This window comes from Delphinapterus leucas, chromosome 1, assembly GCF_059928025.1.
Source record: "Delphinapterus leucas isolate spDelLeu-1000000601 "Yukka" chromosome 1, BTC_Dleu_Yukka2, whole genome shotgun sequence".
In the NCBI taxonomy this organism is placed as follows: Eukaryota; Metazoa; Chordata; class Mammalia; order Artiodactyla; family Monodontidae; genus Delphinapterus; species Delphinapterus leucas.
In genome coordinates this window covers 158,312,395-158,373,342 of record NC_143129.1, presented here as the reverse complement: position 1 = coordinate 158,373,342, position 60,948 = coordinate 158,312,395, and the positions used below count along the sequence as shown (strand labels likewise).

Here is a 60,948-nt window from a genome sequence, read left to right as displayed (position 1 = left end):
TAAAGCCCACCACTTGGCTTTCAGTATTATTCACATTGTCCACATTGAAGCCTAGTTTGGAAGTTGAAAACCTAAGCATAGGTATTTTCTCCCCTTTCTCTTCGTATTGTACTCTTGCTATAAAAATACTGCTTTTTTTTTTTTTTTGCTAAAAATACTGCTTCTTGAAGGCAATGTGAATGACTCTGAGGGACTAGGCGGAAGGTCACATACAAGGATGTGTGGAAAAGAAAAGCACGAAGATTTATATTTCAAGATGTTTTCCTCCTACACACATCATCAAATAATTGTAAAAACAATATGATAGGGTCTCTAGTTCAGGTCTGCAGAGTTTCCAGAGTGCTGGCATGTGGTGGGAGGAGACAGCAGGGAGGCCTGTGCAGAGGAGGTGATACTGAGCTGAGCCTTGAAAGGATGAGTAAGAATTTCCAGGGACATAGGAGTGTCGGGAGAGCACTGCAGACACCATCAGTGGGTCTGAAAGAACGTAGAATGATGGAAGGAAAGACTACTATGTGCCAAGAACTGTTTTAATTTAAAATATTAATTTAATCATCACAACAACCAGATTTTTTAAAAGATGAAACTAAGGCACACAGTGGTGAAGTTACTGGCCCCAAAACTCATATATGGCAAGTGGTAGAGCTGGGATTCAAGCCTGAGACACTTGGCCACAGAAGCTCTATAACACACACTATTCTGTATATGCAGGCATCGAAAGTGGCTTTGTGAAGGCGGGAGGGAGATTCGGCTGAAGGACTGAGGGGAGAGACCACAGAAGACCTTGTACAGCATCTTAGGAGCTCAGACTTTATCCTGAGAGTAAAGAGGGGTCCATAAAAACTTAACCAAGAGAGAGGGGCATACAAGATGCAATTTCAACGATAATGGATCGGAGCGGGCAGGACCAGAGGCAGAGACCAATTAGGAAGTGGTATTATGAGTCTACACGAGAGATGACATGACCTGAAGAGCAGAGACAGAACAGATGGAACAGGAATGTTAAGTGGGTAGAATGGTGTGAAAGAGCCACAGCCTAATGACAGGAACCTGTGGATGTCACCTTATATGACAAAAAGGACTTTACAAATGTGATCAACTTAAGGACCCCCAGATGGGTAGATTACCTTGGGTCATGTGGGTGGGCCCTATGTAAATCACAAGGGTGCTTAAAAGAGGAAGACAGGAGATCAGAGTAGTAGGAGGAAGGCAATGGGAAAGGAAGGCAGAGACTGAAGTGATGCAGCTATAAGCCAAGGAATGTAGGCAGCCTCTAGAAGCTGAGACAAGAACAGACTTTCCCCTGGAGCCTCCAGAGGGAACCAGCCCTGCTACACCTTGATTCTACCCCCGTAATACTCATTTCTGACCTCCACTACTGTCAGATAGTAAAGTTGTGTTGTTTTGAGCCCTTAAATTTGTAGTTATCTGTTATATAAGCAATAGGAAACAAATACACATGGTTAAGACCCGATGACCATGTAGTTGTGCAAGAAGGAAAGGGAGGGGACACAGAAAGGGTTGAGGATGATGGCCAGGATTTGGGCTTGGGTGATGAGGCTGGTAGTGGGATCACTATAATCAGGATTCAGAACAGTGAGAAAGGGGCAGTTTGGGGACCGGTGGGAGGGTGGGATGTCCACTCTTGCACATATCAAGATTGAAGTGCCCAGGTGAAGTGTCCAGGAGGAAGGTCTGGAGCCTATGACAGAGCTTGGACACCTGTGTGCACAGGCTCTGGTCTGAAACTGTTGGGAGACCCCTGTGGCCAGAGACATGGGTTTCCTTTTCTAGCTCATACCCTGTGATATGGGGTCAAAAGGCTCTCCTAAATGCAGCCGTTGAGCACCTAAGGCCCCGTCCTAGCACCCTCCTCATACCCCTCTTTGGACTGGGTGGCAGACTTAGTCCAGATGGCAAACAAACTTGACTCTTCCAAAGAGGTGCCCAGTATCACCTTTGGTGGCACAGGAAGCCTCACACCTGCCAGGGCCTTGCAGGGGGTGTGACCTTCACCCACAGGGCAAAGGTCCAAGTAGATGAGCTCTGTTGAGCCACTTCTGGGTGAGCTCTATGGGATCCCACTGGTTCACTGGAAGACGTAGTGCATGAGCCAGTTTACCTCAGGTGTACCTGGGGACAGCACCAAGGTGTCTCTGACAGGGACAAAAACATCTCAGTGGAGTTTCCCATGGGTCAAACTGAACATTCAGACTCTGAATACAAAGTGCGTAGGGTGAAAGTCACATATGGTTAAAAAAACAAAACAGAAAACCAAAGCCTGCTCATCCTGCAAAACAAGTGGGAGCTGAGGCCTGAGAGCAGATGAGATCATTGAGATCATTCAGGGAGGGCTTGTGGCCCAAGAGGAGAAGAGGGCCAGGGAACCCAACTTCCAGAGGGTGGGCAAAAGAAGACGGTGGGGGGGAAACCCTGACATCCTCAGCTTATATCCCCAGGGCTGACAACCAGTGGGAAGTCAACAGATGCTCGATGACTGGATTCATTTGTATTTTATCTTCTGTAGAATATAAAAAGGAAAGAAAGAGTATGTGGGGAAATATGTGTACCGATAAAAACAACACCACAAAAACCAAATGTACATTTATTTTCCAAATAATTGAATTAAGCAAGTAAGTGTGAAACTGGATTCTACTCCGAAAGGGCTTAAACTATAAACGAGATGAATATAAAGTGATCTCAGGAAAATGATGGTCTTACCGGTGAATAAAATAACTGCAAATTCAGTTGCCTTAAGACAACATTATAGGCCCATAAAACTAGAAAAAAACAAAGATAGGTAACGAAGCCCCAAGTTGGTGAGGCTGTGGGAAACAAGGGCACCACCAGCCACAGGTGAGAGCAGTGTGGCCATCTGGACAGCAGCTATAATAGCGTGCATACCCTGGAACAGGGGTCCTTAAGTTGCACATAAAAGAAATCCATTTAAGCAAAACTGGGGTTTTAATAAGGAAGCGGAGGTATCCAGAAACCCAAGGAAGCACCTGAGGCCTGGGCGGGGTCAGAAACCAGGAATTGGGAAGCCAGTAGGAACCTCTCTCTCCTCCTCATCTGGGACTCCTTTGCACATCTGCTTCTTCTCTCCTTCTCTGCAGATCTTTTTGCCATGCACCCATTCACACAACGAATATTTATTTTACGTATATGCCCAAACATTACATTTCTGCATTCAAGTGTACCCAGCAAAGACTGCGTCGCAATTTGAACTTCTCGGGAGGAGGAGTCTGATTGGCTCAGCCCCGGGTCCTGCACTGCTCTAATCAACCAGAGCCCAGCGGGGCAGGGTATTTCTTACCTCCAAGTGGGCTGGAAATCTCTGATCCCTTTTTCCACAGGAAGACCTCCATGTAAATTAGTAGATGTGATTAGATAAACTGGGGAGGGGATGTCCCAAGGCAGAGAGACAGCTAACATTAACCATTAACCCACCTAGAACTTCTGAACTCCAGGCCCTGCTTCCGGACAGAACATCTTTTTCCTGCTTCCACATTCCAAATCCTTACAGTCCATTCTCCACATAGCAGCTAGATTTATCTTTTTTTTTTTTTTTCCGGTATGCGGGCCTCACTGTTGTGGCCTCTCCCGTTGCGGAGCACAGGCTCCGGACACGCAGGCTCAGCGGCCATGGCTCACGGGCCCAGCCGCTCCGCGGCATGTGGGATCTTCCTGCACCGAGGCACGAACCCGTGTCCCCTGCATCGGCAGGCGGACTCTCAACCACTGTGCCACCAGGGAAGCCCTAGATTTATCTTTTAACATGCAGATCAGACTATATTCTTCCACTGCCAAAATCAAACAAACAAAACAACAAAAAACAAACCAAAAAAAAAAACCTCTCCAACTCCTTCCAGTGGCAATTAGGATAACATCCTTACTTACCATCACCCTAATTTTAATTTAGCACCTCCCCTCCACCCCGCTACCTCCCTGACTTTGTCTCTTATAAATCTCCCCCTCCTTCACTCTGCTGTAACCCTCTGACCTTGCTTGTCCTCGAATAAGCCAAATTCATTCCCATCTTAGGGCCTTTGCATTTGCTCTTCTCTCCCCCCTATTTTCGCACAGCTGACTCCGTATCATTCCAGACTCAGGTGACACCACCACCTCAGAGACTCTTCCCCGACTGTTCCATCTAAACTAGTAACACCTACCTCAACACACATAACTCCAGTTACCCTCTAACCTGTTTTTTAGTTTTTTCTTCATAGGACTTAATAACTGTTGAACTTCCCTTGTTTGTTTACTAGTATATTTTCTTTCTCTCCGTATTAGAATGTAAAGCTCTATTTGAGCAGGGACCTAGATATTTTCCCAGCAGCAGAACTGAGTCTGGTACATAGGAGACACCACATAACACGGAAGGAAGGCCTGAGTAACTTGGTTTCAGTGTGGGACCACCAGGCACGGCACTTCGCAGCCAAGGCTTTGGAGCTGGCCGCCTGGCTCACCAGTCCCCCACCCCCACCCCACCCCACCCCGCCCCCGCGCTTCCTGTGTAAACTTGCACAAGTTGCTGGACTTATCATATGTAAAATGGGGAGGATAACAGTACCGATCCCATGGTATTGTTTGAGGACTGAATGAGTTCACACATGTAAAAAAGGGTTTACAAAGTGCTTGCCACAGAGTAAGGCCTCAACGTGTTTTCACTTACTATTCATTATTAATCACTAGTCCATTCATTTTTGAATTCTTAAAATTCACCTTTCATTGTTCCGCCCTCCATATCTCCAATTTTATCTTCTTTTCATAGCTTTATCGGGCGTCCTCCGGATTCTGGGAGACCACCTGAAGTTGGTTTTCCGTACTAAATCAACTGACGGTGTTCAACCTGGCCGTCACTGCTTCTATGCAGTTTTTAATTCAACAGCCACATTTTTAATCTCCCCCTTAATCCTTATCCTTCCAACAAATGATTCATTTGTTGGATTGCTAGCTCTGCATTACTTATGTACATCTTTTTGAAGCCTATTGAAACATCCATCAGGCATTGCCTACATTTTCTTCTGTTCCTTGCGACAGGTCTTTTTCTGAGGTAGGCAGCTCCTCTGAATCTTCAGAGAAGTGATAAACCACCCTCTTTGCAGCTGCAGAATATTTCTTACTTAGCCTTACGGAGGGAAGTCTGTATCCAGGGTAACCAACCATCCTGGTCTGCCCGGACCGAGGGGTTTCCCAAGGACACGTCACTTTTTCGTGCCAACACCAGGAAAGTCCCAGACTAAACAGGACGAGTTGGCCACTCTACCTCCAGCTGTAGACGGCGTCAAGGAGGTGCTCTGTCACATTGGTATCAACGCTCCTCCAAATCTTTCACAAAAGGAGGAAACCATTTTCTAGTACTTAGAACTACTAGCCCTTCCAAGCAGCATTTAAACATGTGACAGTGTCTCGGAAATAAAGGAAAACACCATCAACTCCAAGCCTCCCACTGGCTCTCTCCGTCCTTTGGTAACTGAAAGATCAGACCACACTCACTATGGCCACTCTCTCTCCTCCTGTTTATTCCTCAGACTTCTGAGATATGGCTTCCACTTTCTAACCATCCACTGACACTTCCCTTGCCAAGGTTATCACTAAAATCCACTGAAATTTTTCTCATTCCTTATCGTATGTGGCCTCTCTACACGTTCTCCCCTGCTGCCCACTCCCTTCTCAAACTCTTTCAGTGATCCCAGCCTCCCGGTTTCTCCCCTCTCACTACTCCTCAGTTTCCGATGCAAGCTCCTCTTACGCAATTGTCCATGTTCCTCAAGTTCTGTTCTGGACCTTTTCTCTTCTCACTACACCCCCTGCTCCAGTGACCTCATCTCGCACAGCTTCAGATACCATGAGTGCTGATGACTTAGAGATCCCTATCTCCCAGAATTCTCTCCGGGCTCAACCTGAATATCCAGTTCCTTACTGTACCTCCCATTAGGATTCTCTGCAGACACTTCAATCTCAACAAGTCCTCAACTGAACTCATCTGATGCCTCAGGCCAATCCTCAGACATTCTCTTCCTCCAGTGCTCTCCATCTTGGCCAAAGGACCCACCATCAACCAACTGCTCAATTCTTGACCCCTTCTACTTCCTCACAACCATCAAGTCCTGTCAATTCTGCCTGGTAAATACTAGAACCATCCCCCCGGCCTCTATTGTCTCCAGGCTGTCTCCAGCCTATTAGAGTGATTTCTCCAGTAAACACGTCTGAGGTTGCTCTCTTGGGGTTAATGGTTTACAGGGCCCGCTATGACCTGGTTCCTACAGACCTCTCCAGACTTTCTCCTAACACTTCCCTACCTGACTCACTCCTGTCACTTTTTCTGGTGTTTTCTTAGATGTCATTTCCTCCGAAAGTCTTCCCAGACTCCTCTGAACTGGGTCAGGTGCAATCATGAGTATTCCCTGGACATCTCTATTACAGCATTTATCACACCCACTGAAATAGCCTGAGAGACTTGAACTTCTTTGGAGACAGGAACTATCTTGTTCACTGATACACCTCTAGCACCTAAAATGGTGGAGAGCAAGCATTAAGTCTGTCGAACAATTTAAACAGGCGTTCCTAACCATGACGCCCTTATCTGTTTATTGGATTAGGCTCCAAAGCTCTCGACTTGCCTTCGTGTTAGTCCGGTTCAAGTTACTGTGAGCCCGAAGAAAAAAACAACGACTCTTTTGGAGTGCTCATTCAAAATAGCTAGCAGCAGCATCACACACTCGAGAGAACACAACTCGTAAACCAGGAGACCAGGGTTCCAATCACAGCTCCACTGCTCTTTGCGCTGTTGTGGGTGACCACTTAGCCTCTCTGAGCTTCAACTTCTCCATCTGCGAAATAAAATGGCTACTCTAGATCAGTGATTTTCAAAGTGTGTTCCACAGGGGAGGAGACTGAATCAGAGGGTCCAGGGGCCCGTGACCCACCAAGACCCCAAGCCACTCTGTTCCTATCTATATTATATATTGGAATTCAGGTGGTTTTCCTTAGAGAAAGAAAAAAAAAAGGATCCACAGCTAAAGCAAGTTTGAAAACTGAACCATATGATCACTGAATTCCCTGCTCTCTTTACATGCTGACATTTAAAACAAATGAAAGGCAGGAGTGTCATTATCAAGAAGGTAGTATCTAAAAAGCACGTGAGGACTCTGTGAACATCTGAAGAGGTGGGCTGGCACTTCCGTCTGCCATTAACTCATTGGTTGTCATGCAACTTTACCTCATTATACAGATCTAGTAGGATGCAGAGACATTTTTTTTTTTTGCGGTACGCGGGCCTCTCACTGTTGTGGCCTCTCCCGTTGCGGAGCACAGGCTCCGGACGCGCAGGCTCAGCGGCCATGGCTCACGGGCCCAGCAGCTCCGCGGCATGTGGGATCCTCCCGGACCGGGGCACGAAGCCGTGTCCCCTGCATCGGCAGGCGGACTCCCAACCACTGCGCCACCAGGGAAGCCCAGAGACATTTTTTGAATCCACAAGTAAAATCTATATAATCACCTTTATCCCTCAATCCCCTTGATAATAACCAGGAAGCTCAGACCGAAAAGATATGGGCCTAAGTGGTTCTCGTCCAAGTCTTGCTTTCAGATGGCTCATCACTCCACATCTGGTGACTCAAAGGCTGACCCCAGCCTCACAGGTGAGATGCACTGTCCTGGGGGCCTTGCACAGAGAGGGCCTTCCTTTTGCATGAAAAGTACTCAGCAGTTAGTGTGTGTGTGCCACTGAGGACTGCAGTCAGAAGACTTGGGCTTCTCTCCTCATTTGCCACTTACTTGCTCTGTGTCACTGCCGTGGACACGTACGGTTTGCTCTACTCAGCATCAATCCCATCCCCTCCTTCTTTCTGAAAACTGTTTTCTTCCCCCAGCCCCATTCTAATCCTATGGTTCTAGAGTGAGTTGCCAAGTTCTCGGGTGACTGGTTCTCTTGATTAATCTGGGGTAGGGGGTGGACAACAGAATTCAGCTCTACTCAGACTCCTTTCTTGGGATTTCTAAATTTTGGGCTCGGGTCCACTTCTGACGTGAGGCGTGGAAGCTTCCGGCGATCCGCTGGTTGGTGTGGAGGAAAGCGTGAAGCCGGCACACAGAGAAGAGAAAGGAGGGGCAGATAGCATTGGTGGTGCGAGTCCCTGGTGGCAGCTGTTCCTGATGCCCAGAGGCACCTGCCCTGCCCTCCAGGAAGGGCTTGGTTGTTCAACTGTCCATAGGTTCCATGAGCCAATAAATCCTTCTTTATACCTAAATTAGTTCAAATTGGATTTTAGTCCCTTAACAACTGACACCAACCCTACATTAAGTCACTTAAATAGTATCAGTCTGTTTCTTCATTTGTAGAAACTACTTCAAAGATTTTTGGCAAAGACTAATGAGATATGTAACTCTGTTAAAACCATACTGAGCTATAACTATGTAAGGAGTGACTACGACAGATGTCTGATGGTGAAGATAAATGCAAGTGCTAGCCCAGTGGTTTGGACATAGCATAAGACCACCCCTGCTGCTACAAAAGCAAGTGTCTTGGGCTTCCCTGGTGGCGCAGTGGTTGAGAGTCCGCCTGCCGATGCAGGGAACACGGGTTCGTGTCCCTGTCCGGGAAGATCCCACATGCCGTGGAGCGGCTGGGCCCGTGAGCCATGGCCGCTGGGCCTGCGCGTCTGGAGCCTGTGCTCCGCAATAGGAGAGGCCACAGCAGTGAGAGGCCCGCGTACCGCAAAAAAACAAAAAAAAAACAAGTGTCTTGCTGACCAGAAGGCAGTTACTCCACAGTGGATACCCACTGCTTGTCTGTCCAGTTACCCTCCCTCCCAGCAACCCACACACCCTACCTCTGGAAATCACTCCACTTCCATTCCATCCACTTGGTTTCCATGGGAACTGCCCTATCCTTTCAAGACTCCATCCTAGTCTGGTTGATGGGCCTCAGGGTAAACGCCAGACCCAAGCTAAGCTAATGAATCCCTTTCCTGGGACTCTTTTTTTTTTTTTTAATTGTGGTAAAATACATGTAACATAAAATACACGATCTTAGCCATTTTTAAGTGAACAGTTCAGTGGTGTTAAGCACTTCATATTGTTCTGCAACCAATCTCCAGAGCTTTTCCATCTTGCAAAACTGAAACTCTATACCCATTAAACAACTCCCCACTTCCTTGCTCCAGGCCCTGGCAACCTCCATTCCACATTCTGTCTCTATGAATTTGACTACTTTAGATACTTCATATAAGTGGAAACATACAGTATTTGTTGTTGTTTTTATTTTTTAAAACATTTATTTATTTTTGGCTGCACTGGGTCTTTGTTGCTGCGCGCGGGCTTTCTCTAGTTGCGGGGGCAACTCTTCGTTGCAGTGTGCGGGCTTCTCATCGCGGTGGCTTCTCTTGTTGTGGCTCACGGGCTCTAGAATGCAGGTTCAGTAGCTGTGGCACACGGGCTTAGTTGCTCCGCGGCATGTGGGATCTTCCTGGACCAGGGCTCAAACTCGTCCCCTGCATTGGCAGGCGGATTCTTAACCACTGCACCACCAGGGAAGCCCCAGTATTTGCTCTTTTTTTGGACTGGTTTATTTCATCTAACATAATATCCTCAAGGTCTATCCATGTTGCAGCATGTGTCACAATTTCCGTCTTAAGACTGAATAACGTTCCACTGTATGTATCTACCACATTTTGTTTATCCATTCACCTGTCGATGGACACGGGGAGGTTATTTCAAACTTCTGGACTACTGTGAATAATGCTATGAACGTGGGTGTACAAAAATCTCTTCAAGACCCTGCTTTCAGTTCTTTTGGGTATATATCCAGAAATGGAATTACTGGATCCTATGGCAATTCTATTTTTCAGTTTTTTAGGAACCACCAGACTGTTATCCATAGCAGCTGTACCATTTTACATTCCCACTAACACAAGGGTTCCAATCTCTCCATATCCTCATCAACACTTGGGTTTTTTTGTTTTTTGTTTTTAAATAGAATCCGTCCTAATGGGTGTGAGATATCCCGGCACTTTTGAACTTAAAACCAGAGAAAGCATCAGCACAATCTCTCTCAGATGTAAAAGCTGGAAGAGGTAAAGCTTAGGTGCTGTGGGCAGTCCTGTCTCCCACCAAAGAGAAAGCCTGTTTGCAGTGACAGAAACAAGAGAGGGAGACTCCACAGCACCAGGGTAGGTGGTACTGGCTGTACCTGGGGCCTTGATCCTTTCCTGTGCTTGAATCTCATGAGGCACCTCAATAACCCTATCATAAGATCACCTTTTTGCTTAAGGTCATTTGAACCTGGCTTGTTTCATTTGTAACCGTAAGTCTTACCTAAAAGAAACACCTTAGTAGGAGGGTTACTTCTTCAGGAATCTTTTCTTGCTTTTTCTTGTCTTGATTCCTTCTTATACATAGATGGGATATAAATAATTGGTACATCTGAAAACCCCTAAAGGAACGCCTTTAGAGAAGTACAGCTTAATGGTTACAACACAGGTTTTAAGGCAGCCCAAACTGGCTTCATATCCCCCCTCAAGGAATGTTTAGGGACTTCCCTGGTGGTCCAGTGGGTAAGACTCTGTGCTCCCAATGCAGGGGGCCCGGGTTCGATCCCTAGTCAGGGAACTAGATCCTGCATGCATGCCCCAACTAAGATCCCGTGTGCCGCAACTGAGACCCAGCATAGCCTAAACAGATAAATACATAAATAAATAAACAAATATTGAAAAAAAAAAAGGAAGAAAGAAATGTTTACTGAGTGCCTTTCAAGCAGCAGGCCCCTTGTAGGTGCCAGGGATAAAGCAGTTAACAGTGGACAAAAATTCCTGTCCTCACAGGACTTTCCCTCTAGTCCTCAGCAAATATTTGCATGTCTACTCTGTGCCAACCATCATTAAGCTCTCTGTATATATATGCCTGTTTATAAAATGGGAATAATAAATTTCCTTGTCCATTTAAAGAAATCATTATAAGGTATGCATGTACTTAACACAAACTGCCTGATACACAGCAAAACACCCAATGAAGAGTAGCCATGTTTACATTTAGACATGGAGTCATGTCCTGTCTAAACCAGCCTTAGTATCTATTGGGTACCCACTGTGTGCCTCACATTTGCCTTAAGATAGGACTCACGTCATGGCAGGACTTACTCTCCAACGAGAGCATGAGATAGTTACAGGTGATATGTGCTGTAGCAGCGTAATGAGGAGGGAAAAGAATATGGTGGCTAAGAACACAGACTTTGGAGCCACCCACCTGGTTTCAAATCTCAGCGTGCCCTCCAGAAAATCACTTAACTCTTCTACTCCGTTTCTTCAACTGAAAAACAGAGCTAATAACAACAATGATGATGTAAGGACTAAATGAATTATATGTAAACTACTTAGAACATGCCTGGCATGTAGTACCATATGCTACTATTATGTAGTAAACTGCTATGGGAACATGTAGGAAGGAAAAACTAAACCTCCCTAAGGAGCCAAGGAAGCTTTGTCTAAGGAGAGGACATCAGATGTGGGCCTTGAAGGATATGCAGGAGTTCACTAAGTGAAGAGTAGGGGAAAGGGCATTTCAGGTGAATGAGACTGTTTGAGCAAATGAGCTAACTCATGAAGAAATCATATGCATTAAAAAACAACAACAGGGCTTCCCTGGTGGCGCAGTGGCTGAGAGTCCGCCTGCCGATGCAGGGGACACGGGTTTGTGCCCCGGTCTGGGAAGATCCCACATGCCGCGGAGCGGCTAGGCCCGTGAGCCATGGCCGCTGAGCCTGCGCGTCCAGAGTCTGTGCTCCGCAACAGGAGAGGCCACAACAGTGAGAGGCCTGCGTACCGCAAAAAAAAAAAAAAAAAAAAAAACAGTAACGACTAACAGCTGAAGCCTGGTTGGATGACAGATAAAGCCTGAGGCCCAATTTTTAGCCAGTAGCCCCGTGGACCACCAAACCAGTCAGTTTTGAGTCAGAGCTTGCCCTGATAACTTCTGGGAACTGACACCATACTATAAACCAACACTTTAGTAGCATTAACAATTTTTTTCCCCAAATAAATCCAATTTATACCAACCACTTACTAGGCACTGCAGTGCCAAACACTATGCTGCTTTCAGAAGGACCTCATTTAATCCTTACAATGTCCCCTGGAATGGAGGTAATAACTCCATTTTATATACGAGGAAATTCAGGCTGCTTGAACAACCTTCCCAGGGCCGCACAGACCGCATATTAGACAGGAAAGCCTTCAGCTGCAGGTACAAATAGCAGTTTCTTTTTTTTTCCCCCACATCAAAAGAAGTCTGGAGGTAGACGGTTACAGCCCTTAGTTCAGGTATTCTGCAATACCACCAAAATACCTTCCATCTTTCCTTTCCACCATCTTTAGAGCATTAGCCATTGGCCCCAAGGCTCACTCAGTCTCATGTTCACTGTAACGATTTTTAATTCTCATCTTAAAATCTCAGCAGCCAAGATTTTGTCAAGCTTTACTTTTTGAAATATTTCAGGTCAGCTCATACAACTCACTAATTTCACAGATGGGGAAGTAGAGAGATTTGCCCCTAGCGAGCTAGCAGAGCTAATTAGTTAAACCAGTGTTCTTTCCATGAGACTAATTTAGTGGAGACTCCAAGTTGCCCACCAAAATCTGTTCTCCCATTCTTTCTTGGATTGACTACATTTCTCAGCCGCCTTTGCAGGTTAGGTGTGGCCACGTAACTAAGTTCTTGCCAAACTTAAGTGAGCAGAAGTATGTGTGCCACTGCAGGGTCCAGGCCTTAAGGCATCTGGCGTGCCTGCTCCACGCTTTGCCTCCTTCCCACTGGCTGGAACCAGAGATGAGCCAACTTTAACCAGGCAGGTGTTGACAATGCCCCCCAGAGGGTGGAGAGGCAACATGATACAGGGAATCTGTGTCCCTGAATGACCGCTTAGAGTGGAGCTGCCCCACTGACCTGGACCGCTCACTTCGGAAATGTTAACTCCCCTCAGAGTTGTTATGTGAGGAGGAAACAAACTTCTTTGTTCTTTAAGCCACTGTATTGTTGAGTCTCTTTGTTACAGCAGTTTAGCCTTTTACCCTAACTAATACAACCAGGCAGCGTCCTTTGTACGTATTCAAAATAGCTTTACCAATGACCCGTTAGCCATCTTTTCAGAAAACAGCCCTAACCACCCAAGTAGGTGATAATCAAATAATGAAATTCCTTCCTGTGGCTACTATCCCAAGATTTCTTCATCTTAGTTAAAAGCTATTTAACAATTAAAGCAGATTATTTATGCAGAAATCCACTTAACTGTGAGGCTTTCACGCAACTAATTCAACAAATATTTGACTTTCTAGACGCTGGGGATATACAGACAGGTTACTGCATTCATGAAAGCTTACTTTCTAGTGTTTTTTCTCTGTGTGTTTTTATTGTTGTTGTTTTAATGTTGTGCTGAGTGTTTTAAGCAGAAAAATCTTCTTTGTAGAATGTGGGATTGAGGCTAAGAACACAAATAATTGCTGAGAATTACAAAGGCTCAAACCATATACCTAGACTATAGATGAAATGTTCTTTTGCTGAGCCCTAAAAAACAAGCAAAGTATTTTAAAGACTAAGAATCCACCTCTCTTTCTGGAGTCAAAGTATTTCCTACCTACTTAAAACAGCATTGTCTGAACTACAAGAAGTGTCTAAAGTCTAGTCAAGATTTCTGCTTTATCTGTCAATTATCTCTCAATAAAACTGACGGGAAAAGGTTTTTACTGACAGAGGTAGATGGACCTAATAGCTTGCTGAGTGCTGGAATTAACCGCCAAAGCCATTTAGATAGCACCGCCATGGACTGGAGACTCTGGGTACCTGCGCTGAAAGGCTCTGCTTGTCTAGGGATTATCTGAGGCAAGATGGTACAAAATGGCATTCCTTATCCTCACTCCAGGCTGAACAAAATGCCCAAAGCTGGCCCCTTCCTGCTCTCAAATGAGATTTGGTATGAGATTGGGCAGCTGAGTGAGAGAGGAGACCTCAGGCTTGTTCTGGCTTTGTCACAACTTGCTCTGTGGCTGTGGAACATCCATGTTTTGGGCCTCAGTTTCCCCATCCATACAAGAAGGTGCTAAGGAGCCTTTCATCTCTACATATAGGAAGATCATTAGACAGAGCTACTCCCTTCCCTACGTACAACAGCAAAGTCATTCAGAGGGCAGCAGGCAGACAGGGGACATCCACCTCAAGGCAGTGCCTCAGGCCAGGGCACCAAGGAGATTCCTAGTGAGGGTTCTGCCTTCCTCAGGCCCTCTGCTGCTGGTAAAGGAATTCCATCCTGCTGAGTCTAAGAACAGGGGTAGCAGGCACAACCACAGTGCCTTAAACTTAGTTAAATATTGGGCACTTTGATTCTTCTTTTTCAAGAAATCCCTGATTTCCAACTGCCAGAGAGATAGCAGTGAGTCAGTTCAACGAGAAGTTACTGCTCCAGGTATTTCAGATGGACGGATTAAAGGTTTTTAAGGAAGGATTATTAAAACTAGTTTTTCCTGCTTCTCCACTGAAACTTTTTTTTAAGCTTTAAAACATATTTAGCAACTTGTGTGAAGAGCATTTCAGAGACTAATGTTCCTCCTTAAAACCAGCCACCTTAACACAGGGCTCAACAGCTTGAACTCTTAATTCTGTGGCCTCGCCTCAATCCCGGCTTTGCCACTTACTAGTTGGGTGCCTTTGCTGAGCCCGTTTCCCCATTGGTAAACATGTATAGAAACAGCGTCTCTTTCCCAGGACTGTATGAGAAGCTAATGTATATAAACTGCTTGGTCCCCCTTGGCTCACAATAAGTATTCACCTCCACTTCCAGTGGGAAGATACCGCTTCCCACCCCATTAGCTCCTGAAGCGGTTAATAAACTGATTGGGAAAATTACACATTTAATCTAAAGAATAAGATGACGTGGATTCAATGACAATTTCTTCTCTGACCAAAGAATACATTTATTCTTGAGATTCAAATCAGTTAACGTGGGTAAGTCTCAATAAAACCCAAGGGGGCCAGGATATCCCACAGACTGGGGGAGGAGAAGCCACTGAAGTCAAGTTGAGAAGCCCAGCTTTCCAGACCACGGGGTACCACGTACAGTCTTGGCTTCAGACTCCTGCCCCAGCATCCTGCTGTGTCACACCACGCACCTCGACACACACCTCCCCACCCCCACACACACTCCCACACACCAAGCACGGGCAGGACTGTGGATTACCTGCACTCACCGCGAGTGTCCTTTCTTTATAGCCCTTACTACAGCTGTAATTATTTGATCAATGTGGACTTTTTTGATCACTGGATTCCCAGAGTCCAGCACAGCACCTGGCACATAGTAAGTTCTAAAATATCTGCTGGCTGAATGAAAGGGCTGGCCATAGCTTAAGATTTCCTCAGAGGCTGGTTTTGGCCTAACCCTGGCATCTGAATCAAGTTCAGTATGCTTATGGCCTGTGCTCAACTGGGGGACCCTCGGGAGGGTGGTAAAGAACAGAAACGGGAGACCTACCAGAGGAGGCAGGGGAAACCCATGCACACCCAGGTACTGCCAACAGGTAAGGTAACGGATAAAGACAGTATGTGCTCTTTGTTATCTTTTGGGTAAGGGGAAGAAATAAGAATATATATTTGTATTTGTTCATATTTATTGATACTTAAAAAAACACTTGAGAGGTATGTAAAAAAACTAATAAGTGGTTATCTATGGGAGGAGAAGGGGATGGAGGTAGGAGCGAGATTTCTCAATGAATGTCTTTGTCTTTTTATATGATTTTGATTTTTGAAAATTGAACTATGTAAAAAAATCTAGTGAAAAAATAAAACTTTTGCATAGCTAGCTCACATACATTCACAAAGAACTGCTTTTTCAGGTCCCGCAGAAATGCGCCTTCTTCCACGATCCCTCCCCTCTTCCCTCCAAAGTGAAATTCTATACAGCTCTTACGGTCTTTGATAGTCTCTTACCTAAATTTGTTGTCTGTGTATATATAAGATATTTACAAGCTCCCTGAAAGCAAGAACCACATTTCATTGTATCTCTGTATCCCTCTAGCCTACTCTAGGGCCTCTCATATAGTAGATTCAGAACAAATAAAATACTGCTTGAGTGAGGAGTTACTGCTTAATGGGTGCAGAGTTTCTGTCTGGGGTGATGAAAAAGTTTTGGTTGCACAACATAAACGCTGCTGAACTGCAAACTTAAAAATGTTTAATCTTATGTTATATTCATATATATGTATACTCACGTTGCTGGTAGCTCAGGTCACTCCAATAAGAGAGCTTCAACTGGAGATAACAAATCTCCAATAAAAAAAAAGATCCTCTCCAGATGTTTTCCAGGAATATAGTAAGTGCTCAATAAACATGTGCTAAATAAACAAATAGATAGCATATTAAGAACATCGACTTTGAGAAAAAGCTCTCATGTTGAAAACAAAGCATACTGTATATAAGTTAGACATGAACATAAACATCTTTTTAAGGACTAGAGAGGTTCTTCCAAACTTTTTCTTTATTTAACTTTCAATAAAAATATAGTCTCCTAACTCAATAGAAAGATAGCAGTGATTATCACACAGGAGGAGCTCAACAAATGTCAGTCTTCAGTTTTCAAGTTCCATGTCACAACCACCTCAGTCTGATTCTCTCCGTCTCCATGCAATTCCAAAAACTGGTTTGGTTCACTTAATTATCTCACTGGGGCTGATCCTTTACTGCCATTCACCCAAATCCAGAAATCTTGAATTGTGGCTCACAATGACTCAATCATCTATACAAGTGTCTGGAAATTAGATATTTCCAGCCAGAGTCAAGGACATAAAACTTTTTTTTAAGGGATACAGTAAATCCCAGTCACCAAAAAGATCAAATGTAAAAAAGTGCAATCTGTGCCTCTTTCAAAAATAGAAACTTTAAGGTTAAAAGAAAAAAAAAAGCCCTTCCCAAACTCATTACCAGACCAGACATATCAGCCACACAGGAGCTAACAAGGCCTGCTGTTTCCATGACAGAGAACATGAGAGGTTAAAACCACACCACTAAAAAAAAAAAAAGAAAAGAAAGAAATAAATAAAACCACACCACTGAATGAAAGAACTGGACCCCCCCCACGTTTGCAAAGGCCACTGGACAAGTCCCTTAAACGCCGGATTTCAGCTCTTCATCATTCTGCCCTAGGGATCCCTTTTCTTTAAGCTCTTTATCATGGTCTGGGGAAATACTCTGACTTTCTATGGTAGTGATGGCATCTGAGTCCAACCTTCTTCTTTTCTTCAGTTGGTGCAAGTGGGACTTGGATTTCATGTGTGCTAAGGCAAAACAAACAAAAAAATTAGGATTTTCTACAACTAATCTTGGAAGCATACAAAATTAACTATACAATCCTTTTCTTTAACAATAACAGGATCAACACATGTACTGGTACAGCTGCTTAGCATTTTTAAGAGAAGAATAAGTCATATGGCCAGCTAGCTAGCAAACTAGCTACCACATATCACGTATAACTGCTGGGGGCTTTATATCACTAAATCCACACAACAATCTTGCGGGACAGTATTATTCAGCTCATTTTATACAGGAGGAGACTGATTTCAGAGGTCTTACATTGTGTCCTAGGTCACACAGCAGGTAAGCTCTTCGGATTACCTATAGCTCAAAAAGCGAGTCAATTTTCCAGAATAGGGCTCCAGACTCAATTTTCCCATATAGGGCTGCCTGTTACAGATACATTTCAACTCACACATCTCAAAAGTTCCAAATCCAGGGCTTCCCTGGTGGCCCGGTGGTTAAGAATCCGCCTGCCAGTGCAGGGGACATGGGTTCGAGCCCTGGTCCGGGAAGATCCCACAGGCCGCGGAGCAACTAAGCCCATGCGCCACAACTGCTGAGCCTGTATGCCACAACTACTGAAGCCCGTGCGCCTAGAGCCCGTACTCCACAACAAGAGAGGCAATGAGAAGCCTGCACACCGCAACGAAGAGCAGCCCCCGCTCGCCGCAACTAGAGAAAAGCCTGCACGCAGCAACGAAGACCCAACGCAGCCATAAATACATAAATAAATAAGTTACAAATCCAAATTCTTATCTGTATTGCAGGACAGGTGGTTCAGGCCTACAATACCCAGAGCCGCCCTTCCCTCTTCTTAACCAGCTCGCTCAGGTTGCCCCTCCTGATGTGACATCCCTATGCCTGGGTCAGATAAGCCATCTGAATGACTAACCCAGATACTCGCATTCTCCAGCACACAATGCACCAGAGAGATCACAGCAAGTATTCTTTTCTGATGATCCCTTTCAAGGATCCACAGAAGCAGTAAAGCTGAAAAGCTACTATTGGCTGATATCAATTTCTGACCTCTCACCCCAAAGACAGTTCTCAGCTTCTGACTAACTCACACAAGCTCCTTTTTACCATCCTGTTCTTTTTCAAGGAAATCTTATCTGGAAACACCTATAAAGATAGACAACGAGATTAAGTTCTTTTATACTTACTTAAAACATCATTTTTAGGGATTTGGAAGCAAAAGTAGGTAAGGAAGAGGTTAGAAGTCAAGGAAAAGTTTACTTGAGGAAAAAAGTCAGCTTTGTCTCCAGCTAGAGCCTACGGCAAAAAGTGGCCTTCTGGACTGACTCTCCATGGCAGCAGGAGATGGGAGAGCAAGGACTTGACAGATGGCACTATAGAAGGACTTACACAAGCTACGCTCACAAAGGCTCACAAATGTTGCTTCTCTGTGGCAATCCCTGAAGGACATTTGACAAATCAAACCACTAAGTTTCCTTTAGAAAAAACAATCAGACACTCTCTTTCTCTTCCCCTTTCATCATTATGAACCAACGATAATTGAGGCTTCTTCTGCTGCTTGGGCAATCACAGCCATCCCCAGTCTCTGACAATGCAGTTCATTTTGCCAGCGTTAACAGTTAATAGAACTAATCGTTCTATTGGTTGGTATGGGGGAAAAATCCACTTCTATGAGAATGCCATGCAAAGCAGTACTCTGAACGGGATTCCAGCCGCTGGGTAAAATACAAGCCCTGCTTGTGCCTAAAAGGAGTGAGCCTTCAACAAGTTTCTAAATACAATGTAAATTCAAGGCTTAGAGGCTAAGGCCCTTTTGAGCTTTGCTGGATTACGGCAGAAATCCGACAGGGGAGTGCAATGTGACTCTATGGCAAAGACAGATCCAGGCTCTGAAACAGGGAACTAGAACCTCGGTGCAGGGCTGTTCCTGGGTTGGTCAGGAGCGCCTTATGAAGAAGACAGTACATACCCTTTGACCACCATCTTTCGGCGTGCCTAACCGTCTTGCTTTCACACAGTTTCCCTTAACACTTTCCATCACAGTTTTTGCAACCAACACCATTTCAACGTATTACCTTAAAAGTTACTGGAGAGACACCACTTTTGAAGAATGTACTCAGGAGGAGTAACTGCACTTCCTGTTCCCTCCCAGCTGTTTCTGCTCCTTTGGCCTCTTGGGTGAGTTGCCTGGCTTCCCTTACAATCCTACCTCACCCCCACTGAGGTCTAAACATGAGACCAAGAAACTACTCAGGCAGGATCATGAAAGTCAAAGGAGCTCTGGCAAGTTAACTGCAGACCTCTCAGTAAAATATCTACTCTAGCTGAAGCTAGAGGGCATATGATCTTCCTTTGAAATTGAGAATACAGAGATAACTCTCCCGTTTGAGAAGGCCTCTCCATGAAATTTGAACAAAGGCTGTTAGAGGAATCTGGTCTTTTTTTTTTTTTTTTTTTACAAACAAGCAGACTCCAGCATTCAACCTACCAAAGACCTTAAATTTTTCATGAAGTCAGTGTGACCCACCCTTACAGATTTCTCTATCCTAGACTCTACCTGCCCATTCACGGTCCCCAATGATGATTCGATCACAGAGGTCACACATGTGATAACTTCTCTTGTTCTCAGTTTCACTGCTTGGCATCTTTACTGGAGTAGCTGCAGGCTTGTGGCCCTGAAAAAAAAAAAAGGCAGGGATGGGGGAGAAGCATTTGATTCAAAGAGATTTGGATATTATACTCTGATATTAAGAGGAGTGAGATTTTCCCAAGATTCCTTTTTCTCATCCCAGAGAGCAGGTGGGCTGTGAAGAGATTTTAACAACAACCTTTCTGAAAGTGAAAGTAGAAATGCAGCCTCCAGGGATTTAAAAGCAGCCTTCTGCTCTATTCCACGGAAAAGAATGCTTGGTTCCCAGAATAGCAACAAAGGTGTCAGCAAAGGAAAGCTTTGTGAGAACCAGACAATAGACAGTACCATGATTAATAATCACCTGGATGAAACTTCGCACAATTTCAAGAGCAGGTTCAAGAACAGACTCTTCCCACTTCGAGACGTCAGACACTTCTAAGCCATATACTGGGGGAACACTGGGACCAGGTCCTAATGACGACAAAGAAAAGCTGTGAGAAGTCAGCCTCCAAGACCCAATCTATTCTGCTCCTAGGACTCCAAAATCCTCAAGGGAAACATGTGGGGTCAAAGAAATAAACATTCTGACCATGCCATTCAATCTAACCAGAAACATGAACCAAACAGCTACACACAATCCAAGAAAGACCCAGAAGGTTGACTGGTCTGCAGCCCGTAAGTCTAGCTGTATAATCCAGAGTCTCAGGTGTAGGATCTTCCAGATCAGTCAGGAAAACAATACAGAGTAACAGCTCTAGTGACCACTGTATGGGCTACAATATAAAGGTAGCACGTGACAGGAGGCAATTAGCAGCTTGAAGTGAGTGCCTGTTCTAAGGTCCATATCATCTTACAGTGATGTCACTCTGTGGCAAAAGAGTTCACAGCTTTCTTTAGTCTCAGGCTTGTATACATCCCTTCAGCAGTCTAGCATTCACGAAACTCATTAATACCATACTGATAATCATGGGCTGGCAACAGCAGAGTATCAACCAGTGAGCTGCTGAATCTGAAAATTAGAAAAAAGCCTTGGAATTGAACTAGTTGAGCCCTGTTTCTAAGAAACAGATCTAGAGGAGTATTCAAGAAATACCCTTTGGTGAATACTTCTGAAGGGAGATAAGACTGGAGGTAGCCGGAAGTATAGCTATAAGCATTTCATGCATCTGAGCCAACTACGTTTAGTCTCTGCTGGTAGCTTCCCCAGTATGTGGATACACTAAACTGCCTTCCACATCCAGGTTAAGTCAGTTGCCTAAAGGCAAAGAGCATTGCCCCATGGACAAAAACATCAAAGTCCTCAGAATGCCAACGGCTGGCAGGTGCTGGCCTTTTGATAGTGCCAACCACAAATAAGATTCTTCATAAACTGGACTGGGCTGCACCTGCCACCACACGGAAAGGTGAGACTGGGAGGGTGCAGGCAGCATCCACAGCACACCTGGCCTTGGCTAAGCTCTGCACCTGTTTCCAGGCCACTCTATATTTTCCTTTCCCCTCTAAGTCCTTTGTTGGGCTTCTGTGCCCTGTCTAAGTACCTTTCAACAAGTTCTCGGCTCCCAGCTGCTATTTCTGGCTTGGGTCCAAGGCCAAGCTGGGGTGGGGAAGTCCCTCTGGCTTCTTGCCAGAACCTTACCCCAGCAGACCAGCCCTTGGCCAATCACACACGGCTCCTGATTTACAGGGCAGCTGTGCCTTTCACCCTAGCACCAGGACTGCGCCGGCATACACATGAATGAGGAACAGGCATACGATGCACTGTGCCATCAAGCCCTCATGACTCAGAGATGGGCGAGTTATTGTGGCTTTACCACAGGAAGAAGTTCCAAATCATTATCCCAAAAACCCATCTTTTGTTACAGACTAATTGTTAGCCCTGCGGAGAAGAGAAGCTGCATTAGAAATTTGTAGTAGGGAACTTTGTTTCAGCTGACACAAAGACTTCTATCTAAAAGGACATGCAGAGAAAGCAAGGTAAGTAGAAGAAAGTGTAAAAAGCCCCTTGGCGTGAGAACTACAGTGGAGAGCTCTAGCAGAGGGTGAGAACCGAGAGAGAGATCCAAGGGTCAACAACATGGCCCAAGGTGTTTCTGTTCAGAGGCACTGAGAGGAGGGCGAGACCTCAGCTGTGCGTATCTGTAACTGAAAGCAGAAATCCAATGGCAAAAGGTAAACAGGGATGATTCAAGAGCATATTAAAAAAAGGGCCCAAAAGATAAAACTAGGGTTTCACTTATGCTTAATCTCCTTTAAATTAATCTCCTTTTAGCTCATAACCACACAATTTCTTACCCGAGACCCAATACTAATGCTGTCCAGCTAAAGTTATAACTAAAGGAAATAAGAAGCATGGTGTAAAGCTGAGCGTGGACTTCAGAGTCTGGCCCGCATTCAGTACTCTACTGCTTATTAGCTAGGGAAATTTTGGCAAGTTATTTAACTTCTCTAAGCCTCTATTTACTTATCTGCAAAAAGAAAAGAATACCACCCACCTTGAAGGCTCAGTAACATATGTATGACACCAAATTTAGTGCTAAGGATGCAGTACAGGGTCCAATGAATGAGAATTTCGTTCCCTTTTCCTTAAAAGTGCTGTTCAACTGAAGTTAAAGAGTTGCAGCAGCCTGAAGCACTACGTATCTGAACACAGAAGCGATGCTGGGAGAATTGGTGAAAGTTTTGTCTTTTTATACTACTTATCTGGCCCCCAAACCATTTTAATTAGGAAAGCCTCCCTACGGAAATCTGACTGTTCTTCAGGTACAAAATCTGAAGCTAAAAACAACCCTGAGCACCAACTCCGCTAAGAAGATATTGCTATTTTGTTCTTCCCTGTCTGCAGCCAGCACTCATGTGCTCAAGGCTTAAGGCAGATTCTTCCTGGGGAAGAACTGTTTTCTGAGGCATCACAAGAAAACACCCCTGGACAATCACTTATGCAAAACCTCCCAGGTCAGGTCCCAAATCTTAGAACAGATCCAGAAACTAAAGTTCACTTTCTGGGTGAGCTGAGAACATCTATGTTCCACTGAAAGCAGACCCAAGGCATAAGGAAAAACAAGGACACTTACTGCTCAAAAAACGGTTTTTAATCCATCGGTTTTGCTTCCGGGCATATCTCTTAGTCACTTGTTTCAGAGCCTCAATACCTGAAAGACAAGGTAGATATAAGAACCTCTATCTAACCACTTCTCACTCTGCTGAAAGGAAGGCCCATCCAGCCCAGCATTAGAGAAAACTAGCCACGTCAGCTCACTGGTGGATACTTGGTAGGTGAAAATCTCAATTCTGAGCTGAAGGCCGTTTGGGTCTCTTTTAGCCTCAGCTCCTTCTCAGGCCATAGCAGCAGGACACTCTGTCACCCAAGGATGTCCAAGGCTAGGTTAGATGGAGAATTCACACCTTTCTTTAGGAGCTGGTTTCTAGTCTCTGGTGTGCATTTTCCCTCAGTGATCAGGTACTCGTGAAATTCCTTGAAGCCAATTGATTGGAAGATACCATGTTGATAGTCCTGGCTGGGAATAGGAGAGCATCAGCAGATGAGCCACTGAATCTGAAAGCCAGCAGGGCACTGGAGATGATCTAGCTGAGCCATTTCATCTCATAGATGAGGAAACTGAGATCCTTAGCAGTTACTACCTCTCTGAAATCCTTCCTCCACCTTCCCCCACCAGCTCCCAGGTTACTGCCCTTGAAAATTAACTTCTGGGAATGTCTGAGATTAGAAAATTGCAACTGTAACAAGTACACCAAACCTCCTTCCAATGATGAAGGGTAGCAAACAATAGATCCAAAGCCAGTATTATATGTTTACGGTCTTTTGACCGTAAGCAAGGGGTGGAGAGTAGGTGAAAGTAATAGCCAAATTCTCACCTGTTTTCCACAATTTTCTTCTCATTATAGCGTCTGTGAAAATCTCTTAGTTCATCCAAGAGCCCAGCGGCGATCATGTTATCCACCCTCTTATCCAAGCGCTCATCTAGAACTTGAATCAAATTAACCCATCAACCAGCAAGCCTGCCGAAGGTGTGTACTATACATGATGAATGCATAGGCTGCCACAAAGAAGAGAATTTGTTCAAATGGAAGAAAAGGTTCAGAGTCCAAAGATTATACAATAATTCATAATTATATTTAGTCACACTTAAAACTCTGCAATTCCAATAAAAACAGCCAGAATGAGGCATGTCTTCTTATGTAAAGAGCACACAATTACAGCTACTAGGAACAAATATTTTATTCTTGTATGGAATGTATATCCATTGTGTATTTTAGAGGCAGCTGAGAGCCCCGTTTTACTCTTACTTTTTTCCATTATATGTGTTACTCTAACTTTATGCTATTTCATATTTAAGAACTCTCAGATGACACCTTAAATAGGAATGAAAAACTTTAAACCAAAGCCATCCTAAGTACATCCTGAACTACTGAGCCAGACAAAGGAGCAGAGTGAGAGGTGATAATCATTCCAATGTGGTCAAACACAGCTTTACTGTGAATCAGATGCCACTGTTCGATGCCGCACTGTAACGCGTTTTTATTTACAAAATGTTCATTATTAAAACATTACCTTTCTCTACAACCTTATAAGTTTGAGATAATATAATTTGAGATTAATTTAACAAATTTCCACCATTTCAATTACGCTCTTCTACATCTCTGCCATTGCTATTTCTTGGCTTACAATGATAATAACCTTTTCTTCTACCTTCCTAGAAAGTTTGCATTTACTGAGGACTCACCATGTGCCAGGCACATTCTGAGCACTTCGCACGTATTATTAATTCATCTAATCCTCAACGAAGCTATGAGATATGTATTATTATTATCATCCCCATTTTATAGAAGAGAAAATTGGGACACAGAAAGGTAAACCAACTTGCCTTAAAACTCACATAGCCAGAGACGATGGAGCAGGAATTTGAATCCAGACAGTCTGGCTCAGAGACATGTTCTTAATCACTAAACTATACCACCTGTTCCCATAACGATCTCATTTTTCTAGACCTAGCTCATAAGTTACCTTTACAAACTGGTCCCCAGAAAATGCTCATCATCCCTTCTCTGTGGCCCCACAGCACCTTCTAGCCCAGCGTTTAGCACAACAGAGTATCTACCTCGTTATTTGTTGCCCAACTAGACCGGAAGCTCCTTAAGGACAGGTACTGTCTACATTCATCTCTGAAATCCAAGTACTATGTAGAACACTTGGCACTTCATTGAATGCTTGCTGTTATATTTGTTGCATAAAGAAGTTACTATTATCACAGGGCATTAGCAAAAAACCAAAAAGAAATACTATCAGTTAGCTAGCTAACCATCATTCCCACTTCTCAGGCCTACTGATTCCAAAATAGTCAGTGATCCAGGCCTTTAGCCAATCCAGAGAGTCAGACCTCCTTCCACAGGAGACTTCCTTCTCTTTCTCCTTTGGATTTTCTCTGGATGGCAGTCTCTTTCCCATCCCATCTTATCTCATCCTCAGCTTATACTAATCTTTTTTTTTTTTTTTCCGGTACGCGGGCCTCTCACTGTTGTGGCCTCTCCCGTTGCGGAGCACAGGCTCCGGACGTACAGGCTCAGCAGCCATGGCTCACGGGCTCAGCCGCTCCGCGGCACGTGGGATCTTCCCGGACCGGGGCACGAACCCGTGTCCCCTGCATCGGCAGGCGGACTCTTAACCACTGCGCCACCAGGGAAGCCCTATACCAATCTTATACTCATCTCATGCTATACTAATGCCAGGGCTACCTTTACCTGCTTTCCAGAAAGATAATGGCACTGTGTCTTACTAAGTCAATGAATAATGATCATGATAATAAAATGAATAGCTAACACCTGTTTAGTGCTTATTATGAGCCACTCATAGTTCTAAAGCATTTTTTTCAAAACAACTTTTTATTGAAGTATAGTTGATTTACTCTAAAGATTTTATATACAGTAATGTATTACTATAAGCGCTGTCTCAGATTAACTCTAGGACACCAAAGGACTTTTACCTGTCTGTTCAGCATGAAGCCAGAGGATGCACAGGTTAGGGAACTTCAGAGGGCCTCCAAGGGGACCACCACCTTCCTCTGCATGTTGACGATGAAGAAATTCACTATGAGAGATTCCTGTTTCTTCAAATACTTGCAAGCTCCTAAGTCATTTGAAAGGGGAGGGTGGGCACACCCACAACAACCATTAGGAAATATTAATTCTCAAGTGAAACAGGGGAGAGGCTATTTATTATAGAATACCTCACTGTCATTTTCACTGCATAAGCCCCTGAACACATGAAGGTCTGGGGTTACTGCAAACCTATAGCTACTCAGAAAAGGGTTCTAAAGAAAACTTTAGGTAAAGAAAGAAATAAAACTATTCTAAACATATATAAAATTTTCTGAAATCAGTTAAACAGGTTCAGAAACAACAGGTTTCTACTACACAAAGAGAACAGGACATATTCACTTTCAGGTAAGCAGTAAAAGCTTGTCTGGGACACTTTGCTATAAGCCAACAAGTCTAGTCTCGCTGGAATGCCTTTCCCACAGTACAAAAGTATGCTGTATATCCAGCTCATCAACTTTCTTTTTAAATATGTCTAAAATTGATGAAAAATGCTTCTGACTAATTCAGTGCTCTACTAGCACAAAGATCACTGAAGAAAGAACTACACACTTATTCTTAAGCCACTATCCACTCTGTCAGCATCTATTATGTCATGCAGCACTAGGTAATTTAACTCTCAAATCTATACTCTACCACTCTGGGTGATTGCAACTTATCGGCTTGAAAGTGATCTTTCCCTTCCTGATCCAATTCTACTTCCTGAAACCCTAACACAAGAGTAGAGACCCCTCGTCTTTCCCTATCACTGGTCACTCAGAGAGGACCTAAGAGGGAAAAATGTAATAGATATCTTACTTATCTGGAGGCTAGAATACAGCCTCAAACTAAAAGAAAGATGAAAGAAGTCCTCCAATCTTCTTTTAGAGACTCTAGAGCTCTTGCTTAGAACCTACTGTTCTTACGAAAACACATTCTCAACTCATTACTAGTTTAGAAGTCGCAAAATAAGGAGAAACGATAAGAACTGATTAATAAAAGGAGCAGACAGTAACAACCAAGCTCTAGACTCCTACCATAAAACGATACAAAAATGAATGTTCATCAGAGTGTCCCTGAGTTTTCCAAAAAGTTTTTGGAAGATTTCTATTTAAATGTTTAAAAATAAAGTGTTTGGATACTGCAAAGTATAAACTTCATTTATCTAGAATATGTATTATCAACAGGGTGACATTGCCCTCAAGGGAGGAAAAAAAAACCTTAGATATTACAATGATGTGTGGCGCTCTCCCAAAATCTTATTCTTCAGTATTAAAATTTCATGGAGGGGAGGGAGGGAAGCACAATTAGGAAAAAAATTTCTAAAAAGGCTTCAGGGGCAGGGGGGATAATAGAAAAGGATTAAGAAACACCGATCTAGAATACTCATTTGAGTGTAATACTTCATAACCCCTGTCAATACCAAATGTTGCTATAAATATCTAATGTGTATAACCATCTATATAGTAGGTCCTCTACTCTGCCAGATAAGGTATCGCTTCCGGCACTACAGAAAAGTACACCTCAGTGGTGATCACTTTGTAATGTACAGAAATATCAAATCACTATGTTGCGCACTAGGATTCAACATAGTGTTCTAGATCAATTATACTTCAAAACAAACAAACTCATAGAAAAAGAAATCAGATGTGTGGTTACCAGAGGCTGGGGGTGGGGGAAGGGGGAACTGGATGAAGGCAATCAAAAGGTACAAACTCCCAGTTACAAGATAAATAAGTACTAGGTATGTAATGTACAACATGATAAATATAACCAACACTGCTGTATACTATACATGAAAGTTAAGAGTGAGGCCTGAGAGTTCTCATAACAAGAAAAAATCTTTTTCTTTTATTTTGTGTCTATGTAATAAGTACACTAAACTTATTGTGGTAATAATTTAATGATATACATAAGGAAAATCATTATGCTGTACACCTTAAACTTACACAGTGCTGTATGTCAATTATATCTCAATAAAACTGGAAGGAAAAAAATAGATAAAATGACTGATAAAACGAAGATGCAGTCAGAAGTGAACAGAATATGGAGCCAATGAAGATGCATATTTACGGAGGAAAAAATAAACCATCTAATCTTAGGAAGGGAGGGAGGGAGGGAGGGACGGAAGGAAGGGAAGGAGGGACGGAGGGAGGGAGAGAGGGAAGGAGGGAGGGAGAGAGGGAAGGAGGGAAGGAAGGAGGGAGGAAGGAAGGAAGAAAGAAAAGTATACCTAACACACGAGGCTGCAATTTCAAAGCAACCTAACAAAACATGGTTAATGAACTAATAAGGTCATCTCTCTCTTCCCTTCAAGAAAGTCTCCATGTGTAAAGGGGAACTGATCTATAAGACAGTTTATAAAACCTGTCTCCCACTGGGCAAGCTGCTGGGGCAGAACTCAGCATTGCACAATCAATTATGAAACCTAAATCACAATGTCAGCTGACTGCATGCCAGAAAAAATGTATATGAAAACTGTTATAAAAGCAAAGATCAAATAGAAAATGAAGCAAGATTACATAGGCCCTAGGGAAAAACTGTATTGTATTATGCATTTTAAATGTAACAACAACAAAGTAGGGTGCAACTATTTATTGAGGGAGTTGGACTGAGGCAATAACTCTGGGCCTCCTAACCTCCTAACCTGCTGAGCTAAAACACATCAATCTCCACTAACTGCTATTACCAAACCTATCTCACCCAGGCACACTTAACAACTGACTGCCCTCTAACGCTAAAGGGGCTTGGCGTCAGTTGGCTCCCAGCTTTCTTACCTGGCCACTTTGCGCTTGTCATGTGGGTGCAGCTTGGCAGCCATTTCTGGGTCCACCTGGCTTAGGCGTTTGTGGAGCGCATGGCCATCCTCCTTTTCAAGCTCAACTTTCTGGTCAATCACTTTCTCAGTGCCCATCTCCCAGGGCTATTAAATGAAGGTTTAGTAGTAAATTTAATTCAAAAATTCAACAAACACTGAAACACTGTATGTGCCAGGCACTTTACTAAGTGTTCAGGAACACAGAATGGAGATGAATCAGAAGATCTTGCCATATAGTGAGACACAGATCATAAACAGAAAATTCCAATACACCATGGTAGTGCTGTGAGGCCACAGTAAACAAAGAGGAAAGAGGACTAGGTGTCTAGGGAAGTATTCAGGGAGTACAAGCTACCCAGGCTAACACATCTATATTAACACATCCAGGAGTCTAGTCTTCTCAACAAGTATAACCAAAGAGTGGACCAGAATTTCCAGCACATTATAGTCTGCAAAGTCCCACCCTATGCAACAGCACCTCTGTAAGAATGGTTAGTGTCAGATATCTCCCTGACATATAGATTGTTTCAGCCAGGAAATGCTGAATCAGACTAATGTACTGTTAACTTACACGGAGATGCTAATTAATCCACAGAGGAGCATTTTTCCCACACACAGCCCCTGTCCTTAGGCCAGCCTGGAGAAGCACACTTCACATATGGAGGGGGGCATTTGCTTCAGAATATTAAGTAGGAAAGTTAGTACAGTTGCTGAGTATAAGAAACACGCAAAAGTCAACTTTCCTCCCATTAAAATTAGCCGGCAAGAAAGAAGAACCCATTTCCTCATTGAATTACGAGTGAACTAAACATACCTTAGCATTGACAAGAACTTTCCAGAGCAGAGCCTCAATGTAATAATTGGTTCCTCCCACGACAATAGGAATTTTATCTCGGGTAAATATATCTTCAATGTGAATGTTAAGAAAGACATCAAAATATTAATATCAAGAAGAAAATCTGACTCACTTGGAAGTAGGGTATTAGTAAGAAACCACATTCGTCATATTTTTGATACTAGTCTTCACTGTTTCATGAGTTCTCAGAATCATTTCCTATCAGTTCTGGAGGGACTTGCATAAACCAGAGACAGATGCATGATGGTAATTCCTTCTAATTCGAGAACTTTCTAGGCCTTGCTGCTAAAACTCAAAGCTTGCTTAGTATTCAAAATTAGCTTAACAAGCACAAGCCTAAGGACTCTCACAGAATTAAGTGTCAACTGCTCAGGAAGCCACCAAGATGATGTCCACTGTGTGACTTTGCCTTCTAAGGCAAATTACAAGCTGGTTTCTCTAAGCCGTAGTTCTTAGACTCAGCCTTCACCATTTTGTAGTAGTAGTGTACATTTCAGCCACTTGAGACTCTACCAGATGAACTGGGAAGCACAGGCTATGAAGACAAACAGATTTCAATTACCAGCTCCAACACTCAACAAGTCATTCAACTTGTCTGAGCTTCAGTTTTCTCACCTGTAAAATCCTCATGAGTTTTTTTTTAAAATTAATTTAATTAATTTATTTATTTTTGGCTGTGTTGGGTCTCCATTGCTGCGCGTGGGCTTTCTCTAGTTGTGGTGATCGGGGGCTACTCTTCGTTGTGTTGCACGGGCTTCTCATTGCAGTGGCTTCTCTTGTTGTGGAGCACGGGCTGTAGGCTCATGGGCTTCAGTAGTTGTGGCTCACGGGCTCTAGAGCGCAGGCTCAGTAGCTGTGGCGCACGGCTCCGCGGCATGTGGGATCTTCCCAGACCAGGGCTTGAACCCGTGTCGCCTGCATTGGCAGGTGGATTCTTAACCACTGCATCACCACAGAAGCCCCTCATGAGTTCTTATGAGCATTACACGTGACAGTGCAAATAAAATCCCTAAGACAATGCCTGAAATATTTTTTTCAACTGAGTAAGCACTCAATTTAGTCATTATTGTTTTTACACCACTGCTACTTGGAATTTTTCTCTTTAGAATCTCTGTTGAACAGATAATTATCTGCTTTAAGAAGGGCTTTCCTTCTGAGAATAACTGATAAAGAGACTTTCAACCCAGATAAAGACTCATTTACACACTTCTTCCCCTTGCCAGCCAGTCTGTGGGCACAGAGATAGATGACCTCTTTTCTGACAGAAGCCCTCTATAAGAGGTTGGGGTAGGGTGGGGAGAAAGATGTTACTAATCAAGGAGCATAAGGAAGAAACGTGTCTATTCGTTTTTTAAAAAGAGAAACAAATTCTATATCCCCCCTATAAATTAAGTATAAGAAGCATACAATTACACAGTAATTGTAATAAAACTTCAAATATATAATCTGACTAACAAAGGGAAAGGAAGCAAGGAAAATAAAAGGGGAAGGGGAAATGGTGAGATACCAGAAGGGAGAGATGGAAAAGAGGGAGGGAGATGGGATAGGAGTTATTTGGTGGGAAAAGGTTTAACATGTTTGCCCAAGCCATGAAACGACTGTGATCCTAAGCAAAGGCCTTTCTCTCTGGGCCTCAGTATCTACTACCCTCACCTGTCAAATCAAGAAGGTTGATCGAATACTTCTTAAGGTACTTTCAGTTCTGACACTCTTGATTCTAGGTTCTTACTTAAATTCACAAATCTCCAATCCTCTAAGTGATCTGATTAAGTCATCCCCTGTTGCTGCTGCCCTTTAACTCTTTTAATTAGCTCTCCACTTTCCATCAGTCCTTTCTGAACAACTGACCTGTCTTACAGCAACAATGTTCATTTGGTGATACGTTTTTTTGTTTTGTTTTGTTTTTTTTGGTGGTACGTGGGCCTCTCACTGTTGTGGCCTCTCCCGTTGCGGAGCACAGGCTCCGGACGCGCAGGCCCAGCGGCCATGGCTCACGGGCCTAGCTGCTCCGCGGCATGTGGGATCTTCCCGGACCAGGGCACGAACCCGCGTCCCCTGCATCGGCAGGCGGACTCTCAACCACTGCACCACCAAGGAAGCCTGGTGATATGTTTTAATGTGCAAAGGGCTTTCATATACATTACTTCATCTGACACAAGTGCCTTATAAAGCAGGTAGGGCAAGAATTATTATCTGCGTTTTAATCTCTGCCCACTTGATAGGCAAAAAAATATTATCTCATTATTTTGATTTGCATGGCCTCGATTAACGGCAATGGTAAACTCTTTTTCATGTTTATCACCATTTATATTTCTTCCTTTGTGAATCACTACTCATGCTCTTTAAGTATTTTTTGAGTTCTTCATATATTAAGTATACTAATGATACAGATATTTTTCCCCTGGTTTATAGTCTGTTTTTGTTGTTGTTTTCAAATTTTTTGGCCGCATCTCGTCTGTTTTTTAATTTTGTTTCTAGTGAGCTGGGTTATTTTTAATTATAAAATATTCAGTACATACAAAAGAACATATGCAGCATATGTAAATAATAAAGCCTAAAAATAAAACAAATACTCATGAACCCAATGTAAGAAAGTGAACATTATCAATTCTTTTGAAGCTTCCTATGTAGTAATTCCCATCACAACCCCTTACTGCCCCTCTCTGAGGGAACCACTGTCTTGAATTGTTTTGTGTATTGTTTGTTTTTCATCATTCCCTTGCTTTTCTTTACATTATTACTGATGTATATAAAACCCTAAACAACATATTGGTTAACTTTGCTTGCTTTTTAACTTTTATAATAAATGGTATGACCATCTATGTATCCTTCTATAATCTCCTGCATTTCATGTTGTTTCTGAGATTCTTCCCCGTTGACTGATGCGTGTAACTGCAACTTATTCATTTTCACTGCTGAAAAAGTACTTATATGAACAAAGCACATTTTATACATTCTTCTGTAAGTAGGAATCTGGGTATTTATATGTTTTTGCTGTTAAGAGCAATAATGTTAAAATTAGATCTACCACCTATCTCCTGGTATACTTGTGGCAAGGCTTCTCTAGGGTAGATACCTAGGAATTGAAATGGTTGAAATACTTTCTTGCCAGTACGAAGTCTTAATTCTAACATATCCAAATCTAGCTATTTTCCTCAAAAAAACCCAAAAAACAAAAAAAAACTATTATGGCATAGATGGTAGTGATGGCTGCAAAACAATGTGAATATATTTAAGACTACTGAACTATACACTTATAAATGGTTAAGATGGTAAGTTTTATGTATATTTTAACACAATAAAAAGGAAAAACTGAATTTAAAAATCCTTAAAAAAAAAAAAAAGACTAGATCTACAAAGTCCTTCCCTACTCTAAAATCACATAACTACTCAATTATATGTTATCCCATTTGTTTCAGTTTCGTTTAAAAAAAATACATATTTACTTAACTCTGAAATCCATCTGGAATTTATGTCCATATAATAAGGAACTGATTTTTTTTCCAAAAATAATTAACTGTCCCAGGAATAATTATTAACTACTACATTCTTTCTCCACTGCTTTGAAATGCCACCTTGATCGTAAGCTAAATATATACATCCATTTGAATTTGTATCTGACTTTTCTAATCTGTGCCATAAATTTGTCTAGTATTATGTAAGTTCCATGCTATTATAATTATTATGAATTTTCAATATGTTTTAATATGTAGCAGTCCAGATATTAAAGGCAGTTTGGACATTAAAATATAAGGGCAGCCCCCCACCCCTTATGTTATTCTTTTTTCCAAAATTTCCTGGTGTTACCCAGAACTATTTTTTCCTAATCCCTTTGGAATTCTAACTATAATTCCATTATATTTATAAATTAATTTCTTATCCCCATTTAAAGGTGGGAAAGTGAAGCTCAGTGGGGTAAACGCTTTACCCAATTAAATTTTTGTGGTCAGACGAGGCAGTTCTAAAACTAGGACATGGATTTTCTGGCTCCTAAATCAGTGTTCTCTCCACTAAAACAGCACCTCTCAAATTTTAATATGCATGTGAATCACCTGCGACTCTATTTAAATGCAGATTCTGATTCGGTAGGTCTAGAATGAGGCCCAAATTCAGCACTTCTATACGCTCCCAAGTGATGCTGATGCTGCAGTCTAAGGACAAGACTCAGAGTAGCAAGAACACTGTATCTTTTCAATCCGAATAGCTCTCATGGGGATGCTACTATTGATCTTGGGTACCTCTGCTTAGGAGAAATTGTCACTAGGAAGAAAACTTTCTTGGCTTGGGCTGCCTTGCAGCCACCAAGCCTAGTTGCTGTCTTTCCTAAGGATATCAGAGCAGTTGCTTTGTTCCTGAAGTCCACCACTGTGTAATTTGTCACAAGAGGATCCACAAAGCTGATCATGTGGTGCTGGCACATTCTCTGCTCTTGGGCAGAAACCTTGTTGGTGATGATGTCTAGGCCTTCATAAACCTAGGGGAAAGAAAATTAGCATGAGAAAGTCATCTATCTCCATAAGATGCACACTTGATGGGCAGAAATGGTGATCTATTCCTCCCTGCAGCCAAACACCCAAACACTTGACTGACCCAAAGCACCAGAGGAAATGTGTTCTAACCAGAGCATAGCCAGATCCACATAACCCAAGACAAAGGAAACAAAAGAAAACAGAACATTGGCTTTCTTAACAAATAGTGGCTATTAACTCAGACTTAAAGATAAAAAGTATATGTAAATCGGTGCCCAAATAAGAACTAACTCTGCAAGATTAACTGGAGGTTCTTTGGCCTGAACTTCAAGCATTTAGAAGCGGGCAGGTTGTTACTACTTATCACAAGTCTCCAGAAAGGTAACATTTTGCATTGCTCATAGTTCTACTTCAAATGCTTAGATATTTTTTGGATTTAAATGCTCTGAAAGGTTTTTAGAATTTGTAAAAGATTGGCTCCATTTGTGGAGAAGTGGCCTATCTACAAAGATATATATATAAAACACACACATACACACTTTGAAGTCAGAACCCCTAATACTGCTGAACTGTAGTAGAACAGTGTGCCAAATTACTGCTTCAGGAGGTCAGCAAATACAGTCTAAATACTCAAAGGCAATATCCTGTCTGTAAGCTCTTGATCTGCCAATTAAACTAAAAAGTTCAAGTGTACTTCTTCTAAATGCAAGGTCTCAGATGGAGAACAGATCTGAAAATACTAGTTTGAAAATAGGGATGAATGCTTTGAGATTAAATGTTCTCTCTGTAATCACTGATTCTACAGGGAGCACTGAATGAACAAATAATAAGTTCCATAGAGCCCACAGAGATGTTAAGAACATTTTTATCTCACATTTCCCTTTATTTATATGGGTGTCAAATAAGTACAGTACAGTATAATGGTTAGGAGGAAGGACCCTGGTGCCAGGCTGCCTCAGATCAATTCCTAGCTCTGCCACTTACTAGTTATTTGTACTTGGAGTAGTCAGTTACTAACCTCTGCGTGCCTTAATACCTCATCAGTAAAATGAGGATAATAATATCTATCTCATATGGTTGTTGTGTAAGTTAATACATGTAAAGAACTTAGTTTTTGCCTGGCAGATGGTAAATACTATATAAGGGTCACTATATTACTACCCATATTACTACCATCAATACTATCACAACAACACAAGAAGAATGGGAAATAATTTTAGTGTCACTATCACTCTGAGGTCTCTGTGCTCCTAGCTACTGAGGTTACTTACTCAACAAGGATATAAGCTATCTTCAAGCAAAAAGAAAATTGTTAATTAGTAAGACAGCACACAAGAATCTAAAAAGAAGGTGGATATATGTATATGTATAACTGATTCAGTTTGCTGTACACCTGAAACACATTGTAAATCTATACTGCAATAAAAATTTTTTAAAAAGAAACAAAAGAAACCTTATAGTACAACTTTCTTTGAAATAAATAAATCAACAAAACAGCCCTCTTAAAAAAAAAACAAAACCAAAAAACAAAAGAAAACAACACACAGAAAATATATAAATAGAGCCATAGAGAAAGAACTAGCTTTGCCTTTAACTAACTCATTTATCTGTGCCTGACAAGAGAACTGCATTCTTACACCTGAACACTGATGGAATCTTAAATCATAGGGTGTTCTTTTCCCTGTATCTTGAACAAGACTTCCTTCAAACATTAGACCACAGTATACAGTAGGGTATACTGTATACTGTGGTCTTCTGTGCAAATTAAGAAAACTAAAGGAGGGAAAAAGAATTAATAATTGTGTGTGCCTCTCCTTCTTTTCCCACAGCCTTCAGTTGGCTCTATTGAAGCTTAGATTCCAAATGATCCAATGTTAAAGAATCAAGCAACAACTTGATTTTGCCAAGAGGACTTCTGACCTCTGTAAATAGATTCTCATTTTTAACACTGAGATAAACGTTAAGAAAATGTATAGTTGCAAATGTATAATTACCAGCCCCCACCTCCAAAAAAGCCAAAATGTAAACATCTCTACCAGCACATTCTATCAGATATGTAGATAAATTTGAAGATATATTTTCATCCTGTGTTCTGCCTTTAGGTGTATTTTCTAGAGCCCCTTAAAATGGCTAGTTTTAACAGATAAACACATAAACATAAATCAAACAGAGGGGGACTTCCCTGGTGGCGCAGTGGTTAAGAATCTGCCTGTCAATGCAGGGGACATGGCTTCGAGCCCTGGTCCAGGAAGATCCCACATGCCGCGGAGCAACTAAGGCCGTGTGCCACAACTACGGAGCCTGCGCTCTAGAGTCCGTGAGCCACAACTACTGCGCCCACATGCCACAACTACTGAAGCCCGCGCACCTAGAGCCCATGCTCTGCAACGAAGAGAAGCCACCACAATGAGAAGCCCGAGCACCGCAACAGAGTAGCCCTCTGCTCGCAGCAACGAAGACCCAACACAGCCAAAAATAAGTAAATAAATTTATTAAAAGAATAATAATAAATCAAACAGAAGGTAACCCTAGAACTAAGCTCACCTTATTTGCTGAAGGAAGTAGCCTAATGTACTGTTTATGGTATATATACAAATGTCAATGAATATCAGGAAGAAGAGCATTAATGGTTTAAAAAAAACAGAGTTCTTGCTGGTAGAGTGAACAAACTAAAACTTGTAACTGAATCTTGGTTAACAATGTAAACTGTCATCTCTGAGTGACCTGTTAACCCTTTGTTTCCTGTACCATCAGATTAAAAGAAACTGAGCATAAAGATATAGGTGATACAAACTAGGTATCTGATGATAAAAGAATTATTGTTAACTTTTAGGTATAATATGCTTTTATGGTTATGTTAAAAAAAGAGTCCTTAACTTTGAGGTATACAGTATTTTGAAGTACATACAAATGAAAGTATATGATGTCTTTTTAAAAAAAAGAAATCAGGGGACTTCCCTGGCAGTCCAGTGGTTAAGACTTCACCTTCCAATGCAGGGGGAGTGGGTTTGATCCCTGGTCGGGGAGCTAAGATCCCACATGCCTCAAGGCCAGAAAACCAAAACGTAAAACAGAAGCTATATTGTAACAAATTCAATAAAGACTTTAAAAATGGTCCACATCAAAAAAATCTTTAAAAAAATAAATTTTAAGAAAGAAAAAAGAAATAGGAACTGCATAGGTAAAGGATTAGTGGTTGCCAGAGGTGGGGACATGGGGTGGGCAAAACAGATGAAGGCAGTCAGAAAGCACAAACTTCCAGTTATAAAATAAATAAGTCACAAGGCTACAATGTACAGCATGGTTAATAATACCGCTATTGCATATTTGAAAGTTGCTAAGAGTAAATCTGAAATTTCATCCCAAGGAAAAAATAATTCTGTAACTATGAGTGGTGATGGATGTTAACTATACTTATCATGGTGATCATTTCACAATATATACAGATGTCAAATCATTTTTTTGTACACCTGAAACTAATATAATGTTGTATGTCAACATTTATACCTCAATTAAAAAAATATTAGAGGTAATTCAAGGCTATGTCTATAATGATGTTGCTTCACTCTTTTCCAATATAATATGACTTCTTTTGGCAGGTACTGATATGCTGTTATAGTTGTGTTTACAAATGACGAGGCAGCTTGTGATCATAGTAACTGTGTATTTTAAAATTTTACTCATAAATTGTTAACAAGCAAGAAGGCAAGGGTAGATGAAGGCATATGTAAAGTATATCTATACCTGCACTGTACAAGAGCAAGAATGATGCTAAGAAAATATTTGTTAATAACGACACAAGAGGTATGGATCACTGAATCAAATACACAGCTGTGATGCCAGTAAAATTCACAATACACTACTTATATTATAACACTGTTTTATGCTTTATTTTGCTTTAACAGAAAAAAAAGAAAGTTTATATATTATAAATCAACTATACTTCGATTTAAAAATTAATTCGTTTTAAGTTTATGATGACTGGGGTCTGCGTTCCAATAGTGGGGGAGGAAGGACAGATTATAATTGGAACAAGATTAGACAAGTGTTCATAATTATTGAGGCTAGGTGACAGATATATGGGAGTTCAACTACTATTTGCTCTATTTTTTTATATATTGGGAAATTTCCATAACAAAAGGAGTCTAAAAATTCTTGGAAGCACTTCACACCCATTAGGATGGCTATTATTAAAAAAACAAAACAAAAAAGAAAATAACAGATGTTGGTGAGGATGTAGAGAAATTGGAATTCCTGTGCACTGTTGGTGGGAATGTAAAATGATGCAGCTATGGAAAACAGTACGACGGTTCCTCAAAAAATGAAAAGTAGAATTACCAAATGATTCAGCAATTCCGCTTCTCGGTATGTACTCAAGAGAACTGAAAGCTGGGAGTTGAACAGATATATATATACACCCATGTTTATAGCAGCATTTTTCACAACAGCCAAAAGGTAGAAGCAACCCAAGTGTCCATCAGAGATAAATGGATAAACAAATGTGTTCTATACTTACAATGGAAGATTATTCAGCCTTAAAAAGCAAGGAAATTCTGTCATGGATGAACTTGCTATGACATGGATGAACCCCAAAGACATTATGCTAAGTGAAGTAAGCCAGTCACAAAAGGACAAATATTATGATTCCACTTATATGACACACACAGAATAGTCAAATTTTGAAACAGAAAGTAGAGTGGTGGTTGCCAGGGGCTGGGGCAGAGAGGAATGGTAACTTAGTGTATAATGGGTACAGAATTTCAGTCTGGGAAGAGGAAAAAAGTTCTGGAGATGGAGAATGATAATGGTTGCAGAACAACCTGAATGTGCTTAAATAATGCCACTGAAATGGTTGGTAAAATGGTAAGTTTTATATATTATGTATATTTTTCCATAACTTTAAAAAGACTTGATGATAGGTTTTAGATACAATGAGAAACCAGTGAAAATTAGCAAAATAAAATAAAAATGTCAAAGATTTGTTGAATTTTTCAATTCTTTTGAATATATACCCAGAAGTAGAATTGCTGAATCATACGGTATTTTTCAAAATTATCGAGAGGGCTGGTAGTGCTCTATTTCTTGAACTGAGTTGTGGTTACACAGGTATTTTCACTTTTTGATAATTTATTGAACTGTGCAGTTATGAATTATGTGTTTTATGGTGCACATTATTTATCAATTAAAATCATACTGCTAAAAAAAATCATACTGCTAGGCCAAAAAGCAAAAACAGGGCAATATTTTATATATTTGCATTAAGGATAAATATCTAAACAAACCTAGAAACCAATCAGCTTTATAAATGTCACATTTGGTCCATATTCTTATTGTAAATGCCACAATTGGGCTTATAATTTTATTACCTGTCTAGAAAGCATCATTCCACGAGAACAGGTTTGTAGCTGACTGCCTGACATTTTGTCTATTTTCCATCTTTAATTATAGTTTCAGTGTGACTCTACCTATAGCATAGTCAGCTCTAGGTGCTAGAAAAACTAAAAGGATCTGTGTTATCTTTTAAAGGCAGCACTTCACTCTGTTCCATTTCCCATTCTCCCAGAGGACACCTGTGATCTGTGTACATAGAAATGACTAGATAAAATGCTTCTCTGCACAAATCAGATTTCGACAATACTAAGGGAACTCTGGCCTCTTTGTAAGACTTGATAACTGAAATACGCTGAGAAATTGCAGGTTTAACCTACTTAGCCAATTATCAACAAAACTGGCTTATCTCAGCAAACATTTACTGAGAGTCTACTGTGTGCCAGGTACTCTGCAAGACATTAGGAGTGCAAAGACTTAGAAAGGGTCCTTGTCCTCAAGGAGTCCAGCTAGCTAGAGACACAAATATACTATAAGGAGATAAGTGATATAAAGTTTATAAGAGAGAGATTAAAGATTGACTTACAATCTTCTCTAAATATCATGATCATTAAACATTTAATGTTCTAGGTATTTAACTGGGTACTATAGGGAAATAATGCCTCTTTGTCTCACCTCTATTGAGAGTTTATTTTCAGACTGAAAAAATTCTGAAAAAAGGCTACAAGGCCGAAATAACCCAAACTCTCCAAACCAACAGAGCTCAAGTGCCCAGAGGAGCTAATGAAGGTGAGGGAAATCTACAACAGAGACCTAGAGGAAAACCAGCAGAATCTAGAGCTGTGGTTGTTTGTAAGCCGGAAGTGAATTAGTCCATCAGGGGATGCTTGGCAACGCCTAGAAACATTTTTGTTGTCACAATTTGGGGGTGGGGATGCTACTGGCATCTAGTGGGTAGAGGCCAGGGATGCTGCTAAACATCCTACGATACACAAGACAACCCCCTGCCCCCACAACAAAGAATTATCCAGCCCCAAATGTCAAGAGTCTCAAAGTTGAGAAACCCTGATCCAAAGAAATTTCACCTCGGAGAAACACCCCCAAAATCTGTACAGCCAAAGGTCCCACTCCTTGAAGCTCCAACCCTTTGGGGTTGGCATGCTGTAGGATGGCCCTAATGAGTGTGCTAACCAGCTGAGACACTGGGCAGATCCTGGAGCTCTGTCCAAGTGCTGGCTGGCTATGATGCACCAACACAGCTGTCTACAAGCAAAAGGAAAAGCTACCCCCCACTAGTTTGGTTCCATCCTCTCAAGTTATCTTCCCCCTTTTGACTTCATTTACTTCCTAATCCAAATTAGATGCTGAAGCCCTTCAATCCCTTTCTTGCCTCTAGGGATTACACCTGCCTTGAAAACCACAATCTTGGATTATGCATCAATATAACTATCCATCCACCTTCTCTGCTGGCTGCCCACCACTGCTCCATAGATATCTCCCTCACTGAGATCACTAACAAATCCTGACTGTCAAGTATAACATTCTTCTGCTAAGCTCTCAAAACGTGTAATGGAAATACAACAATCTGATACTCCTGAGCTCTCCTTCATAAATCATTCTCCTTTGGGGACTTCTCTGGTAGTCCAGTGGTTAAGAATCCTCATTCCAATGCAGGGGATGCGGGTTCGATTCCTGGTCAGGGAACTACGATCCCACACGCCACGAGGCAACTAAGCCCATGCGCTGCAACTACTGAGCCAGAGCCACAACTAGAGAGAAGCCCATGTGTCGCAACGAAAGATCCTGCATGCCGCAATGAAGATCCCGCGTGCCGCAACTAAGACCCAACACAGCCAAATAAATAAATAAAATAAAATTCAAAATAAATAAATAAATCATTCTTATGGGACTTCAAATGGCACCATCTTCTCCAGGTTTTCTTCCTATCTCACTGGACCTTCCTCAGTTTACTTTACTGAGGCCAGCCACTGATCTATTAGCAATGTCTGTCATGGGAACAATATGGAGAAATGTCAGTCTTTGTGTCATCTACCTGCCATTTCTGTACTACAAACTTTCTCTGGGTGACCCCCATGGCTTCTACAACCATTTTTTGTGCTGATAACTCCCGAAATCCTATCTGCAATCTAGTTTTCTCTCATGATGCTAGAACTGTACATTTAACTGCCTAGTGGACATTTCCATCATCTATGAGAGGTATATAATATAGTGATGAAGCCGTTAACAGTAAGGACTCTAGAGTCTGCTTGCCATGATTTAAATCCTGGCTTCACAACTTACTAGCTGTGTAACCTTGGGCAAGACAGTGACCTCTCTGTGCCTCATAATCCTTATTTATAAAGTAAGGATAATCTTAAATCTACCTCGAAGGATTATTGTAAAAATTAAATAAATGATACAGCAAAGCATATGGAATAGGCCTGCCCTATAGGAAGCAGCAATAAATGCTAGGTAGCTATCCTCATCATCACCCCAACAGGCACCTGAAACCTGCTATGTCCAAACTGACCTCCTTATCTTCCAACCCATACTTGAGTGAACCACCTCGATAATCAAACCGAAAATCTTTAAGTGATCCTAGTATCTCTGTCTCTCTCCCCTCACATTTCCAATCTGTCTCAACTTCTATTCACACAAGTTCCTAAAATTATCTCAAAGCTTATCACCATTACATTTCCCACTGCCATTACATCAACTGAAGGCTTCATGATTTCACAGCTGAGCTGTTCCAGCAGCTTCCTCATTGATCTTCCTTCCTTTAGCGTATAACCGTTCCAATTTAGTCCACAGTGCAGCCGGTGATCTTTCTAAAATGAAAACATGGCTTCATGCAGCCCCAAACTCTTTAGCACCACCTCTAATGAAAGCCTGCCTTGAGATCTCTCCCCAATCCTCCCCCATCCATGCTTGTCCTCCATGCTTCCACAATACCCTGTATTTACCTCTATCACAGAATATCTTGTACCTGTGAAGTATTTTGATCTCCCCCACTAGACTACAAGTTCTGAGGGATGACTGTATTTTATCTCTAGTCTCAGCACCTGGTACAGTGTCTAATACATGGAATATACTCAATTAGTACTCTGTGCCAGAGGTACAGAGTGCCAGATCTTATGCTAAGAGTTTCACACCCTATGAAATTATGTTGCCTCATTTCACCAGTGAGGAGATAGAAACGTAGACACATTAGGTAACCTGCCTGAAGTCACACAGCTAGTTAGTGGCAGAGACAAACTTTGAATCCATGTCTTCTAACTTCACAATCAGTGCTCTTTTCCCACTATGTTTCTAATCTCTGCTCCGTACAGATCAGCTTTGTGACTTTGGAAAGTCAGTTTTCATTTCTGGAACCTCAAGCTCCTCATATCTAGCATCCTGTCCGGTTCTAATAGCCCAAAGCTTCAGGAAAAGTTTTGGCATAGGAGGATAAAAGGAAATTTTTTTTTTTTTAAAGATGTTGACACTGGCCAGAAAGTTGATTTTCCTTTTTGATTAAAGGAATTTGAATTTGGTTATTCAACTGAAGAGATGTTGAAGAGTAGAGAAAAAGTCAGTCTCTTGTCTAACTTTTCTTTAATAAAGGGATACCTTTTTAAAAAATTTACACACTTCACTACATTGGAAACAATGGATTAGCTGCAGGAACATCACGGCAGGCAACTACTCCTTTTAGCTTTGTTTAGCAGAGATTCAACTGCAGACATGTTGAATAAACAGCCAGATTAAGATGCCCAGGAAGCAGGAGAACCAGTACCTTGACCTGTTCAGTCAGTCTGGTAAAAGGAGTGGTTTGGAATTTATAGTGCCAATCATGACTTTTATTTTCTTATGGCTATCTCTCTTCAAAGGAAAAGGGATTAGAATCACATAAAGCTATGCTTATCAAATTAAGAAGTGCACACAGGGCTTCCCTGGTGGCACAGTGGTCCGCCTGCCAATGCAGGGGACACAGGTTCGATCCCTGGTCCAGGAAGATCCCACATGCCACGGAGCAACTAAGCCCATGCACCACAACTACTGAGCCTGCGCTCTAGAGCCCGTGAGCCACAACTACTGAGCCCACGTGCCACAACTACTGAAGCCCGTGCGCCTAGAGCCCGTGCTCTGCAACAAAGAGAAGCCACCGCAATGAGAAGCCTGCATACTGCAACGAACAGTAGCCCCTGCTCGCCGCAACTAGAGAAAGCCCACACATGGCAACAAAGAGCCAACGCAGCCAAAAATAATAAAATAAAATAAAATAAAATAAATAAATAAGAAAAAAGACGTGCACACAGCGAGTTCCCTGGTGGCCTAGCGGTTAGGATTCTGGGCTTTCACTGAAGTGACCTGGGTTCAATTCCTGCTCAAGGAACTGAGATCCCACAAGCCTCACAGCACAGCCAAAAAAAAAAGTGCATACATAATGTTTGTGATGTATTCTTCCAGAGCATCAATTACTTGGTGGCAACAAGAATTTGAAACATTTGTACGTCTGAATAAATATAGACAGATAAGAACAGAGAATGCAAAATTAGCACATACTTGTAAGTTAAAATGAGAAACTTCGCAATGCAGAGTCTATGCTGTGGCTGCTTAGAAGTCCACCTGCAGGGGACTTCTCTGGTGGTCCAGAGATAAAGGATCCACCTTCCAATGCAGGGGACAGAGGTTCACTCCTTGGTTAGGGAACTAACATCCCACATACCGCGGGCAAACTAAGCCCACGCACCACAACTACAGGGCCCATGAGCCCTGGAGCCTGTGCGCCACAACTAGAGAGAGAAAACCCGCAAGCCACTACTAGAGAGAAGCCCGAGCGCTGCCAACGAAGAGACCGCGTGCTGCAATGAAAAGATTCCACGTGCCACAACTAAGACCCGACGCAGCCAAAAATAAAATAAAATTAAATTTAAAAAAAAGCAAAACGTTTAAAAAAAAAAAAAGTCCACCTGCAAACACTGATGAAGCATGGATATTAGGAAATTCAGAGATAACGTAACCAGTCTTATCACCTAAATTTTATGTTGAGAATACTGAGGCTCAGAGAGCTCCCCTGGCCATATAGTTGATGGTAGTGCAGGCAGGACTAAAGCCTAGATGCTCTGCCTATAACCCAAGCTATTTCTGCTGCCTCTTATCAGTATAAGTTTTATCGTCATTTGACTCTGGTCTGTTTGCTTCCTTGAAGTAATGAATTCCTACTGAGGTGGAATTAAATTCAAGAAGCTGAGGAGAATACAGCTACCATACTCTTGAGAACCTTGAAGGGGTTCAGTGTAAGCGTGACAGAAAGCTAGAAATATGCACACAGACAATGCCATGTGACTATAATGCTGAGACAGAAACAAAAGGGCTACTTTGAGAAAAAAACAAAGTTAATGATAAAGTTTCTATTTTGTGGCCATCTTTACAGCCTCAAGATTGGCCCACTTTTGATGGTTTGAGTGATATTTTCTCTTAGGATAGCTATGATAGAGTATAACAGCTGAGATGCTCCATTATTTGGAGGTATATGTCTAAGTTAGGGAGAGGAGTATAGCATAATAGAACCAGAAAATCCAGGTTCAATTCTGGCTCTACAGCCCAGTTAGCCTTCATCTGTCAGGTTATTTAAGTATCTAACTTTCCTTTGCCTCAAGTTTGCCTCTGTAAAATGGGGATAATAACAGCATCTATACTCCTCACTGGGTCATTCTGAGTATTAGAGTTAATATATGTAAAATGTTTGGAACTGTGCCAGGCAGATGGTAAGCAGTACACAAATGCTTGATATTACCTATATTTAATTGCTGGTGGGTTAAAAAGATTTTCCTTGGCTCTTTGAGATAAGTTCCCCGACTAGGGTTTGAAAGGAGAGAAACAAAAAATACCAGAGCTGAAAGGAGCTTTAGACACTGAGACAAACAAACACTGCATGGCCCACAAAGCCTAAAATATTTACTATCTGCACTTTAATGAGTCTGCCGATCCCTGATCTAATCCAATCAGTTTCCCCTCCCTAATATATCCAAAGAGGAACTTAAAGCCCAGAGAGGGGGGCTTCCCTGGTGGCGCAGCGGTTGAGAATCCGCCTGCCAATGCAGGGGACACGGGTTCGAGCCCTGGTCTGGGAAGATCCCACATGCCATGGAGCAACTAAGCCTGTGTGCCACAACTACTGAGCCTGTGCTCTAGAGCCCGTGAGCCACAACTACTGAGCCCATGTGCCACAACTACGTAAGCCCACGCACCTACTGCCCGTGCTTCACAACGAGAGAAGCCACTACAATGAGAAGCCCGCGCGCTGCAACCAAGAGTAGCCCTTGCTCTCCACAACTTAGAGAAAGCCCGTGCACAGCAACGAACACCCAACACAGCCAAAAATAAATACATTAAAAAAAATAAAAAGCCCAGAGAGGGGCAGTAACTTTCCAAAGTTATATATACAGTGAGTTAGTAGCAAAGCTGGGACTAAAACCCAGTTTTCCCAGTAAATAAAACTGCCTACGAGGCTAAATAAGTGGGCTAAATGAAAACCTTAAAGACTGACTATAAATTAGGAGAGTATACTGGCACCTGAAGAGTTAGACAAATCACCTAATCCGAATCAACAGGTATTTACTGAACACTATAAGCCTAGGCATCAGTATTTTTTGAATGCTCTCTAGGTGATTCCAATGTGCAGCTGAAGGTAAAAACCATTGTTACAAGTATCGTAGCAGGCAGAAAGACGTTAAAAAAAAAAAAAAAAAACAGAGAGAGAGCAAGGAAACTGGGTAGCTAACCAAAGGTATCCAGACTTAAGTAAGCCTGGACAATGCAGGATCCCATGCTTAATCTGCATCTACCTGCACAAATGTGTAGGAGACTCCAAGGGGAGAGTAACATGCACAGTGAAGGCAAGGAGGCCCAGGATATATCTTCATTCACACTAGAGAATCAACAACACCTTTTATTCACATCTGTAAATTCCAACAGTTCAATGGATTATAAACTTCAGATGTCAACTCTTTCTAAAAGAATACTAAAACTAACTTGTACTCCTAAAAAGCATACAAGGGACTTCCCTGGTGGCGCAGTGGTTGAGAGTCCGCCTGCCAATGCAGGGGACACGGGTTCGTGCCCCGGTCCAGGAAGATCCCACATGCCACGGAGCGGCTGGGCCCACTGGGCCCGTGAGCCTGCGTGTCTGGAGCCTGTGCTCCGCAGCAGGAGAGGCCACAGCAGTGAGAGGCCCAGCATACCACAAAAAAAAAAAAGAAAAAGAGTATAAGAATATACAAATTAAAAACCTTTTTTATTTTTTTTGGAAGAACGTAGGGGCAGGACAGGAATAAAGATGCATATGTAGAGAATGGACTTGAGGACATGGGGAGGGGGAAGGGTAAGCTGGGACAAAGTGAGAGAGTGGCATGGACATATATACACTACCAAATGTAAAATAGATAGCTAGTGGGAAGTAGCGCATGGAGATCAGCTCGGTGCTTTGTGTCCACCTAGAGGGGTGGGATAGGGAGGGTGGGAGGGAGACGCAAGAGGGAGGAGATATGGGGATATATGTATATGTATAGCTGATTCACTTTGTTATACAGCAGAAACTAACACACCACTGTAAAGCAATTATACTCCAATAAAGATGTTAAAAAAATAAAAACCTTAATATGGCAAAAAAAATTCATAGAAGTCAAAAGACAAATGACGAACTGAAAAAATATTTCCAACTCATGAGACTGGACAAAGGGTTAAAACTCATAATACACAAAATGCTCTTACAAACTGATAAACACAAAAATGAAAAACATTATACAGAAGTAGGCATAATAGGTATTGAACAGGAAATTCAAAAAAGAAAAACACAAATGGCCAACGCACCCTTAAAGAGACAATTTACCTCAGAAATGAAATTTAAATGAAATCCATTTCTTGTCTACCAGACTGACAAAAATGAAAAGATTGATAACACACAGAATTGCAAGGGTACAGGGAAATAGACATACTACCGGTACAAACTTTTTTGAAAGCAGTCTGGCAATATGTATCAAAATGTAATGTGTGCAGCTCAAACAAAAAGAGAAGGGACCCAATTTAAAAACAAGCAAAGGACCTGAATAGACATTTCTCCAAAGAAGATACATAAACAGCCAACAAACACATGAAAAGATGCCCATTAGTCACTAGGGAAATGTAAATCCAAACCACAATGAGATACCACTTTCACACCCACTAGGACAGCTATAACTTTTTTTTTTAAGGTAAATAAGTGTTGGAGAAGATGTGGAGAAACTGGTGTCCTCATACATTGATGGTGGGAATGTAAAATGATGTAGCCATTGTGTAAAACAGTTTGGCAATTTCTCAAAAAGTTAAACACAGAATTACCATATGACGCAGCAATTCCACTCCTAGGTATATACCCAAAATAATTTAAAACACATACTCAAATACATTACACATATGTCCATAGCAGCACTATTCACAGCAGCCTAAAGGTGCTAATGTCCATCAACAGATGGACAAACTGTGATCAATACATACAATGGAATATTATTCAAGCATGGATTGAAGCACCAATACACGCTACAACCAATGTAAGTGAAAGAAGACAGCCATAAAAGGTCCCATATTGTATGATCCCATTTCTATGAAATATCCAGAACAGGTAAAATCTATAGAAACTAAAAGCAGACTTGTGGCTGTCAGGGGCTGGGGGGGAGGGGAAACTCAAAATAGTGGCTTAATGAGTACAGGGTTTTCTTTTGTGGTGATGGAAACGTTTTGGAACTAGATAGAGGTAGTAGTTGTTGTACAACACTGTGAACGTACTAAGTGCCAATGAATCGTTCTCTTCTAGTTTTTCTTTTGGCTACACCGCACAGCATTTGGGATCTTAGTTCCCCGACCAGGGATCGAACCTGTGCCCCCTGTCCAGGGAAGTCCCTGAATTCTTCATTTTAAAATGGTTAATGTTATGTGAATTTAACCTCAATAAGAAAAATAATATAAAGTAAGCATATACTCTTGGGACTTCCCTGACTTTGCCTTCCAGTGCAGGGGGTGCGGGTTTGATCCCTGGTCAGGGAGCTAAGATCTCACATGCCTCAAGGCCAGAAAACCAAAACATAAAACAGAAGCTATATTGTAACAAATTCAATAAAGACTTTAAAAATGGTCCACATCAAACAAACAAAAAAATCTTTTAAAAAAAAGTATATACTCTAATAAAGCTCTTAGAAAACTGGAAGAATAAGAAAGTAACATGTACATCCTCTCATCCAGCAATCCCATTCCAGAAATTTACCCTGAAGAGAGAATCACACAAATGCAGAGATGTTTGTGCAAAGATGTTCATCTCAGCATCATTTATTAAAGCAAATAGAAAAAACAAAAAAACCCAAAAAACTAAACCTACTAAATGTCCTTCAGCAGAAACCTGGTTAAGTAAATTATGATACACCTATAAAATGGAATACTACACAGAGATTAAAAACAATAATGTAGAAAGTCGGACAGCTTACACTATCAAATTTCAAGACTTATTATAAAGCTACAGTAACTAAAGACAATGCAATACTGGCAAAAGAACAGACACACAGATCAATGCAACATATGAGAGGCACCAGAAGTAGACCCACACAAATACAGTCAACTGGTCTTTGACAAAGGTGCAAAGGCAGTTCAACGGAGAAAGGATAGTCTTTCAAAATCAGAGCTGGTACAACTGGACATTCATACGTATCTTACACCTTTTACAAAAATTCACTCAAAACAGATCACAGGCCTAAATGTAAAATGAAAAGCTATAAAACTCATATATAGGGCTTCCCTGGTGGTGCAGTGGTTGAGGGTCCACCTGCCGATGCAAGGGACATGGGTTCGTGCCCCAGTCCGGGAAGATCCCACATGCCGCGGAGCGGCTGGGCCCGTGAGCCATGGCCGCTGAGCCTGCGCCTCTGGAGCCTGTGCTCCGCAACGGGAGAGGCCGCAACAGTGAGAGGCCCGCGTACCGCAAAAAAAAAAACAAAAAAAAAACCAAATGCTGGAAAGAATACAAAGAAACAGAAATTCTCATTCACTGCCGGTAGGAATGCAAAATGGTACAGTCATTTTGGTAAATAGTTTAGTAGTTTCCTATAAAGTTAAACCAGTCCTGTAAAGTTAAACCACTAGCTATGTTTATAATAGCTTTCTTTACAACTACTAAAAACTTGACATTCAGATGGCCTTTCACAGGTCAATGAACATATTACGTACAATGGAATAATACTTGACAACAAAGAGAAATGGACTCATGCAACAACACTGAAGAATTTAAATGTATTTTGCTAAGTGAAAAAAGTCAGATCCCAAAAGCTGCATGTTGAGTGACTAAATGTATGTGACCTTCTGGAAAAGGCAAAACTGTAGGGACAGAAAACAGATCAGTGGTTGCCAAAAACTGGTGTAGGTAGAGGAGTTGACTACAAAGAGGCCACATAAGGCAATTTTTAGAGTGATGGAAGTGTTCAGTATGGTACTGTGATGGTGCATATCTGACTCTCTCCATTTGTCAAAACCCACAGAACTGTGCACAACAATGAATGCACTCTACTGTATGCAAATTAAAAAAAATAATAGCCAGAATGTCTGAAGAACCAGGACAGAACGCAGGCTTCAATAACTGAATCTAATTATATTACAAGTGTATGACATAACCTCACTGGAGGGGGGGTGGGGAGGAGCTGACCTAAGTAACTTTGTAAAACAATGTTATGACTAGATACTATATGGCTAAAATGAACAAAAAGAACTGAACACAAACATCATACTGTAGTTGGTAAATTTGTTCTCACAGTATTAACTACTTAAACTACTTTACAGGTTGTACAAATAAAATATTTGTAGACAAGGAGAGCCAGGTTCCTTACTCTGAGAAAGAAGTCACAAATAAGCAAGAAGGGAAGATTAAAACCCTGTAGTGGAGCAGAGTCAGAGATATCAGTATAAATTCATGTTTATTTTAATATACATACAGGTAGATACACAAATATAGATATTTGTGTATACATGAATTAGTATATATACATATGTTTCCTAGCAACAAGCACATTTAGCACCCAGCTCTTGGTATCTAAATATCATTCACCAAAAAAAGGAGCCAGGGGGACTTCCCTGTTGGCACAGTGGTTAAGAATCTGCCTTCCAGGGCTTCCTTGGTGGCGCAGTGGTTAAGAATCCGCCTGCCAATGCAGGGGACACAGGTTCAAGCCCTGGTCCTGGAAGATCCCACATGCCGCGGAGCAACTAAGCCCGTGCGCCACAACTACTGAGCCTGCGCTCTGGAGCCCGCGATCCACAACTACTGAAGCCTGTGTGCTTAGGGCCTGTGCTCCGTAACAAGAGAAGCCACCGCAATGAGAAGCCCGTACATTACAATGAAGAGTAGCGCCCGCTCGCCGCAACTAGAGAAAGCCCGCACGCAGCAACAAAGATCAAACACAGCCAAAAATAAATAAGTAAATTTAAAAAATAAAAATAAAAAGGAACCAGGGCTCCTTGGAGAAATGGATGATTCTAGGACTGGAGCAGGACAAATGTAAGTTGAAAGCATCTTGTAGTGCCAGAAAGGAAGTGCTAAACAAACAAATATGGGGCATGCCAAATGACACAAGAGTCAACATGAAAGAGCAACCAATAACCAAGTTGAAATAATTTGAGCAATAAAATAAATAACTTAGTACTGGATTATAACCCAAGAAATAAAATAAATATCCCTACTGATGTAAGTAAATAGGAGAGAGAGGACAAATCTCTGCAAAAGAATTTCAATAAAAGTAGGAGGACTTCCCTGGTGGCGCAGTGCTTAAGAATCCGCCTGCCAATGCAAGGGACACGGGTTTGATCCCTGGTCCGGGAAGATCCCACACGCCATGGAGCAACTAAGCCCATGTGCCACAACTACTGAGCCTGTGCTCTAGAGGACGTGAACCACAACTACTGAGCCCTCGTGCCGCAACTACTGAAGCCTGTGCGCCTAGTGTCTGTGCTCTGCAACAAGAGAAGCCACCGTAATGAGAAGCCTGCACACTGCAACGAAGAGTAGCCCCCACTCACCGCAACTAGAGAAAAGCCCGCGTGCAGCAATGAAGACCCAATGCAGGGACTTCCCTGGTGGCGCAGTGGTTAAGAATCTGCCTGCCAATGCAGGGGACACAGGTTCGAGCCCTGGTCCGGGAAGATCCCACATGCTGCGGAGCAACTAAGCCTGTGTGCCACAACTACTGAGCCTGCATTCTAGAGCCCGCAAGCCACAACTACTGAGCCCGCGTGCTACAACTACTGAAGCCCTCGCGCCTAGAGCCCATGCTCCGCAACAAGAGAAGCCACCTCAATAAGAAGCCCATGCACCGCAACGAAGAGTAGCCCCCCGCTCGCCACAACTAGAGAAAGCCCGCGTGCAGCAATGAAGACCCAACACAGCCAAAAATAAAAAGATAATAAATAAATTTATTTTTAAAAAAAGACCCAACACAGCCAAATAAATAAATAAATAAATAAAGACCCCAAACGTACACATAATTTAAAATAAAACAGAAGTAGGAGGAATGAAGGAAATTACCACAATAATTATAGCAGGAAAGACTCATTGATAAATGCTAAAATTAGGAGGTGAAACTTTAAGGAAAAACAAGATATCTGCATTGCCTCAAGCAACTCTCCTAAAATATTAATTACTGTGGTGCTTTTAACATATGCCCACAAATTCTTTGATAGTCCTCCCTTCAGGATGTGGAGCTTAAATCCCCTCCCGTTCAATGTGGGATGGACTTAGCAACTCATTTCCAACAAAGAGAGTATAGGAAGGAAAAATAGGGATTTCCCCAGCGGTCCAGTGGTTAAGACTCCGAGCTTCCACTGCATGGGGCACAGGTTCGATCCCTGGTCAGGGAACTAAGATCCCACATGTCACACGATACAGCCAAAAATAAGTAAATAAATTTTAAAAAATGAAAAGAAAAAGATTTAACTTTACAGTAGAGGAAGCTGGCAGACAAAACCTAAACCAAATGATCAAGGTTAACATCACTAGTTGATGTTAAATCATGCTGACATTATACCCTGATATGATGCAATGAGAAAGGTACTTCACCTCTGTGGTATGCCTTCTCAAAATTCATAATCATGTGAAACCATCGGACAAACCCAAACTGAGAGACAATCCACAAAACAGCTGACCAGTACACTTCAAAAAGTAGCAAAGTCATGAAAGACAAGGAAAGACCAAGAAATCTGTCACAGACTGGAGACAAGCAGACATGAGGACTAAATGTAATATGGTATCTTACATTGGATCCTGAAACAGAAAAGGGACATCAGTAGAAAAACTGGTAAAATCCAAATGAAGCCTCCAGTTTAGTTAAGAGTATTGTGCCTGTGTCCATCTCTTGGTGTTGATAAATGTGCCATGATGATACGTTAATTTTAGAAGAAGCTGGGTGAAGAATATACAAGAACTCTCTGTACTATCTTTGAAACTCTTGTGTAAATCTTATAATTGCTTCAAAATTTAAAAACTAACAGTAATGTAGAACAGGGTTTCTCAACCTCAGTACAATATATTGATATTTTGGGCCACATAATTCTCTGTTGGGAGGAGCTGGTTTATGCATAGTAGCATGTTCTGCAGCATTCCTGGCCTCTACCCACTAGACGCCAGGAACCCACCTTTCCATTTGTTACAACCAAAAACGTCTCCAGAGATTGCCAAGTGTCCCCCAGGGGGGCAAAATTACCCCAGATAGAGACCGAGATGAGGGTTCAAGAAAGTAATTTTTGGTAGGGGTGAGATAATAATAGGGCCTACCTAATAAGGTTGTGGTGAGGATATTAAATGAGATAATATATGGCAAACTTCTAGAACACTGCCTGACATATATTTTATTATTGTTATTATTTTCAGTATTATTATTATTCATGGTACAGTGGTAAGAGCTTGAACTCCGGCTGACACAATGAGGAAGGAGCAGCGGCGAAGTTCCAGCTCAGAAGTAGGGCCCCAAAGGTAAGCAAAGAGACAAACAGGACCCTGGTCTGATTCAAACTTATCTAAAGAATCCAACAAACTATACAGGAAACCACAACCAGTTCAGTTAAGCCATACTAGAGTATATGCAAGCACATAGGTGAATTCCTATATACCCAAATAACTTAACACCCCTCAAACATACATTCCTTCTTGAAGTGGAGCTGTTTCAGCACCCTGCACCAGGCACTGAAACATCAGGGCAGCACCTCATCCTCACAAATCTGAAACTGCAAGTCTCATTTGTGCTCTCCTATGGTTTCCCATTTAGCCAGTAGTCACTTCTCTTTCCTTACATAACATGGGAGGTTTGACTCTAAAGTTCTTCCCACAGCTACAAAAAAACTGAATATATATGTACAACCCACCCAAGCTTAATACTGTAGCCAAAGGAAAACCAAATTCACTCACAACGGATCTGAACACAGGGACCTAGAAATTAATATATATATTTTTAGATGAGTCAAAAATTTTGAGATTTCCTCTGGCCTACTCTCAAGCTCAGTCCTGTAAAACACTGCCTCTGTAAGTTGTGGAAAGTAGCCTCTGGATAGCCCTCATTTCTCCTAGTTAACAGATTTTTCTAGCTTTCATTTTCATGTCCTAGTAAGCCACTGTGATCCACTATCCCATCTCTACTTTCATATCTCTCCCCCATGCAACCCAGATCTCCCTTGAGCACTAGCAAACAGTCCTTTGGTAAAAAAACACTGCTCCTAAATTATGTTCCAAAGCAGACAAAGAATGCAGAACTCCACATTTATTAGGTGACACATAGCCTGCTTACTAGTCCGACTGCCAAAAATAATTTGCTTCCCCCCTTGTAGGTTTAGGCAAACACAAGGGAACTGTGCTCCTACGTATGACTGCTGCTTCTCCACAGGACTTGAAGAACTAAGGCATGAGAGATACTTCCTCTCTATAAACCCAAGTAGAACACTCTGTTCATTTTCTCTTGGCATATAGTTGGTAGTCTGTATTTCCAGGCAGCCATTGTACATCTTTTGGCAAGTGCCTTCAAATTTCTCAGTACAATGTTTCATCCAGTCACTGAAGGCAATGCATTGTACCTTAAATTTACATGCCAAGAAAAAGACTCAGACTGAAAAGAAGACCTTCAGTATCATCTTCCTGCAATATATCAGACACTACACATGAGTCAGAAGACCCAGATCCAATTCCCAGGTGCGCAAGTGTCTTGCAGTGTGATCTCTAGTCTGCTCTTTAATCTTTCTGCACCTCAGTTTTTCCATCCTGGAAAACAGGGATTGTATTACCTGTCCCTCCTTGAATTTAGACTCTTACTGCTAGCTGAGAATATTTATGCTTCTACAACTTGTGAAACTGGGGTTTGGAAAACTCAGAAAATTAAGCACAAAATGTTTCTCACTTTTGTCAGATCTACCATGAAAAATCCACAGTTGAGCCCAGCAGAAGTCCCTAAGCAAGTAATCCCTCAGAAAGTTAGTTCTGACTTCCCACTCAACGACCACTGACACAAGAATAAGAAGTGAGAGGCCAGGCAGGACCTCAGGTGCTACATGGCTAAAAAAGCAAGTCATTGTCTATTATGTTCCCTGACAGTATTATCACCCTAGACACACTACCCTTAACACTCCATTGTGGTTTTATCTCAAGGAAGCTACCTCAATACTTAGAGCACTTACTTCTTCAATGTTTACAAAAAAACAAGCACTTTCCCTGGATGGGAAGTGCCCTGCTGGTATTGCCTTGGGATGACCCTACAGTTAAGGTAGGACAAAGGGATAACAAAAGAAGTATGAGGTGCAAAAGAATTTAAGATTTAAGGCAGTGTTTTACAATCCTTTCTGAGTTACCGGTACAATTCTGAAATACAAAACTCTGGGCAGCATTCCAAAAGAGATTATTAAAATTCAAATACTGGTTTTTAGAAAGATCAATTTGGAAACTTGAAAAACCTTTCTAATTATCCACTTTCCATTAGGTCCCCCTTTAGTCTGCGTGGCTGTCACAACAAGGAAGTTTACTGCTCGGTCTAGGCTCTCCACAAGGCCTAGTTTCCCTCTGTTCCACCAAACACTGCCTTTGGTATCTTCGAATTATTGACATTAAATTATATCTCAGCTGCAGTAAGTTTCAGCCCCCTAGCAATGTATCACATGGCCAACACTCAGCTCAACACTCAACTTGAGAGATATCACTATGAATTCACACTAAGATCCACGATATGAATCCTAAAATACATTTTATACCCTGATCAAAATGTAGCACACTCCTGTGAAGGATCAGTGTCATACAAGTTAAGAAATACTCTCTAATAATTGAATCCCACAGCTCCTGCCTCATTTAAAGGGATAACTTCGTGTATAGATAAGGCAGGCACAGAGCGTGGAAAGTAGAAACCTATGTCCAACTCCAGGTCTGCTACTTACTGTAAGACCTTGTACCTGTTTCCTTAACTGTGAAGTGATAATAATGTCTACCTTACAAGGTTATTGTGAGGATAAAAAAGCATATGTAAGCATTTTATAAACAGTGCTATTCAAATTTAAGTTGTTATTCTGCCTGTGGATTTAACTAAAGCTGAAAAAGTTCTTTTAAGAAGCTGGTTAGGGACTTCCCTGGTGGCGCAGTGGTTAAGACTGCCTGCCAATGCAGGGGACATGGGTTCAAGCTCTGGTCCGGGAAGATCCCACATGCCACGGGGCAACTAAGCCCGAGCACCGCAACTACTGAAGCCCGTACGCCTAGAGCCCGTGCTCCGCAACAAAGAGTAGCCCCCGCTCTCTGCAACTAGAGAAAGCCTGTGTGCAGCAACAAAGACCCAACACAGCCAAAAATAAATAAATTAATTAATTTAAAAAAAAGCTGGTTAACTCCAACATTAAGAATGTCACTTGTTCACATGCTTACAAAAATTTTCTGAGTCAACCTCAAGTCACTGAAAAGCATTATCTCCTTCCATTGGCTAAAAAGCAAGCAGAGTAGCACTACCCTACGAGGGGCATGGTAAGCAAGGGGAGAAATGAAGAACTGCGTATACCCACAGTGAATGGGGCAGAGATACTTTATTTCATTATTTGAACTGAAAAGTAAACATCAAAGGTCAAAGTTTTCCAACGGGTCTGAGAGGAATATATCCACGTTATGAATATTAAACACAACCTATTGCCAGTTCAGAAAGCTCAATTATCTTCAAAGTGTTTTTCACGCATTAATTAATCCTCATGGCATCCCAAGGATGAAAGAAATTTAATTTTCATATTCTAGTTATTTATAACAACAGGAAGAATCTAAATGGATCGTGATGTGCCATTTTGATAAGACAGGTCAACAAATGTTTCATCAAATGTTAAGGATCTACCATATCATCAGCACTATATAAGGCACAAAGTGTCTAACTGATGTGGCCTATTTCACATCGAGCAAGACCTCTAGCAAGCTCAACCTTATGGTACACAGCTATGCGTAAAGAAACATTTCTGAATAACGGATAACAGCAATTACAGAGCTATAACCAATCCTTATTGCCAGAAGCCGCTAATTTACTTTAAAACATTTGTAAAATTAAGATGTTTTATTGAGAACGCTTTCCTGACAAGGACTATGTGTGGTACATGAGGAAGAGGCAGAAACAGGGAGCAACAGTGTGTTGTGTTGTTTTAAATAGGATTGTCAGAGGCCTCAATAAGATGACATCTAAGTAAAGACCTGAACAAAGAGAGGAAGTAAGCCACATGCTTATGTAGGGGAAGACATTCCACCAGGCAGAGGGAACCTCTGAGTGTAAGAGTCCTAACATGGGATCATACCTGCTGCATTCTTCACACACCCACTAGACTTTCCCCATGGATGTCCTGCTGCAACCTCCACTGTGCCCCGCCAGATCTTCCTGACTTCCAGGCTCACCATACTCTCCCAGGCACACAAACCTGAAACACACTGTTAGCACTGCTCTCTTCTTTCCACAATCTGTGACCAACTCATACTGTAACATGATACTACCTTCAAAATGTTACATCTTTCTCTTCCATTCATTCCCACTAACATACCAGCCCCAAATTACAAAACATTAAGACTGCAATGGACCTTAGATATTATCAGTGAAACGCCATCTTACCGAAGCCCGTATTACCCAAGTCTCGGAAGTATCAAGCCAAAGATCTATTATTACTACATTCTTGGATTTTTTTTTGGTATGCCCCTCCCACCCACCCCCAAATTCAATTCATCAGCATACTGCTCACAAATGAACGCTTCTTACACACTGTCTTCATCGTGTTACTCATCCCCCATTCCACAATATCTACAATACCTGTTAAATAGTCTCCTTTCACTGTCCTACATGCACACTAAGTTCACTTCACCTTCTAAATCTTCATTCACATTCCTTCCTTTGATACGATGCCTTTTCTTCTTTATCTATCTAAAACTCACCTATCCTTCAAGTCCCTTTTCACAGAGCTTTCCACGACTATATCAGCTTTCACTGATTTCTCTCTTCTCAGAAATTCTATGGTTCATCATAAGATCTACCACGGTAGTCTCCCTCCTCCCCACCTCCCATCCCCACCCCTTGCAAAGCATCATCAATAACTCACTTCAAACACGTATTAACTTGCTTTGTTTCATGTTTACCTGGACTAAAACTCCTTGAAGACAGGGATTGCAGTTTTGTCTCTCCAAAAGGGCCTTGCAGAAAATAGCACCTAATCATATTTTTAGCACTTACTGTGTGCCTGATATTGTATTAAGTGCTTTACATATTTAATCTCGTTTAACCATCACATTGATATTATTCTTCCTCTTTTACAGAAGAAACAAAGACATGAAGAGGTCAGGCTGAGGTTGCATATCTTAGAAAAGGCAAGGCTGGGATTTGAGCTAAAGTCCGCCTCTCAAAGCCAGCACAAAGCAGAGGTTGTGAACAAAGGTTTGTTGAATTACCCTAATCCTCTGATGTGTGTTGATGGTCGTGTCATCCCACATGAATTAATGAGGGTGGAAACCATGCCCAGAGTTTACGGGGTACAGTGGGGAGAAGGACTGCCCCTACCTGCTGAACACCCATCAGGTGCTAGGTTCAGCACCGGGCATTTCACCGAGCATCTCATTTACACTGTGAAAACTCTTAACTTGTAATTCCTCCGTCGGAGATTTACCCCAAATGTCACCCATCCTCAATCGGAGCACAAATGCTCCCAGGTGTGATGTGCACACACTCCTTCTGGGCCTCCCTGTGGCTCCAGGAAGAGGGCAAAGCCTGCTGATTCCCATCAGCCGGTAAGTTAAAAATCTCAGCATCATAAAGCATTTGCCAAGTGCCTGGACTTTTTCAGGACAGGCCACCCTGCTCTTCTTTCTAACACTCATATTCTCACTTATTAAGCACCAGAGCCCTGTGAAGTAGGCGGCATTTTCTCCACTTCTCAGATAAATAACGTCCCCCAAAACCGACGCTGTTTAGGTCACGTGGCCGATGGCAGATGAGGGAAGAGAATCCAGGTCTCCTGACTATCCACCCTGCTTCATTCCCTCAGCAGACACTCGTAGATGGTAAATGATTTATCCTGGCGTCGCTGGGAACTCTAAATAGCAAAAGCTCTGGAATAATTTTCCTTCAAAAGGTATATATAATGGACACCTATAGGTCAACCTTATATGTTCAAATACCATCTCCACGTATTCCCTTAGTGACACAGAGATAGTCGTTTCACCTCCCTAGGTGAATTCCCTCATCGGTAAATGGAGATAATAACAGTACCTACACCAAACAGTAATATCCTGAGAAGTAAATGAGATGATGGCAGTGAAACACCTGGCACGATGTCCGGCATATAGTGGGCGCCTAGGAATTATGGGTGCCCTTTCCCGGCCCCCTCCGCCCCACAAGCCTCGGGGTTCACCCACTACCATTAAGCGACAGGGTATCCACTCAGCCAGAGGCCCACGCACGGCCTCCGGTTTACCAGGCTGGGGACAGCCGCACTGTCATACCTGCATGGAGTCAGCGCTGACGATCTCGCCACCGAGCCGCTGGCCTAGCTGTAACGCCAGCGTGGATTTGCCGGTGCCCGTGGCCCCGAGAATTACTACAAGAGGCAGTGTCCGTTTTAGGCCGCGGAGCCCAGGGCCCGCAGACACAGCTCGTGCGGCCGCCACCGCCGCCATCTTAAAGAAGTCTACGCTTGCGCAGGAGCAGCTGTCCCCATGGCAACCGTCAGTGCGCCTGCGCGGACCTCGGGCTCTGAAGGGAGGGTGCGGAGGGAGGAAGGAGGTGAGGGACCCAGGTCCCCACGCTCAGAAGCTCCTGCTGTGACTGCCGTCAGCTAGCTGCTGATGTGAGAACCTCAACTACCTCCTCTCTTAAGTGGGGCATGGCAGTCGTATCTAAAATAGATCTATCCGTATTATTCTTTCACGGCACCCAGTTCTTTTTCTTTATAGAGCTAATTACAATATGAAATTATATATTGACCTCTTGTCCATTGTCTGACTTTCTCTCCAGACTGTTAGTTCTATAAAGACAAGGAACAGATTCTGCCTAGGTCACTACTGTATCTCCAGTACAGTACCTGATAACGAACAGACACCCAATAATTGTTAGTAGAGGGGAGAATGGCTTGCATATCTAGTGCTACAGCCAGTGAGCTCAGAGGTGTGGTGTTCTCCAGGATCAGATCTACCCAGTTCTCAGGCAAGGGCGGCTGCTCTAATGTTTTCATCCAACAACTCAAACTGAGACACAATCATAAGGCAGAACAAGATTTTTCATCTATTTGGCGAAAGGATGCAAGAGATGGGGTGAAAACAGATAAAGAACAAGCAAGTAAACAACCCACAACATACAAAGAGAAAAAATAAGGAAGGCAGAAAGGATAAAATAGTAGCAACCCTCAGATTAAAGTGGGGGTGGGGAAAACTAGGTCCAGAGAGGACCAAAATTCTGGGGACTACACAACCTTTAAGAAAGGGCTATGGGAGATTTCCCCGGCGGTCCAGTGTGTAAGACTCCGCGCTTCCACTGCAGGGGGCATGGGTTGGATCCCTGGTTGGGGAACTAAGATCCTGCATGTGGTGTGTGGCCAAAAAAAAAAGAAAAGAAAAAAAAGAACTTTGGAACCAGATGAACATGGGTTCAAATCCCCACTCTGCCACTTTCAGCTGAGTGACTTCACACAATTCGCTTAGCCTCAGTTTTCTCATCCTTAAGTACCTCTCAGGACTGCCATAAGGAGAAAATGGAAGTAATGCCTGAAAGGTGCCTGCTACCATGCCCTGGCACATAATCACCACCATTTGTTAAACATTTTGTATTATAATAGTAACACCCCATCTGCCTTACTAAAGAGGTTAGAGCAGCAGCCTAAGGGCAGAGGAATTTTCAGTAATGTGTGAAAGTGCCTAAATACCTATTCTACTAAC

General features: G+C 42.2%; 1 protein-coding gene across 3 annotated transcripts; it reads right to left on the bottom strand.

Annotated features, from left to right (window-relative positions):
• Nucleotides 1-3,493: 3,493 nt before the first annotated feature.
• On the bottom strand, nucleotides 3,494-59,713 carry TRIT1 (tRNA isopentenyltransferase 1). Of its 3 annotated transcripts, XR_016387699.1 has the most exons (12): nucleotides 59,521-59,713; nucleotides 34,037-34,177; nucleotides 29,662-29,760; nucleotides 28,807-28,952; nucleotides 25,939-26,081; nucleotides 23,813-23,924; nucleotides 23,342-23,454; nucleotides 23,011-23,088; nucleotides 20,301-20,410; nucleotides 19,865-19,982; nucleotides 16,251-17,312; nucleotides 3,494-10,676 (listed from the first exon to the last, which is right to left on the bottom strand). XR_016387699.1 is itself a non-coding variant. In XM_022575359.3 (11 exons), exons 1-11 carry the CDS (start codon nucleotides 59,692-59,694, stop codon nucleotides 17,143-17,145), a joined length of 1,404 nt encoding a protein of 467 aa, XP_022431067.1. In that variant the 5' UTR covers nucleotides 59,695-59,713; the 3' UTR covers nucleotides 3,494-17,142. The 3 variants fall into 3 exon arrangements, 2 of the variants coding, with proteins under 2 accessions (XP_022431067.1, XP_089751582.1); XM_022575359.3 differs by having other exon boundaries at nucleotides 3,494-17,312; XM_089895456.1 differs by lacking the exon at nucleotides 59,521-59,713 and adding an exon at nucleotides 42,212-59,512 and having other exon boundaries at nucleotides 3,494-17,312.
• Between the last annotated feature and the right edge of the window lie 1,235 nt (nucleotides 59,714-60,948).

Coding starts and splice junctions, on each gene's coding strand:
- TRIT1 (XM_022575359.3), bottom strand. CDS start 59,694: ATGGCGGCGGTGGCGGCCGCACGAGCTGTGTCTGCGGGCCCTGGGCTC. Junction 29,761..34,036: donor GGAACAAAGCAACTGCTCTG/ATATCCTTAGGA, acceptor CTTAACATTCAC/ATTGAAGATATATTTACCCG. Junction 23,925..25,938: donor GCTTCATGCTGAACAGACAG/GTAAAAGTCCTT, acceptor ATTTGATTCAAG/TTCTAGATGAGCGCTTGGAT.